This window comes from Pelodiscus sinensis, chromosome 2 (genome assembly GCF_049634645.1).
Source record: "Pelodiscus sinensis isolate JC-2024 chromosome 2, ASM4963464v1, whole genome shotgun sequence".
Lineage (NCBI taxonomy): Eukaryota > Metazoa > Chordata > Testudines > Trionychidae > Pelodiscus > Pelodiscus sinensis.
This window is the reverse complement of record NC_134712.1, coordinates 160732465-160804553: the sequence shown is the minus strand read 5'-3', so window position 1 is coordinate 160804553 and position 72089 is coordinate 160732465. Positions and strand designations below refer to the sequence as shown.

Sequence of the window (72089 nt, the reverse complement as noted above, 5' to 3'; positions counted from 1 at the left end):
TTTGCTGACATAAGTGGTAGTGTAGACTAAACATCTGGGCTACGTCTACACTGCAAGTTTTTTGTGCAAAAACCTGCAGAGCGTCCACACCTCAAATACACTTTTGCGCAAGTAAATCAGCAGTAAAATGGCAGAACAGAGGGCTTTTGCCGGTGTAGGTAAACCTACTTCTACGAGGCATAACTCCCTTTTGTGCTACCGCTATAGCGCAAAAAGGTAAGTGTGGACACTCCAGAGGGGTTTCTTGTGCAAGAAACCCTCATGAGAAAAAGCATGGGTGCTCTGATGGCCATTCTGTGAATGGCCATCAGAGCTTTCTTGCGCAAGAGTGTCCATGCAGTGTGGATGCTCTCTTGAGCAAAAGCACATCGCTTTTGCGAAGCGCTTTGAGGTGTGGACGTGCTCTTGCACAAGAAGTTGTTGTGCAAAAACCCTTGCGCAAAAGGCTTCTTGCACAAGAAGCCTGCAATGTAGATATAGCTCTGGGCTACATCTACACTGCAGCATTTGCCTCAAGAGCCTATGCAAATGAAGTGCAGATTAGCATACCGCCGTGCTGCATTTGCATAATGTATTCAAGCTGTTTTTGCACAAAGACAAGCTGTGTAGATGGGGTTTTTTTGGCGCAAAGCCCCTGTTTTGCACAAAAAAAGTCCACACTATTTGTTTTTGTGCAAAAACACCTTGTGAAAAAACGGCTTGAATAAATTATGCAAATGAAGCATGGTGATATGCTAATCTACACTTCCTTTGCATAGGCTCTTGTGGCAAAAGCTGCAGTGTAGACAAAGTCCTGGAGTAGGAGGTGCCCCTTGCTATATGGGATGGAAGTACACAAAAAGGTTATTTAAAAGTTTCAACCCAAAGATTCAAAGATGAAACAGGAAGAGAAAACACACCTATATAAATTACATAGAAAATAAACATCAAGATGTACACTTCCATATTAGATAAAATCCTTTTTCTAATAAAAGTAACCCATTGCCTTAAAATAATTTATCCTTGTACCGCCTTGTTATAAGAAGGATCCAGCATTTACTGACAGGGTCCTGCCTTGAGATTGTTCATAATGTTCTGAATATCCCCCACATCTTCAGCTTCAGTTGTACCATTGTAAGATTTCTTGTGTAGAGAGCTCTCCCACAGTATAATAATTAATCCCTCTCCAGTGAATGGCAGTAGCTATGTCGGTGAGAGAAGCTCTCCCACCGATACAACGCTATGAACATGCCCACTTATGCTGGGGTGGTGGTGTAATGTTCACTCCCCTTCATGAGGCCAAATTTTTCTGCCATAAGTGGTAGTGTAGACTGAAAGCTTGATGTAAGAGGTGTCCCTCACCGCTTGACTGACTTCATGAGAGATGTTGCTGATGTAGCACAGACTGAGCTGTTTTCTATATACACAAACATATAGGCTACGTCTACACTGGCCCCTTTTCCGGAAGGGGCATGTAAATTTCATGAGTCGTAGTAGGGAAATGCGCGGGGGATTTAAATATCCCCCGCGGCATTTAAATAAAAATGTCCGCCGCTTTTTTCCGGCTTTTAAAAAAGCCGGAAAAAAGCGGCGGACATTTTTATTTAAATGCCGCGGGGGATATTTAAATCCCCCGCGCATTTCCCTACTACGACTCATGAAATTTACATGCCCCTTCCGGAAAAGGGGCCAGTGTAGACGAGCCCATAAACTTATAACCACGGTCTGTATACATATCTCTTAATTACCATTGAGTCAGAACATTACATGCTTTCATAAAATACCTTACTCAATATACTTTTATAGTAGAACACCACAGTCTGCAAATCAGTTGGTTTTAACTGTTTGTTTTTCACATTTAAACCTGTTCTCCCCTTAGGGTGCCTGGACCCTGATTTTCACAGTGAATAAAAAAGATTGAGCAGAACCTATTGTCTCCTTAATTTAAACCGTGTAGAAATATCCTGTTACATAAGTTCTGAAACAAATCAACTAACCCACCACAGTCACTGAATATGAAAAGTAGAAAAGGTGGTTGGATTAAACAAGTTTGTTTATATAATGCAGTGGTCACCAACCAATAGATCGGGATCTACAGTGGATCTTGAAGCCTTTGACAAATGATCCTGACTGGTTTGGCCAGGAAGCTATCAAGTGCTGGCACTTCCGTTGCCTCTCCGCTCACTGTCATGCTGCTCCTCCCTCTGCCTTGGAGCTTCCCCCCTGGGAGCCTCCTGCTTGCTGTGCAGGATTTGGGAGGGAGAAGTGGGGGTGCTGATGTCAGGCTGTCCCTCCTCCCCCCACTTCTGTTCCTGTCAGCCGACGGTCGGGGTAGTGAGTGGTGTGTGTGTGTGAGTTCTATTATACACCCGAGACTTCAACTGCTAGGACACACGGTCCCTTCGCAGCGGGCAGCCTAGAGAAGGCTGACAGGTGCCCCACGGATCTGTCCCCTGGAGGCGACACGATCCAAACGCTCACCTCTGCCTGTGTCTACCCCTTTGACCGGCCGGAGTTCTTTTAAATCGTGCTTGGTTCTGTTACAGCAACTGAAGGAGTCAGGTTAAAAACTTAAACAGTTAGAAATTTATTAAAGAGGTTTCTAAAGCATGTGGTTACAGTGGCTATTGCTCTATTTCTTAACTGCTAGCAAATACAGATCTTAAAATGGTTGCAAAGGAAAAATAAAACAATATAAAACAAAAATAATGGTACCAAGTGACAGCTTAATCTTTAAAGAGCTCTACTTCTATGCATGCACTTAAACAAAGGACACATACAGGTACAATTTTTACCCCCTTCTGTGCCTCTTGATTCCAGCGTATCAGACCAGTATCGGTCACTCAGTTCCTCGGAAAGACGAATATGAGGCAGGGTGTCCCCCGGTGGACCTCGGGAGTTCGATCACATAACCCAACCAGCGGGTAGTTGATGGATCAAAGCTCAAATAAGCGTGCTGCTGGGCCCCATCTTTATACCCATAGAGGCATGTATCCTCTTTCTTATCTAAGATGCCAAATTGTGCTGGTCCGTCTTTGTGACACCAGCTCTTACAAGGGAGTTGTGAGCATAATTTACACTTGTAAGAAAGATAACTAAATTAGGAGTGCTGGGCATTTTTTTTCTCAGCGGGAGATTCCTCCCCGGAGACTGTTGTGTGATCATATCAATAACAGTGCCAGCCAAGGGCAATTTCTGCTGCCCTTGCGGGTTAACAAATGGCTGATGGCCCCCTCTCTCTCTTGTTTACAGTCATCCAGGGTCACAAAGCCAGCATATTCTGTCAAGGCTTCAAAGACTATGCTGATTTCATTGCTCCCGGTGAGCTTTGAGGCGCCTAAAAGGAGGCAAGCAAGATGGATGTTGCGGGGGGTGGGTTCCTGTCTGGCTACAGTTCCCTATCTCCAGATAGAGAGAAAGGGATGGAGGGAGCTTGACAATGCACATCTGTCTCTCACCCACATTGTGTGTGTGTGTGTGTGTGTCATTCTCACAAATACACACAGTCCTTCATTCTCATCTCCTGACCCAACACATTTGTGGGGGGAAGGGGAAGGTTGTTGTTACATCTTTCACTGCTTACAAAGTGGGTTATTTTTGGTTTTAACTGGTCTGTGCATTTCATACTTTTCATTTCTCTCTCATGCTTAAATTTAACTCTTTGAGTAGCGAGTTCTAAAATGCCTAACATGTCATGGCTGGAGTTATTATTCCTGTGATAATTGCTGCTCCTGGAATTGCTTGGCATGTCCCTGCAGCCACTGAGAAAGGCAGAGCAGAGGGTCTCCACATGATGTTCTTGCCTGTAGATATCACTTCTGCAGCTCCCATTTATCAGTAACAAGGAAGCGTGGCCAGTAGAAGCTGTGGGCTCAGTGCCTGGGAATGAGGGGCAGCACATGGCACCATGGAACCATTGCTGTATATGCCAGCTGCTTTCAGGAGTGGTGCAAGGTCACTTCCTGAATCCGTCCCGGTCCTGAACCTTCTCTTACACCCAACCTCCTGCCCCAGATGTGAGTCCCCCTGCACCCAAACTCCTTCCCAGAACTTGCGCCCTGAAAACCCTCCTGGACCCCAATCCCCTGCATGGGCTAAGCCTGGAGCCCCTTCCACACTCCAAACTTCTAGGCCAAGACCAGAACCTGCACCCCAACCCCCAACCTCAGCCTGGTGAAAATGAGTGATCATGGGAGAAGAAGGGGGATGGAGTAAGCAGGGTGAGGCTTCGGAGAAGGGCCAGGGCCTCAAAGAAGGGACAGGAAGGAAGTGGGACAAAGGTATTTGGGTTTGAGGTAGATCTTAGATCGCACTTAAATTGAAAAAGTGATCTTGTGGTTAAAAAGATCTATGGGTTGGCATCTGAAGTACTCATATATCAATAGATATGTCTCTTTCTGTTGCTTTGGAAAGAGCTGGAAACAAATGGAAGCACATCTATTATTAAGGTGTCCATGGGCTTCTGCCCAGCCATGGTGTGCTGTGACTTTGGGTGTGTCTAGACTACAGGGTTTTGTCGACAAAAGTAGACTTTTGTCGACAAAACTATACCAGCGTCTACACTACCACTGAGTTCTGTTGACATAACGTCGACAGAACTCAGCAGTTTTGTCGACGCTGGTAAACCTCATTTTATGAAGCATAACGTCTTTGTCGACAGAGTTCTGTCGACAGAAAGGGCAGTCTGGACGCGGGTTTTTTTTGTTGTTGACAGAAAAAGACCTCCAAGCAAGCCCCCTGCTGGACAGTCCTTCTTCAGGAAAAACCTCTTCTTGGTCCTGTCTGTAGTCATGTTTTAAAGGCACAGACATCCCTGGCAGGCATTGTGACAGGAAGCTGGCCACTGTGAGAGCCTGTCAGCCCAGAGCTCTCCCAGCGTCACCTGCACGTGGCCATGTGTGCAGCTCCAGCGCCACGAGGCCCCCAAGAACCTTTGCGGGAGCCAGCCCTGGTGCCCACAGGCGACAAAAAGAGAGCCCCAGCCTGGTCTGGGACAGAGGTCCTGACCCTGCTTGAACTGTGGGGGGAGGAGGAAGCAGTCCAGGCCCTGCACACCCGGCGCAGGAACGCCAGCATCTATGGCCACATGGCTCAGGGGCTGGCCGATAAAGGGCACCACCCAAGGACACTCTAACAGGTCCGGGCCAAAGTGAAGGAACTTCGCCAGGGATACATGAAGGCCTGAGAGCAGAGCTCGGCTTCCGGTGCAGCCCCAGTGCACTACACCTACTATCAATAACTGGACCGTATCCTGGGAGGCCAGGAACCTATGTCTGCACCAGTGCTCGTGCAGACAGGCTTGCACACACCAGTGCAGCAGAGCCGGCAGGAGGTCCCCAGGGAAGATGTGGAGGAGGAGGAGGAGGAGCAGACGGAGGACACCCTGACCCTGACTCTGCAGCCTGTCCCAGAGACGCAGGAAGCCTCGCAGACACCCTCCGACGCTGGAGAAGGAACATCAGGTGAGTGCAGGCAGGGTCACAGACACAGAACAGGGGAGGTGGGAGCAGAGAGGATGCAGAGCAGTGTTCACATCTTGGTCCTCCCTCCTGGACAGCTTGCATCTCTCTGTGCATGTACAAGCAGGTGGGCAGGGGGTGGGGGGCACGGGAGACCCAAGGTGCAGCAGGCCCCTGTCCTACTGTGGCTGCACACTGATCTTGTCTGGACGGCCACAATGGAGGGCGGGAGGATCTAGGGGGTGGAGGTGGACATTGTCCTAGCCACAACGGGTCCCCTGTGCAGCCGAGGCGGCTGGCAAGGCCAGACGTGGCCTACCAGTAACAACATTCCCATCCCTTGGTGTATGGACTTGTGTGTGAATTGCTAACACTGATCGGTTTTTCCCTCTTCTTCTCCACAGCTGGACCTGCTGCTGATGTCCGCCGAGTAACTCCTGTGCCACCACCCACCCGGTCCCACAGCACCCGCAGGCATTGGAGGACCTACAATGACCTCCTGAGGAGGCATTGGAGAAAATTGAGGGGACCATGGCCAAAATGCAAGAGACCATGGCTGAAAGAGCGAGGGAGGAGGCTCGGTGGCATACTCGTCTGCTGCAGGACTTCCTCCCAGAGTGGAGCACAATGTGTGCCACCGTCCGGGAGTCCCTGGCTGTGCCAGGTCCTCTCCCTCTGGGGACTCCTCCTGCCCATCCAGAGTCATTGTCAGCCCCAACTCGAGCCCGAGGACGGCAGGGTCCACGGACAAGGGGTGGCAAAGCCTTGCGGCCCAGGCGAGGCCGCCATTACCCTTAAGTTGTCTGCCCTCCCTCCCCCCCTCCTACCACAGTTACAAACACAAGTTAATAGTTTAAAAAAACAAAGTTTATTTTTCACAGTTGTTAATTCTATTTTTTATAACAATCTAAATTCTAACGTTACTCCTTTATAAACATATTTTTCAAGTTTAACATGGTGTGTGCGCCTTAACTGTTCAGAGGCTGATGCAGGGATGGATTGTGGGAGGGAAGGTTTTGGGATGGGGGGCGAAGGCCCACAGACCCCATTGGGGATACCTTGGGGAGTCATAGGGCTCCAGCTTAGAAGCGCTCACGCAGAGCCTCCCGGATGCGAACCCCCGCCTGATGGGCTTGGCGAATGGCATAGTACTTTTGTACAAAGTAAGGTGCCCCTAGCATGGAGGCTACAGCACTCACTTAGGAAGATGGCAATTGGTGGCCATGCCCCTCCAAAAGTATGCCAGACAGTGATTCAAGAAACTGACATCTGTATGTTGCAGACTTCCTAAGGCCTGTAGAATCCAAAATGTACACAGGACTTCACTGGATTCTTAAGCTAGACATAGACTGTGCTTTAGAATTATTAGCAAGACATGCTGTGCAAGGGAATGAGGAGCCCATTCTCTTATTTACCCCAGCATTGGTATGAGGAAAGCATCTTTTATTGTGACCCCGGAGGAAAGAGCAGGGGTAGACCTCTGCTACACAGTGACAGTTGGAGATAAGCTGGATCATTGGTTTACTACCACTTTGGCCCTAAATAAGACAAATTAAAAAAGGGATGTTGCAACTCAATTTTTATAAGGCATTGACAAAGTAAATTCAATATCAACCATTTTATCCTGGATCAAAGCAGGTCTGCATAGGGCTTTGCACCACTTAAACTGATTTAAAAAGCCACATGGGGAGGTTATAGTTACATTAAAGAGCTTACAGCAACACAGTTGTAAGCTGTATTGCCATTCTAAGGTGATGGGTAGAGAGCTCTTCTGTTTGTTTACTTACTCTCCTTCTGATAAGCACTGGTGTGGAGAGTGTATGTCCACATAGGTTATATTGCTCACAAAGTGGCCAATTTACACCCTTGAGTGACATAATTTGTTGATTTAAGCTTGGAAAGGCCAGTGCTCACAGCTCAGCTGTGCTCCAGCTTTCTAGTGTGACAATGGTCAAGTCTGTGGAGAACACTTCCCTACCTCAGGCTATGTCTAGACCAGTGGTGCTCAACCTTTTTTCATTTGTGACCCTTATGTCTCAAAAAAGGAGGTATACCAATCTTGTGCAAAAAGGGATTTTTGTGCAAAAAGGAAACATCCACACTGCTTATTTTTGTACAAAAACCTCTAGAGCAAAAACAGATTGGAAGAGTATGCAAATGAAGCATAAGAAAATGCAAATCCACACTTCATTTGCATCGGCTCTTGCAGCAAAACTCGTGGTGTAAACATAGCCACAGAGATCACTATTATAGGAAAATCTCTTTTTTGACTGGGTGGATTTTTTTAAAATAATGCTCCTAATTTTCAATTTGAGTATCTCATTTTTAAACTTTCAAATATTTATATTAATTTTCATTTGCATGCATGCCAGGGTCAAAGAATAGTATTATAGAGGGTACCAACAGCCTGTAAGTGATAGAGATTATCCTTTTTTGAGGATTGCTTCTATTCCCTTAAAACTTGTGCCACCCTATCCCTCACGATGCTTAGTGGATTTGAAATTGCTAAATTTCTATAGGTATTGCCCAACTGCATCTAGTTATAACCATTGTTATTTGTACCATTAAGAACCTGTATCCCAGTACCTATTATTCCCCAAATATTTTTGATTTCTTTTCATGGGATTTGTGAATATTATTGTAGATTGATTTAATTCTTTCAGCCTTTATATCATAGTTGAACAAACTTTCCACACTAGGCTTCCATGTGGAGATGCTTGCTAAGGTGAGGTTCTGAATAACCTTTTTCTAAAACATAGTTGATTGTTTTTACGGCCTACTCACACGTCAAAGACAGTTTTATTTTCATTTTTAGATTAGTTTGGACCACAGTCTCTGATTAATTAAATTGTAAATTAGCATTAGTTTCACCATTAACATTAGCATCTCTCTTCTTTTATGGGGTTTTTGAAGGATCCATTTTTCTCTTACATTGAACTACATTATTGATAATGATTATCCGCTCTATTTTCAAACATTTTTTGTTACAAAATTTTCTGAGGACTCAGGTCCGGTTGCCAGGAGTCTAGTTTTGAAACTGGAACATCTGGTTAAAAAGAGACCCTGGGAGCTCCAGTCAGCACTGTTGACTAGGCTGGATGACATGGGGCTGGCAGGCTCCCTATTAGCTGTGTTCCTTAACTCCTAAGTGTAGACACAGCTTGGGGAACCCTTGTGCTGCCCCTCTCCTAAGTGCCAACTTCCCAACCAATGGGAGCTTTGAGCATGGCCATGTGGGCAGAGGCAACATGCAGAGCAGCCTGGCCATGCTTCTCTCTTGGACAAAAGACGTATCACTTCTTCTGGAGACCTTGAGATAAGTGCTGCCCAGAGCCTGCACGCCAGGCTCCTCCCAAGTCCACATTCCCTGACCCATCTTGGAACTCCCTCACCCTGAGCCCCACTCAGAGTCAGAAACCCCAGCCAGAGCCCTCAGGCCCCCTGCTCTCATACGCCAACCACCATGGCTCTATCCCAAGACCTCCTCATGCTCCATAAATCCCTCATCTGTGGCCCCATTCCAGAACCCACAGCCACAGCTGGATCCCTTATCTCTTCTGCCCCCTGATGTGCCCTCATCCCCTCACACTTTGGCCCACAACCCACACCTGGTGAAAGTGACTGAGCAACAGGGAGAATGGAGTGAGTTGGGGCTGGGGATTTGGGGGAGGGGGTGGGGCAAGGGTATTTTTTTTTGCTATTAGAAAGCTGGTAACTAATTCAGGGACTCCCAAGTGCTAGGTCAGAGAACCTCCAGTTAGCTTCCAGTCACTGTCTGTAATCTTACCTACCCCAGATTTTTCTACCCAATGTTTGGGTATAAAAAGGGAGTGTTATTGCTTAAAATGAATAGTCTTCTTCTGTAGTGCTGTCCATTGGGGGATGTTAGTTCACAAAGTGAAGAGGGGGCTTTACAGATGGAAAAAAAACCCTAACCTTTAAACTAGTGTTCATCACCAATTTGCAGACCTCAAGTCCCATGTAGATTTTTTTTTCCTTCCTCCAGGAGATGGGTCCTTGTTGTGGCATCTGGAGATAGGTCATGGGTGGGACCATTGATATTTAACCACTACCAGGAGGCAGTCACTGCACTGATCGAGACTTTTATCTCACCAAAGTCAACATCAGTTTCCACTGTGGCACTCATTTTGCACACCATCATCCATAGGAAGTCCCCATACTGTGATCAAAACAAGCTTCAAACTCATACCATCAGACAAAATCTGCACTCCCACTGCCTATCAAAATACCTCCCCCCCCCCGCAATGAATCATTTCCTAGATCATTTAGCATCAACCTAGTTTATCTAAAACACAAAGCAAAACAAAGTTTCTCCCCATCCTATATAATAGGAGTTACACATTTAAACAAATATTTAACTCAATGTATTAACTTCTACTTAGATCCCCACCAGGGCCCACGTTTCTGCTCCGGGAAGTGCTCTTTAATTTTTAAGTGTTTTAAAGTTTCACTGACACTATGGTTTTGTAATCTTAAATTTTCCATTCTCTTATTAAGAGGGCTGTATTTCTACAGCATCACTGAGCCAATTCTTATGCATTTGGTATTTCTTACTTAAAGGAGTTACTGTTTGCTGGTAGAGACCGAGCCACCAAATACAATCCTTGTAGCACGACACTTGAAAGATTGCTGGCAGCTTCTCCTAATGCTGCATTTAACATCTCTCTCTAGTTTTGGCTTTGTGTCTTTTAACTATACTGTAAAGTCCTTTCTACCAGACTGAAGTGCCTATTTTCCATGGAAAATATCCTGTCCCCGTAGGGATGGGTGTCATTCTGCTATCCATTTAGCAATGAAGGTGGGCTCCTCAGGTAGCCCCTATCCTCCTTGTCCATTTCTGATGTCTGGGGTGGTCTGTCATCCTGCCACTAGAGGTGAAACCGTGGCTGGCGTAAAGGCATGGGTATTCTGTCCAACTGCTGTGTTTGGCTCAATCAATTCAGTCAACACAAGGTACAGACAGTCCCCGACTTACGCGGATCAGACTTATGTCGGATCCGCATTTACGAACGGGGCTCTCTCACCCCGGAGCTCGCAGGCAGCGGGTCTGCCACCTCGACCTCCGGGGCGAGAAAAGCTGCTCCTGATGCCCCTGGTCTGCTGGGGACCATCTCCAGCAGACCAGGGACACCGGGAGCAAAGCCGCAGCGGCGGTGGGTCCTGCGCCAGAGCAAAGCCTCAGAGGCGCAGCACCCCGCCGCTGCGGCTTTGCTCCCCGTGTCCCTGGTCTGCTGGGGGCGGTGCAGCTAGTGTACCCCCCCGCCCCCAAAGCAGACCAGGCTTTTGTTGTGGACCCTGGGGTAGAGCAGCTGGGGCGCTGCCAGTTGGTCCCGCAGCACTGCTCTGGGCACTACTGGACCAACCCGGCAGCACCCAGCTGCTCTGCCCCAGACGTCCCCAAGTCAGCCGCTGCTGAAACTGACGAGCACTGACTACAGGAAGCCCGAGGCACAGTTCCAGTGGCTCTGCCCCGGGCTTCCTGGAATCAGCCGCTGATCAGTTTCAGCAGCAGCTGAACTGGGGGTTCTTAAGTTGAATCTGTATGTAAGTCAGAACTGGCGGTCAGTTTCAACAGCGGCTGAATCTGGACGCCAGTTCCGACTTACAGATTCAACTTAAGAACAAACCTACAGTCCCTATCTTGTACGTAACCCGGGGACTGCCTGTATTTCCATTTACCTAATTTCAAAGCACATAATCTAGTTCCTACTTCCCATTCCAACCAAGTATGCAGCTATCTGACCTTGTCTCACAAAGGCCTAAGATTATTCCTAGCTATGTGATGTTTGATGGTCAGCTGGCAGTAGCTGAACATACAAAATGGCTGCCTGCAGTACTGCCAAGTTCTGAGGTACATGCAAGAATGTTCAGCTTCCAGGGTAACTGGGTGTTGTGAGTTATAGCTACATTAGAATACTACAGTAATAGACATATGAGCACCTAAACCAAAGAGTAAAACAAAGCCACCAGCAGGAAATGAACAACCTGTATTTGGTTTGCTGTACCACTCAGCTCACATTTGCACTCTCAGTAAGTGGCATTTACTTGTTCTGCTCAGAAATTTAGTAAACGCTCTTCTAGCCAGCTCTTTCTACACCAAATCATGGTCTCTCTCCTTCCACTATTCCTCCCCACCCCGAATAAAATTCTGCTCTTTGCAGTGCAGGCTGAAGTTATTTTTCCTGCTCCTAAGAACAGAGGAATAGGAGGAAGAATGTATACTGAGCACAAAAATGCAAATATTTTGAAGACAAATGCTCCAATCAGGTTCTTCACCCTAGGGATGTAAGTGACTAGTTCACTACCCAATAAGCTATATACTTACTGTATAGTTGAGTAATGACTTGACTAGCTGCTCTCCCCCGTCTTGCTGCCACTATCAGAGAGAGGTAGCAAGCGGGGGGGGGGGGGGGGGGGGAGGAGAACACGAGGCAATTCCCCCCAGCACCGGGGGAGGGGGGGAAGAAGAGGGGTGGCAAAAGAGGAAAAGGCATAGCAGGGGACCAGTGCAAGCCAGCAATTAGCTGATTTCCAGCTCACACCTGGTCCCCCTCCTCCCCCCACTTCCCAACTACACCTCTGCCTTTTTATTTTTATTTATATATATCTATATATATCTATATCTATATATATATATATATATTTTAAGAGCCTAGTGACTCTTAATGCATTTAGAAGTCAAAGCCACAGCTGGGTTAGCTCCCGGGCCTGGAGCTAACCCTGCTGCGGCTCTGCAGTTTTGCCCCTTATTGACTAACCGAGTAGTTGATGGAAATTCCATGACTTCTCGATTAGCTGATTACCTGAAATTTAACATCCCTACACAGAAAAGGCATCATGAGCTTTTTACGGGGCACAGAGAGCAGTTATGCTTAGAGAAGTTCTATTTTTAAAGATGGATATTTGGGGAAAGGGTATCTTTCTGATCTTTAAAGCTAGCACAAATGTGCAATTGTTAAGATAACAATTAGTGTGGGGTAGTGTGTGGTAGAGCAGGTTCAAAAGTAACAAGGAGTTTGATACCTGCAGCTCTTGGAAAGGAGCCAGACAGAGCATTTGAACAAAACCCAGTCTGTTCAGAGAGACTGCAAAGACAAAAGGAAATAGAAGCCTTAGCCTTGAATAAGAAGTGTTGCGGTTCTCATTCTTCTAGTTGTAACTGAACATAAGAATGGCTGTACTGGGTCAGACCAAAGGTCCATCTAGCCCAGTAGCCTGTCTGCTGACAGTGGCCAGCAGCAGATGCCCCACACAGGGTGGATCGAAGACAATGATCAAGTGAATTGTTTCATGCCATCCATCTCCAGCCTCTGACAGACAGACCAGGGACACCAATTCTATCCCCTGGCTAATAGCCTTTTATGGACCTAACCTCCATGAAATTATCTAGCTTCTCTTTAAACTCTGTTGTAGTCCTAGCCTTCGCAGCCTCCTCTGGCAAGGAGTTCCACAGGTTGACTACGTGATGTGTGAAGAAGAACTTTCTTTTATTTGTTTTAAACCTGCTACCCATTAATTTCATTTGGTGTCCTCTAGTTCTTCTATTATGGGAACTAATACATAACTTTTCTTTATTCACCCTCTCCCCACCACTCATGGTTTTACATACAGGCAACAGGAATTTATTGCGCAAGAAACTGCTATGGCTAAAATAGCTATGGCTAAAATAGCCATCAGAGCTTTGTGCAAGAGAGCATCTGACTGCTATGGACATTCTTGTGCAAAAGCACTGGCAGTGTGGATGCACTCTTGTGGAAGACCTTTTGCACAAAAACTCTTGTGCAAAACGAGTTCTTGCGCACGAAGCCTGCAGTGTAGATGTAGCTCCAGAGAAATAGGATTTGAAGGCCACTCAACTACCCAAAATATTTGACCTAGAATTTTCTATATAGAGTCTTGCTGTGTGCACACCACTGCAGTGTCTGAGCACATTCCAATAGCACATCCTCTGTTCACTTGCTTCAATCCAGTTTTTTGAAAAAAGAAAGTCAAAAGATGGAATGTAAAACTCCTGTAACACAAACACTGAAATATTCATTTTTGCCTAGGTATGTTGACAGCTCAAGCAAAACACGAGTACAGTAATTCCTCACTTAACACATGCCCGCTTAACACGTTTTCACGATTTTTTTTAGGGAACATTTTTCGAACACGACTGTCCGCGCAGTAACACGATTTCCCCAACCCGCCGGTTGCCAGCAGCTGTGCAGGGCTTTCCCTGCCTCCCTGCAAAGCGGCAGAGGTTTGCTGCTCATTGTGCTGTTCCCCGGTGACCTCTCCTCCCCAGACACAAGGAGGCAGGGGAAGCCCCACACATCTGCCAGCAACTGGTCAGGGGGGGAAACCCAGCTGCTGGCTGCAAGCCCCCTCCTGTTCTCCCCTTTCCTTCCCCAGACACAGATACCTCCCCTCCCTGCTATAACCCAGTCCCCTTTCTCCCCCAACCTTATGTCTCAGTCCCAGCTGCTAACAAGTGCAGGCTGGAGCTGCAAGTGCAAACGCAACCCCTACCTTTTCCATTATTCTCAATGGGAAAAATTGACCCCGCATAACACATTTTCACTTAGCATGATCATTTTCTGAAACGTATCTACCATGTTAAATGAGGAATTACTGTACAATGAATTACCCAGGCAGTGAAGTGTCATATTGCTCCTATACAAGAGCACAGAGGGAACAAGATGGGAGCATGATTCTGCATGTTACACGGGAACTTAAGTTTTCTTTTAGACATTGTGGAGAATTAACAAGTTATTATAAAGGGCACATACATTAGGGGGTAAAATGGTCATTACAGGCGGGGGTAGAGAACAACATTATTAGGGTCTGCAATCTGCCTGTAAACAGTGATGCACTGGGAATTTTCATAATGGCATAAATGGAGCAGACTGCAACAATAAACCTCTGAGAAAGTGCTATTAGAGATTTTATTTTTAAAACCTATTTTCTATAAAATTGGGGTTTTTTCCAAGGAAGTTACAATCCATGAATTTTTCAATTCTAACAAAGGGGGGAAAAAAAAGTCAAGTACCAGGTCTGGCACTGGAAACAGCATACAAGAGTGTTAGATCATACCACAAGCTTTTTTTGTTCCAAATTACAGGCTGCAATTGCCCCTTCATTGGCTTTCATCAGTAGTCATTTAGGAAAGTTATTAAACCGGAGATTTGGGCAGCTTTCTTTAAGCAACCTAAAAGGTTCCTGTCAGACTCTGTATTCCCAGCTTCCTCTTCCCATCACTTTCCCTTTATGTTCCAACCCTTGAACACACACAAATCCGGTCTGTTTTCTGGATGGATTATATAGATTTTTAAGAGTCTACATGGCACCCAAAAATTTGGACCGCAAAGAAGGGGCACTAGTAAAGAGCTTCAACATTCCCACCCTTTTGGGGGCTTGATTATCTTTGTGGTTTTGGTAGAAGAGTCGCGTATTCAAAATACTGAATATCGCAGGGTTTTTTTTCCCTCTCTCCCCCCCCCCCCCCCCAAAAAAAAGGTGAGCATTAGAATTTTATGATCGAGTGCCTGAAACACACAGTCCACAGCAGCAGTTATTCCTGTGGTAACCCAGTGCAGGTAGGCATTTAGGGTTGGAAGAGACCTGGGGAGGTCTTACTTGGGCGCACACATACAACAACTTGTACAGTAAATGAAAGAGGACAGTCCTGCTCTAAATGCGCAGGTGCTCACATCATAGCTTGCAGCTATAGGCTCCATTAGAGAGAGTTTAATACACAAAGGATAAAGAAAATGGACAGATTCACGTTAATAGACATCTATGAACAAAAGCCCCTAACTCTTTGGTAAAAAGAAATGAAGCTCTTAATGGTTAAACCCAGCAATAATGTTACGACGCAGTCCTATTAAACAAGATAGGTCATCACATACTCTTACTTCAAGTATTACACTTCAGAGTATATCCAATGCAATCCCTGGAGTAAGGGATGATCAAGGGGTTGGGAGAGCCACTGGTGAACAGAGACATCCTTGTGGTTTTGTAGGAACAGAAGTGTATGCAAAAGCAAACAGGTGGAGAAGCATATTGTGTTAGCACCTTTGTTTACATCTGATCTTGATAAGACTTTTCTCCATTTAAAAATTCCCTTCTCATCCTCAAAGACAGAAAGTGATACAGCCATATTAAACAGCTGTTCAAATTTGAATAGAAAAAGAATTTTGAAAAACTATCAAGAGACAGAAGCAAGCCTATTTGGCAATTTTTTTTTTTTTTTTTGGATAAAACCAAACAAACTACATTGTAGTAAAAAATAATCAGGCTCAAGGTAGTCACAAAAAAATAAAGACTGTATTTTTCCCTCCAAAGATCAAAATTATAACTACCCTAAAGACATTCATATCAGACAGAAGTTCAGTGTCCAGAATGATTATTTCTGTAATATAAAAATCAGATACTGCAATATTATTTCTGCCCAAAAATCCCCTTTGCTCAAACTGCTGTATTGTTTCCTCAACAAATTTGAGTGTAACTTGCTTTACCTACATTGTATAGACAAATCTTTCTCCACCCTCATCTCATCTAAAGTTCTTCTTTTGTCCTCGTTAGTTTTGTTGCATGTTCCTCTACAAATTTACTCAAATGCTCCAAGTCTCTGTTCCCTCCTTCAAATTTAATAGGGTTCTTTTTGTTGTTGCTGGGCGCAAAATAGATGGTAGGGAATCCTTCCACTTTGTAGTGATCATTTGTCACATCATTAGCAGTAGTATCCATCTTGGCTATAACTAGGTTTTTCTGGTTCTTGTATTTTTTACCCAGCTCAGCGTACACAGGTTCCAGTTGCTTGCAGTGTCCACACCAGGGGGCATAGAACTCTATTAGTACATCAGTGTTTGGATCCATTACTATGGTGTCAAATGTTTTGCCCACCACAATCTTCACAGGCCCTTTGTTATTTTTTGGTATTGGCTGGGATTTCACAATAGGTTTCAGCTTTCCTAGAAAAGAAAACGAGAAGTGAAGTCAACAAGAGAGACCACTATTAGATTCAACTAAGAACAGCTATCAGATCACTATCAGCTCCTCTAGAGAGAGGGTTTAATACACTCAGGATAAACCCTGATTTCAGTCATTGGCGGCCAGCAAGGGGTTCAGATGCATTAGTTCAAACAAGGGAAGATGGAATCTTCACCAGCTGAGTTAACTTAAAACCTGGCTAGCTTAGTTAATTTTTAAAACAAGCCGTTGGTGAAATATAGACAGTGAAATCCATGTCCTTGATAAAAATCTTATTGTTGGTATCCACCACCATAATATCAGACATATGGATTCATTAGGCTAGAAATGAATATGAATAATGGAATGCTGGCATTTGAACACATATTTCAGGAGCAAGTTGTGAGAAAATTGTGGGTTAACCCTTTCAAATAACTGACACACATAATGTGTTAATAAATAGCTGGAAGTGGCAAGAGGTCACTGGATAGTCTGAGCAACAGAGATGTAAATAGTTAACTGGTAAGCATCATCCACCACAGCAGGCACTGTTTAATTTAATTTAATGCGATTTTACATCCCTACTGAGCAACGAAGTTATTGAAGCTACAAATGCAAGAAGGGGCAACAAAAAGCCTCAAAACAAAACTTTGCATCAGACGGGTGATAACTATGCATACATTTTCAATTGTGGCAACAGAAACATTTCTTGCCCTTGCCCCCATGCAATTGTGAGAAAAAACACCCAACTGTCACCAAAACTAACCCTCCCCCCAAAACAAAAAGCCCTGACAACCTGTCTCCAATGTAGGCACAAATGCTTTCCTGACCCTTCCCTGCCCAAAACCACCAAAACGGTTTCAGGTTTTTACCTTTTTTGAAGGCCAAAATGAAATTCCTGAGCACATCAGAGTCAAATTCCTCTGGTTCCATGGCATATTTTTTGCCACCCTCATCCAGAATCGCAACGTTAATGTCTTCTCCACTGTCAATCAGGCCCAGATCTTTTATTTCAGAAGAATAATCTTCCTCATCAGAAATGGCAAACGTATATTCTGGGAAGTCTTTGGCTACCTCCAAGACTTTGGTCCTCCAGTACTGGGTAGCTGAAGTAATCAGAACAGGATTAGCAATTTCTTGTTGTTCATCTACATGAGTAGTTGGCAGGGTTCCCTCTAAGCTGCACCCACAAATTTTCACCTTGGGCACCTATGCAGAGCCACACAGCTGTGTGATGAATGGCAGGAGCCAGGAGAGCCATGTGGCGTAAAGCTGCTGTGCGGCCAGGGCCAGAGGATCTGCGAAGTGGGAGGCTGCTGCAGCTGCTGGGCCAGAGGAGCAACGAGCTGCTATGTGGGAGGTTACTGTGGCGGTGAGGCTAGAGGAGCTGCGAGAGCCTGGGTGGAGAGCAGTGAAGCAGATACCAGGGTTGTACTGGGGGGCCAAGGACAGCAAAGACCTGGCCCAGAAGCCAGCTGGATTGGGGGCAAAGGCACTAGCCATCTGTGGTGGTGGGAGGTACTGGGCACAGGTAAATTCCTGTGGGGGGCAGCAAAGTATGGGGTTGAACACAGGTCTCTGGGCAATGTGTGTAGGGGAACAGGCGAGGTGGGGGCCTGGGCACAAGTCTCTGGGCAGTGGCGCTTGGCTGTTTGTGTTGGGGGAGGCAGATCGCATGGCCCTGTTTTATATACTGGTGGCATGGGGGGGGGGGGGGGGGAGGCAGATTGTGAGACTGGGAACAACTACAGGGTGTGTGTGTGTGTGTGTGTGTGTGTGTGTGTGTGTGTGTGTGTGTGAGGGTAGGCAGTTAGCCAGGCCCATCCAGGTACTAGCTGTCTGTGTGAGATTCTGATTGGGGCACAGTGCATGTTCGGGACAGGAGCCAGCAAACGGGTGGTTTTCAGGGTGGATGGGTACAGGGCCAGGCACCCTGTTAATATCAATTGTTTTAGTATTTTTTCTTACATCATTAATTTAAAAAAAAATAAATATATAAAATGTGTGTGTAATTTTGTTAGTAATTAGTGGGTGCCACACATCCAAACAAGCACACATGACCTAAATATTGGTGCACAAGACAAAACTCACTCGGCTCATGGATGGGAAAAATCTTAGCAGGAACACTGGTGGTGGATACAATAGGCCACGAGAGGCTCCACCATGGCTCATGGATCTCCAGTCTCCAAGTTTGGCGGCAAAGCTTTTGCTTTATTATGCCCCATGAAAGTTTCAGTGTTCTTTAGCTTCCTGGGTTTATCAGTAATCCCTCTGGACTCCAGAGATTACTGTTGAACCTCCTCAGCTGTCCCAGAGCTTCCATGCAAATATCTTCCAAGTCATGCTTTTCCCTCATGACGACTTTGGTTTGGGAAGCAGAGGCATGACAGGCCTGGGGCCACCCTTCAGTGTATGGGGATGAGGGATGCTCAGGGCTTCTCTAGGTGGCGGTGGAGAATGGTGAAGCTGGGACTAGCCTCCCCAAAGTGGGACTCCACCCCCCTGCCCCTGTTCATTTTTCCCCTAAAGGCAATTATTTTGGGGGAAGACCACTAAAGTTAAACTCACCAACACGATAATCAAAACTGAAGTCTACAGTATAGTAGACAACCACTAGAGGTCGCTTAGCATATCTCTTTGCATCATTGGAGGTCTTGCGATGACCAACTAGCGGCAAAGCATGTTTTACCACGTGATCTTTTATTTCAGATCCTTCAGTAGAATCCTGTTTGAAGTAAAAAGAGTGCTGCACTTACTTAGAAATATACAACTTGAAATTGATTATTTTAATAGATGTATTTTGTCCAGGCAGTCCCCAGGTTACATGCAAGGTAGGGACTGTAGGTTTGTTCTTAAGTTGTATTTGTATGTAAGTCGGAACTGGCATCCAGATTCAGCTGCTGCTGAAACTGACCAGCGGCTGACTACAGGAAGCCCGAGGCAGAGTTGCTCTGCCCTGGGCTTCCTGGAATCAGCCGCTGATCAGTTTCAGCAGCAGCTGACTTGGGGACACCTGGAGTAGAGCAGCTGGGGTGCTGCCGGGTTGGTCCCCACAGTGCTGAGGTGCGGCGCTGCGGGGACCTACCCAGCAGCGCCCCAGCTGCTCTGTCCCAGGCATCCAGATTCAGCCCCCCCAGCAGACCAGCGAGACGCGGCCCCAGCAAACCAGGGAGATGCGGAGCAAAGCCGTTCGTAAGTACGTATCCGACGTAAGTCGGATCTGCGTAACTCAGGGACTGCCTGAATTATAAATCATACACAATAAATCCCTGATGTCCTTGAACATAGAGAAGTTATTTACTTGTTCTGTTTGATCTCAGTCTGTGGAGATGGAAAAGGCACAAAGAGTCATTCTATGCCATTTTAGGAAGCAAAAAAGCTGGTTCCATTCTCTCCTCACATCAGTGAAAGTAAGGGGTAGCTCCACTTAGGTAAGTGGAGTCAGACCATAATAAAGCCAGAATTAGGACAAGTTAGGCCCATTGTATCTAAAACCAAACTCAAAACAAAGTAACAGTGAAGCCTGACTCAGAGGCTTTAATTAAGCCTTTGTAATCTTAAATAAATATCTAAACGTAGAGGATTATTAACAGAAACTGGAGAATGTAAACTGCTGATAGATAGAAAACAGACTTCATTTTTGCTAGTAGCCTAGAAAACTACTCACTTTAAGATCCAAAACATTCATTTTGGGCTCATCTTTTGATTGAAATTTTTCAGGTTGCATGACCACTAGTTTTCCAGGAGTCACTTTCAAGAACTTTGCAATCTCATTGCTGAAGGTGTGGTGGAACTTGTAATCTTCTCTTAAGCCATTAGCTGAGAAATTAAGTTTTGGGAGAAAAAAATCATTAGTAACAAAAGCTGTCAGGCGCAGTAGTTTTGTTGACATTGCCTTGCAGTTCATACTATGATGGTGTGAAAAGCAGGGTATACCAAAGTGCTGCGCTGCAATTCCTGTGTGGACACTGCATACATAAATTTAGAGGTTCTTAATTTGCATTCATTTAACTATCTTCAATGGTATTACCTTAATTTAGACTAGGAACTTTTAAGCCTGTTGCAGCATGAACTAAAACTAGTGTACATGATGAAGTCTCTGTAACGTGAAGTCTTTAACCAAAGTTCTCCAATCATGTTTTACTTAGGCAGAGGTTTGGGTCTATTATAGAAGAGGGTGGGACAGACTGGCCTGAAAACGTGCAGGAGGTGAGACTAGATCAATGCTTCCCAACCTTTTACAGATGGGGACCCATTTTGACAATTCAGGAAGATTTGATGACCCACAGCAACTCAAAAATGGGGGGAGAAGAAGAGGCAGAGCCACCTGGGGAGACACTTGGCGACCCTTTTGAAGTGTAATGGCAACCCATATTTGGGTCACAACCCATAGGTTGGGAAACCCTGGATTAGATGATCACAATGGTCCCTTCTGACCTTAAAGTCTATGAGAATCCACACATGGGAGTTAAAGCACATAACTTTGTTACACACGGCTATTCACATCCCTGATCATCTCAATTGCAAGTGTAGATATACGAGAGTTAAAGGATTTTAATCATAGGGTTTGAGGCAGTTCTCCCTTTGCCCAAGATTTGGAAAGGAGTGGCATCACAGAGACCAAACTTTATACTGGATCAGATATTACTGTATTTCCACACATAAGGTGGAGATAAGTTTAGCATGCACCTCAACTGAAATCTCCCCTGAAATTTATTCTCGTATTCCAAAACCTTGAGCAACTTCAGATAGTGGATTTATTTTAATATTTTGGAATACCAACCTTTCAAAGTAATATTTCTACAGGCATGTTAACAAGAAGATGATCAGAGAGGGTGTGCGGCCCCTACTGGATGAAGGAGGTAACCTAGTGACAGATGATGTGGGGAAAGCTGAAGTACTCAATGCTTTCTTTGCCTCTGTATTCACGGACAAGGTGGGCTCCCAGACTAATGCGCTAAGTGATGCAAAATGGGATGAAGATGAACAGCCCTTGGTGGGTAAAGAACAGCTTAGGAAGTATTTAGAAAAGCTAAACGTACGCAAATCCATGGGTCCGGACTTAATGCATCCGAGGGTACTGAGGGAGTTGGCAAGTGTCATTGAGGAGCCTTTGGTCATTATCTTTGAAAAGACATGGAGGTCGGGAGAAATCCCGGATGATTGGAAAAAAGGCAAATGTAGTGCCCATCTTCAAAAAAAGGGAAGAAGGACGATCCAGGGAACTATAGGCCTGTCAGTCTTACTTCAGTTCCTGGAAAAATCATGGAAGGGATCCTTAAGGAATCCATTTTGAGGCACTTGGAAGAGAGGAAAGTGATTAGGAATAGTCAGCATAGATTCACAAAGGGAAAGTCATGCCTGACCAATCTGATTAGCTTCTATGATAAGGTAACTGGCTCTGTAGATGTGGGAAAGTCAGTGGATGTGATATACCTTGACTTTAGCAAGGCTTTAGATACCGTCTCCCACAATATTCTTGCCAGCAAGTTAAGGGAATGTGGATTGGATAAATGGACAGTAAGATGGATAGAAAGATGGCTAGAAGGACGGGCCCAGCAGGTAGTGATCAACGGCTCGATGTCAGAATGGCGGTCGGTTTCTAGCGGCGTGCCCCAAGGTTCGGTTCTAGGACCAGTTTTGTTCAATATCTTTATTAATGACCTGGATGAGGGGATGGATTGCACCCTCAGCAAGTTTGCGGATGACACTAAGCTAGGGGGAGAGGTAGATATGCTCAAGGGCAGAAATAGGGTCCAGAGTGACTTAGACAAACTGGAGGATTGGGCCACAGGAAATCTGATGAGGTTCAACAAGGACAAGTGCAGAGTCCTGCACTTGGGACAGAAGAATCCCAAGCACAGTTACAAGCTGGGGACCAACCAGTTAAGTAGTAGTTCTGCAGAAAGGGACCTGGGGGTTACAGTGGATGAGAAGCTGGATATGAGTCAACAGTGTGCCCTTGTAGCCAAGAAGGCTAATGGCGTATTAGGTTGCATTAAGAGGAGCATTGCCAGCAGATCCAGAGATGTCATTATTCCCCTTTATTCGGCTCTGGTGAGGCCACATCTGGAGTAGTGTGTCCAGTTCTGGGCCCACACTACAAAAAGGATGTGGACACATTAGAGAGGGTCCAACGGAGGGCAGCCAAAATGATTAGGTGGCTGGAGCATATGACTTATGAGGAGATGCTGAGGGAGTTGGGTCTGTTTAGTCTGCAGAAGTGAAGAGTGAGTGGCCTTCAACTTCCTAAAGGGAGGTTCCACAGAGGATGGAGAGAGGCTGTTCTCAGTAGTGACAGATGGCAGAACAAGGAGCAATGGTCTCAAGTTGTGGTAGGAGAGGTCCAGGTTGGATATTAGGAAAAACTATTTCACTACTTCAATGGTAGTGAAGCACTGGAATGGTTTACCTAGGGAAATAGTGGAGTCTCCATCCCTAGAGGTGTTTAAGTCTCGGCTCGACAAAGCCCTTGCCAGGGCTCGACAAAGCCCTTGCCAGGTTGATTTAGCTGGGATTGGTCCTGCCTAGAGCAGGGGGCTGGACTTGATGACAGTCTGAGGTCTCTTCCAGCTCTATGGTGCTATGATTCTATGGTGCTTTCCCATATATGGGACTATGGAGCAGTTTGTGGTGTTGAAATGGCCAGATTAATCATCAAGCTGCACTGCCATGCACGTCATCAGAGCAGTAAGAATTAATGAGCAAGCTCTGCACAGGGAGAGGAAAAAGGGAATATCTTGCTGTTCTCTATCCTCTCAGGTGGATGCCAAGACTGGTTCAAGAGAGGTCTGTGTCCACTAGAGGGATACAAGTAGTAACAGTTGGCCTCTTCTACAGTTAAAAACCGCACTCCCTTCTGGACCACTGAAGACTGAGTTGTCAGTCAATAGTCTTGCAGCACCTTAAAGACTAACAAAACATGTAGATGGTGATATGAGCTTTCGTGGGCACAACTCACTTCTATGAAAGCTCATGATACCATCTACACGTTTTGTTAGTCTTTAAGGTGCTGCAAGACTATTTGTTGTTTAAGTTTTTCCAGTTACAGATTAACTCTGCTACCCCTCTGAAGCTTTTGAGGGCTCAAAGATTTCCACTGGGGGACTGAAAAGACACACAACACTTCCCCTTCTCTTCTATCCCTAGCCTTCAAGATAGAGCCCCTCTTCCCTAAGCTTCTCCTGCCTTCCCTGAAGAAAATGAGACCTTTCCCACCACTCTGGCTTTGACTTTCCACTGCTTCCACCAAGTATTCATATATCCTAACTCCTGAATTACCTCTCAGCTACCAGCCTTGCCTCTCCACAATCTCATACTATTGGTCCCGTGTCACCTTCTCTCCCACTATCTGGCCTGGCTTGTTGCTGCAGCCATGTAGCCCGATTTTTCCCTGCTGGCTCCCTATTCGAGGAGCATAGGCAAGTGTCATATTGAACATGCAAGCATGCGGAGAGGTCAGGACTAGTTTCTCTCAAGAGTCTTAAGAGTACTTTAGCTACCAGCAGACCGAAATCCTGACTCCTTCACTGGCACAATGAACATCCCCAGAGTGCCCAGGGACCTGGGCAAGCAGTGTGTGGGGGATCTGGCTTTATGCTCCCAGAAGGGGAGGGGCCTTGTTTGAAAGGGAGGAGCCAGCCCTCAGAGCTGCCTGGAGCATGCCGTGTTGCAGTGCACATCACTGCAGCTCTGATTTAAAGGATCCAGGGCCCTTTTGAAATCACCAGTGCGGGGGACAGCTTCCCTCCGTACCCCACCTACACACCCTAAAGTTGTCCCAAACAATCACAAAATAGCTAGCCTTAAGAAGGCCTCTGAGAAGTCAGCTAGTTTCCTAAGGATCAAAGATATGCTGAAAAGCTAAAGTAAAAATTCAACCCAAAGCAAAAAATGTGTGAACACTTCCCATCAGGAAGCCATGGAAGAACACTTAAAAAAATACTTTACCAGCATCTTGGTACAGCTGGTAGACTTTGTCCATCTCTCCACTGAATATTCCAATGATGATTACATCATCACCATCCTTCAAAAATTCTTGGACCTGTTTGATAGCCTGAATCTGTTTGGATGGAGGACCAGCCTGCTCAATCATGTAATCAACAATACCTGGCACCAAAAAAAAAAAAAAAAAAAAAATGAAAACGTTATTCAGAAGTTTTACTTGAAAGCACAGTGTAGGTATTCTGCCCCGTAACAATCTAAATCTTGTAAAGATTAGGGATATTAAAATGAATTTATTTAGGTAAATGTGTAACTACTGAAAGTGTCAGCAGATACATGTTTACACAAGGTGGAAATGACTCCTCTGGAGCCATCTGTCCCACTCTCGCCCCCCCCCCCACTGCTGTCTCCGATACAGAACTCAAGAACTCTTCCTCAACAGTACAAGCTAGGACCAGCAAATTTGGTATAAAGTAGGGATGTTAAGAGTGTAATTGAATAGTCATGTAACCACAGGAAATTTTAGCAGTTACATGACTATCCCAATAGTCCCCAGGGGCGGAGCTGGCAGCCAGTACACTCTCCACCCCACTCTGGGAGCCCCCTGGTACCCTGCGCTGCTGCCTCTTGATCTGCATGGGGTAGCAGGCAGGAGCAGGTCCACGGAGCTGGCATGCGCGGGGAGACAGCTTGAAAGCTAGCTCACTGCACGTATCAGCTCCTGCCTGCCCCCCCTCACCCTCCACACTGCTGCCTCTCTATCCCCCTCAGGTAGATACTAAGAGTGGGGAATGTGTGTAGTCGTCAACACGTTGACATCCCTAATAGAAAAGCTTCCTTTTCTCCTAATGTAAGCAAGGTCAGGGTTTGGTTATGCCAGGATATCTGGAAGTCCTGGGAAAAGGACAGTTTTCCATAACATGTGAAGGGAAGGGCTGCTGTTTAGAGGGACGCAATACAAGAGTGGCCATTGGGGCAGTGAGCCTACAGGGGAGACCTATCCTGCAGAGTGTCCATTGGGGGCCACCAAGGGAGTGGCCATATTACTAGGGATGTTAAATATCAACTAATTGATTAACGGAATAGTCTATGCATTTTGCATGGACTATTCCATTAGTCGATAGGGCACCTCCGCCTTTGAAATGTAGCAACAGTCCTAGGGCTGTTGCTACACTTCAAAGGCAAAAGTGCTGCATAGAGCTTGGGATCAGCTGGGAACTCCCCAGCTGACCCCGGGCTCCCTGTGGCACTGGTGCTTTGAAACGCTGCATGCAACCTGATGTCGGGCTCCCCGTAGCGTTTCAAAGCGGCAGCGCTACATGGAGTCCAGGGTCAATGGGAGAGTCCCAAGGTGATCTCGGGCTCCACATCACATGCAGCCTGGGGACACCGCTTTGAAGTACCCCTTTCTCTCCCCCCCCCTCCCCCCACATCCTACCCCCCCCGCTGCCTCTTTGTGAAAGAGGCAGCAAGCAGGGAGGAAGCTACTAGTCGACTATCGGATAAGCATTTGTGTATCAGATAGTCGACTAGTCCTTCACATCCCTACATCTTACTTCCCAGAACACTGAGTAAATAGCCCTCCTGCCCCAACCCTCTTCTTCCCTCCCAGCCCTTGGTTACGGTGCTAGGGGGTGGAGCTAGTGGCCAGGGTGTGCAGGGGGAAGGGGGAGAGGAGAAGAGACCTGTGCTGAATGAATTCCCCCCCCAAACCCCCTCTACTAGGGATGTAATGGTTAACTGGTAAGCCTCACCCTCAATGGGTGAGGTGCTCCAGTTAACCAGTAAGGGCCGGAGCAACTCCTCGCCTGCCCCGGGCAGGGGCTTGCTCAAGCCCCATGGGGCCCTCTGGAATAGCCCCTTTCTGTAGCAGACCCAGCCCTCCCACAGCAGGTTACACACTAGCTCCCCAAGAAGCTTCACTGTAGGACCTGCAGTATAAAGCATGTAACTGCTATGATTTTTTAGCAGTTACATGGTTATATTTTTAAAAATGGCTTTTTACATCCCTACTCCTCACTCCCCATCCTTATCCTTGCTCACACGTCCCCATCCTCCTATCCCTTTTCCCCTAAGGGTCTGCCCTAAGTCCTGCACCTGCTACGCTGCCAGGACCCTGTCCTGAAGGACCTGGGCAATGCCTAGATTAACATATTTTAGTTAACTGATTTGACTTCTCACATGTGAAAAGGTGCTACAAGACCCAAGATTCTAGGAGATTCAATCAAGCCTGTTAGCCTAGGCAAAGGAGAGAATGCAGTTTTCATGTCCTATGATTCCAACTGCACCACAGCATTATGTACACAAGATTCCTTTTACTTTTAAATGTTTGTGGTCCACCCATCCCTCCATCTCCCAATTCTAACTCAAAACAGTAAGACCCATTACCATATTTTTCTCGAGGGCCATTGTAGTCAAAAGGCTTGCCCTTGCGGAAGATTTTCAGAGTTGGATAGCCAGAGACATCAAACTTCTTTGCGAGATCTGTTTCAGCAATGGCATCTACTTTAGCTAGAGAAATGGGGGGCGTGCGTTTGCTGAGCTCCTGGGCAGCTCTCTCATATTCTGGAGCGAGCCTTTTGCAATGTCCACACCTAAAAGGAGGGGAAAAGAGGGGATTTGTAGGGGATAACCAGAATGTGTTTACCTCTGAGCATGAGAAGTAGGGCAATTCACACTTCCAGAATGGGAAATAAAGATGTTAAATTCTTAACTCCCCCTCCCCCAGTGACTCTTCAGAGAGGTGTTTTCTTAATGAAGGCTGTACATGTCCTAGTATTAGCCACATCACAGCATGGTCTCAGACTATTAAATATGGAATATCTCAGTGATTCAAGTTGCACAGCATTTCTCTTTTAGCTTTTCACCTGCTGAGAACTAGATCTTAGCAATGGATTCAGTTGAGTTTAAAATGACCAATGATTTTGCCATAGCATGTGTGGGATCTCCCCCCCGCCCAAACCCACAACAGCAGTTAACTTTCTCAGAAGCGCAGGACTGGAGTAAGAGGGCTGATAAGAGTCAGAAATGCATGTTAGAACTATAGATATTTGCACAGTGTTTGACTGCACTATGTGTTGCTTACTCCACTGATAACTCTGCCCTCATGAGAAAGAGGTCTTTAAAAAGTTCAAGTCTGGCACAAGTAGCATTCCTATTTAAATACACAACTCATTTGAAACTGAATACCATTCTACGGAAGGGACTGGTTTATAGGAAAACTAAGCCTAAGAGGTGAGAGCCCAAAGCTACCCATCCGTTACAGTTTCATGGCCATGCCACCTCTGTGAAAGAGGAGGAATGTACATTGTCTTACCATGGGGCATAGAACTCCACCAGTATTATGTCAGCATCATTCACTACTTCATCAAAGTTCTCTTTGGTCAACACCAAGGTAGCTTCCGGCGGAGGGGTCCAATTTGGATCAGAAACTTCTTTGACTTTAGCCACAATCGCTGAAAGATAATACAATACAAGAGTTCATAATTCTGCATAGCTATGCCAATTGTATCTTTCCCAGTGCTACAGTGACAAACTGTAAGGAAGATATGAGATCACCAAGAATTTGAGACTGAGTGATTGAGTATTAGCTCGGACTGAGCAAATGGCTAGGACCAAAGAACTCCTGAATTCTAATCCTAACTACACCCCTTCTTGCTTGGGCTCCTTTAGTACCTTACTTCTTTGTTAATGGATGCAACAAAAAGGCAAGCAATAAATAAAAAAAAGTCAGTATTTTAAAACTCATGCTCCTCCAGATTTACAGAGCATAGGTACAGTACATTGCGACAAGTTATTTCAGGGTCTTCTTTTCTTATTAAAGATTTTGGAATGACAGTTCTTGAAGACAACTTTTCTCTTAGCCTAGACTGAAGTATAGTAACATCTCATTAAGTGTCAAATAGCAATGTCACATCTATTGCCAATATATCAATCCTGACACTCTTGTTGGCTGGCCTCTCTCAAAGCATGAAAGATAGTCATTTGGCTGTTAAAGTAGTGATATTCTATGTTAGTAAATGGTATGTGCGCATGGGGGGGGGGAGGGAAGGGATCCTTCAGGCACCAGACACACATTACCTGGTGAAGCTATATTGTAACATGAAGCTGTTCAAAAACCCTAAAAAAACCTTGGCTTTAACATCTACTTAAAAGAGAACTGAAATGAAGGTGGTGTTTGCTTAGGAACATACAAGTACAGCTTTTTAAATCCCTGATCTTTTGTACAGCATGTAGTAAGATACTACTTCATCCTTCCTTTCATTTCACTGCATTAAACTCAGAGTTCAATCTTACCATCTTCTGTTCGGGATCCATCATAATCAACTGTCTGCCCCTTCTTCAGAATCTTGATGGTTGGGTAGCCGCTAACATCAAAACGACCTGCCACAGCAGTGGCTGCAGTAGCATCTATTTTAGCAACTGGAATGGGAGGATCATTTTCCTTCAAAGTCTTGGCTATCTTTTCATATTCTGGAGCAAACTGCTTGCAGTGTCCACACCTGTAAATTCAGCGTCATGAATCTGAAGGTATATTTTGCTACTCTGCATTTCCACACAGTGTTACACAAGTCGACCTCAGAATTAACATGCTATTTTTCTTGCCATGATGTCAGATCTAGACTAGACAAAGTAGTGTCCAACTATATTTTTAATAGTTTGCTGCTTCTCTTCACAACCATGACAGTTCTTACAGTGACAGTGGTTATCACAAGATAGACTTAGACCATTGCCCCGCCTCACTATAGAGGAAGAAAAGCTCTACAGATATTAATACTGTGCATTATAATTTCCATTCACCACCAGTCAAAGTCCTAAACCCCTAACATTTCCAATCAGCAGTTCGCATGTTTTTTGGTCACAGCCTAGGAATCTTGATAGGATTTGTCCTTATGATCCGCAAGGTCACACATTAAGTTGGGACGAGGCAAGGAAGAGAAGTGAGTTTCCTCTATGTCGGATGGAAAAGGACCAGGCCACTTCATGAGTTGCAAATACTTCTTAAGAAGTTGCTTGGGTAAAAAAAAAAAAAAAAATGTGAACCCCCTTTTAGGTGAAGCAGGATATATATATGTGAGAGAGAGAGAGAGAGCGAGCTATTTAGCACACCAAATGATTTTAGAATGTAGTGGCAAAGAGAGGGAAAGCCCCCCCCACAAAAAACAAACACCAAACAAATGGAAGACCAGTCAATACAGTAAACAGTTCTGTAAATTGCTGTGCATGTGGGCCCCCCCAAAAGAATGCAACAGCCAACTTTTGGTGATCAAGTTGTCAGAAGACTGCTCTTGTATGAAAAGAGCAGAAGAGATGGGGACGACTAAATGAATTGATGGTCTGATCCAGCATGACAAGTCTTATTAGTATTATTTAACTCTTACTGTAATGTATTTTTAGATGGCAAGACTGAAGGGAAGTTTCAGAAAGTTTAAGCAAGATTCATTCAGCTATTGAAGGGACCACCAACCACGACATTTTAAAAACTGCAGCCCACTATTTGAATAAGGCTACAGCAGAAGCAACTAATTGTGAATCCTGGCATAGATGTTACCAACATTAAAGACTTGGGGTGAAATCCCAACCCCACTGAAGTCTTGGTAATGACTGTGGCAGGGAAACAAAGACACAACCAATAACAGTGTGCGGGGGGGGGGGGGGGGCGGAGGAGGAGGAGGAGAGAGAGAAAAGGAGATCACAACTAAGCATATTCAGCTGGAGGTTATAAACTTAAGGAAGAAATAAAAGGAGCCGAACAAACAGAGTCCCATCCACCCAAGACATCAATGCACACACTCTGTCTGGCCATCTCAGAAATCCATACAAGGGCTAGGACTACTGAGACATTCTAGGTTACAGAGAAAGTGATAGTGCTATTTACACAGGGAAATCTTAAATCAGTCATAACATTAAGGGCAGGTGAAAAAAGTTAACTCTTCCAGATTCTGTTCAGATACTATAGCATGAAAGCCAACATACATTAAATACGTTCATCTTGGTGTTAATTGGGACAATTTGTCTAACGTTAACATTAAGTGAAGACCATCTCATTTAAAAAAAGGGGAGGTGTTGCATTTAATTTCCTTGGCTGCTTTTATGCTAATACATTGATAAATTGCAGTTTAAAAAAAGAAAGTCACACAGAATTGCTTTAGGAAACTTGTGTGTTGCTTAATTCTGCATCTTGCCAACACAGTTTCTGTTTCCATGTTTTCCCTTTTACTGTTTGCGATGTACAATGCACTACATTAAATATACTGGCCTATATTCTCTTTCCTGTTGTATTATGTAAATTCAGGACAACTCCTGAGAGTGTACATGAGTTACACCAATGTAAACTCAGTATCTGCAGAATTGGATGGAGAGGTGCATGAAACTTAAGAGTGTAGACATGAAGGGGTGTGTGTGTGTCAATTTTTAGTTATACTGTATCCCTATTTACACTGTTCCAGCAATGTCAAGTGGCCTTACAGTGGGCAGAAACGGTCTTCCGTCAATCTTCTTGAACAAATTGCTCCCCAACCAGAGAAGCACTGGTGTACAGACCCAGACCGAAATGGAGGGGGATGATCATGGGTTGGCCAGAGCGCACTCCATTATGGCTACTTTCTGCTTTTTGGGGCCATGGAGTACCAAAGGAAGCAAAGCCCGGCTGCACCTAGTAACAGTGGAACCCTGCTTGTCTTTGGAATATAGGCAACTAGAGACTAAGGTAATCTGAAGCTGCTTTTGCCTCCCAATTTAGTCCCAACTCCAGACACATTAAGGATGTAACTAAGAGTCAGGGTCACAATTCCCTTTTCTGATGTTAGGCTGAATTATGGGTGTGGAGCAGGGAGGATGCAAGGGGCCTTCTCTTTCTTTTTTTCTCCCACGTGACCTGCCTCAGAATCAGGCACAATTGCAACACTGGTGGTCAGAAAAGCTGTCTGCACTTCCTCAGAGATACACAGTGCTCTGAGACAGAGACCTGGTTCCACCTTAGTATGGCCAGCATCAGGAGAACAGTCTGCAGTTCATACATAGGTTGTAGTGACAAGCATACTCCTAGACTATGCTGGGGAAGAGTTCTATCTCCTAGGAGCAGAATGCTTCCCGATGTCCCCGACTCCCGCCTGCAATCATGCCATAAAATATCCCACCTTATTCTAGGCTGGGGTGGGGAAACCTCAGGCTCAGGGGATGAATCTGGCCCCGAGTGTCAGGCCCCTCTGCATCAGGGAGCCCACAGTGGTACTGCGGGGCTGCAACACAAAATCTACTAGGCTGGGCTCCCCTAAGCTGGTGTGCAAGTGAAACGTGGGCAGTGTCTTTCTCCTTCTCCAACAGGGACACATGAGTGAGGGTTTTTTTTGGTTGCTTCTCACTTGTGTAAAGCTCTTGACCCCAAAAAAGGTTCCCCACCCCTGTTCTAGGCTGTGCCTTACTGGCTATGTAGATTTGTATGTAATTAAGCAGCAAGTGACAAATCTGTCAACTGAAAGTCATCAATGGGTCACAAACACAGCTGAAATATGCACATTAAAATAAATGCAACTCCTGAGGAAAATATTTAATGGAAGGCTTGAACCTTAGACCTATCCCATCCAGGAAATAAGGGGTACAGAAATGCTGCAAGTTTCAAACCTACCATGGTGCATAGAACTCCAATAGCACAGTATCTTTGTCTGCAACAAAGGTATCAAAATTTGCATCATTCAGAACTATGACGCCATTTTCTTCTTTAATTTCGGAATCATCATCTTCATCGTCATCTTCGTCGTCGTCGTCATCATCATCATCGGCATCCTCTTTTGTAACAGATTCTAGAAAAGTCGAAAAAATACAAGATTGGGTTGATTTAAGTTTAGTGATAAAGCAACATGACTAGTTGAAAATTGCACTTACAAAAATAAAAAATAAAACCCCTTTCAGAATATGATCGGAGCGTAACCAATGCAGCTATGACTGCCAGTTTGCGCAGAGAGCCCAGAACAATAGCTCAAGTGTGCAGTGCCCTCTGGATTTCAATGGATGCTAACTCAGATGCCAATGAGGATCATATGTTAAATGACAACACAACTGTTCTGCTACTCAACACATAAAAAACGAGTAAAGCAAATATGAATATTAATATCAGCATTTCCCCAAGTGTGCAGCATGTCTCCTTGGAGGAAGAAAGACACAAAGAACTAGCCAGGTAGAGAGGGGCATGGAAGATGCATAAAATAGGATCTAAGTCTTTAATACTACAGGCAGTCCCTGAGTTACGCGGATCGACTTATGTCGGATCTGCAGTTACGAACGGGGCTTTTCTCGCCCCGGAGAACAGGAGCGGCGGGACGCCCAGATGAGCCGCGGTCCCGCCGCCCGCGTTCTCCGGGGCGAGAAAAGCTGCTCCCCTTCTCCCTGGTCTGCTGGGGGGGGGGGGGGGGGGGGCGCGCAGCTAGTGCCCCCTCCCCCCCAGCAGACCAGGCTTTTCTGCCCACGACGCCTGGGGTAGAGCAGCTGGGGCGCTGCTGGGTTGGTCCCGCAGTGCTGCTCCTCGGCGCTACTGGACCAACCCAGCAGCACCCCAGCTGCTCTGCCCCAGGCGTCCCCAAGTCAGCCGCTGCTGAAACTGACCAGCGGCTGACTACAGTAAGCCCGAGGCACAGTTGCTCTGCCCCCGGCTTCCTGGAATCAGCCACTGATCAGTTTCAGCAGCAGCTGACTTGGGGACGCCTGGGGTTCTTAGGTTGAATCTGTATGTAAGTCAGAACTGGCATCCAGATTCAGCCGCTGTTGAAACTGGTCAGTTTCAACAGCGGCTGAATATGGACGCCAGTTCCGACTTACATACAGATTCAACTTAAGAACAAACCTACAGTCCCTATCTTGTATGTAACCCGGGGACTGCCTGTACATGGAGAGGTTGCAGTGGGTGAGTGCAATTATTCTTAATTAAATTTTTCCCAAAGTATGAGAAACTGATTTTATTCTTGCATTCGCTTAATGACTTCCTGAAATTAGACTAGTCAGTTCCACTTTCTGGTTCTTAGTTGAGGAGAGTCTTCAAGACAAGATTTTTTTTTTCTTATAATAAGATGGACACCCTCCAAGCTCACCATATCTTGGAGATTTTATTTAGATACAATGGTTTCAAAGACATTATGTTGCACACATCACAGCCTGGCTTCTGCACAGGTATCCTCAGCTGTCAATCCTTTCATTTATGTGGAAATCCTTTTAGATGACCCAGAAGTAATAAAATTCTGTGAATCTTTTGATTTTGGATTTGAATTACCTGACCGTGTTTAACAATGATGGAAAAGAGCAAGAGACTGAGATCACTAGTCTGGGTATATAATGAAATTAAGGCGTTTGCTTGGATTTACACTGAGGGTAGATAATGAACTGTGATTATGAAGCTGGCAGAAACAGGATAAATAGGCAATATACCATCTCCAACATTACAGTTTCTATCATTTTATTATTCTGCATTTATTTGGCATGCTATTATCAGAGTGAATTTATTTGAAGTGTTTCCTCCTTGTATAAATAGTTTCAGGAGGCAACCATTATTCAGGCTACAGAACTTACAAATAGCCCTCCCATTTATAGGTATTTGATAGAAGAGGGAGAAAGCAGCACTTCAATTCTGGGTAAAGGTCCTCCTAGCTTTGGTTTGTATAGTTTTACTTCCACTGCCACATTCACCTCTTGGTTTGGAATTCAAGATGGCCCCTCATTAAAAAGCCACCTAATGGTTTAAAAAAAAAAAAAAGTCACCACACCAGCATCAGATAACATTGATATCATTCAAGAAAAAACAGGCCCTATTGAAGAATTTTCAGGGAGTTTGTTTTATAGAACAAGCACTAATAAAGCCAAAGCTCTTATTACCTGCAGGAAAAAGCACTGCCACTGCAGAACTCCATTATTTACAAAATATATATTATTAATTTCCTCACCCACAAAGTGATGAATGTGCAGTCAGCTTGTAAAAAAGATCAGCACGTATTAAGACAAGAAAGATGTTTAGCCAAACTAATCTGTTCAGGGCAGGATTCCAGGCTAGGAAAAATGTTCAGACTTCATTTAAAGTTCGTGCATCCAGGAATAAAGAAACACGTGATAGGTAATGGGCAAAGGAATGGAGACTAATAATCGATCAAGTTGTTTTTCAGTTATCCTGGTGTAAGTCCACTGACATCAAATGAATTACTCTGAAGTTACTTGGATTTTCAACAATGTAACAAAGTACCAGAGAACAGTACAGTAAAACTCCGATGTCCGGCATCTGATGGTCCGGCACCATCAGGAACCCAGAAGTGCTCCGGGCAGCTGGACCATTGGAGCTGCTCTGCCCCCAACTTCCGATTCAGCCGCTGCTAAAACTGACCAGCAGCTGAATCGGGAAAGCCGGGGGCAGAGCAGCTGGGTGCTGCCAGGTAGGTCCGGTAGCGCTGCCCCTCGGGGCTGCGGGACCAACCCGGCTGTACCCCAGCTGTCCCCAATTCAGCCGCTGCTGATACTGATCAGCAGCTAACTCCTGGAAGCCAGAGGCAGAGCTGCTCTGCACCAGCTTCCTGGAATCAGCCCCTGATCAGTTTCAGCAGCAGCTGACTTGGGTACACCTGGGACAGAGCAGTTGGGGTGCTGCCGGGTTGGTCTCGCTGCGCCAAGGGTTGGAGCTACCAGACCAACCTGGCAGTGCCCCAGCTGCTCTGTCCCAGGCATCTGGATTCAGCCGCTGCTGAAACTGACCAGCAGCTGACTCCAGGAAGCCAGAGGCAGAGCTGCTCTGCACCAGCTTCCTGGAATCAGCCCCTGATCAGTTTCAGCAGCAGCTGACTTGGGTACACCTGGGGCAGAGCAGCTGGGGTGCTGCCGGGTTGGTCCAGTAGCACCGAGGAGTGGCGTTGCGGGACCGACCCGGCAGCACCCCAGCTTCTCTGCCCCAAGCATCCCCAAAAGCAGCTGGGGTGCTGCCGGGTTGGTCCCGCCACACCAAGGGTCGGCGCTACCGGACCAACCCAGCAGCACTCCAGCTGCTCTGCTGCAGGTGTCCCCGATTCAGCCGCTGCTGAAACTGACCAGCAGCAGCTGAATCAGGGACGCCTGGGGCAGAGCCGGACTACCGGAAGGGGGGGCTATGAGGGGTCTGGGGTGGCATCCTCCCCCCCACCCCGACCCCTCATAGTCCCCCCCCTTCCAATAGTCCAGCAAATTGGATAACCTGGCACCCCCGGGTCCTAAAGGTGCCGGATTATTGGAAGTTTACTGTAGTTTCTAGGCCACAAGAGGAGAGTTTCACCACAGGGAAAAGTGATGCATCTCAGTTTCTCTTATTTTTAACAGCCCCTCAGCCCCAAAAGCAATTTGTGTTTTAGATAGTTGTGTGTTACTTTTAATTAACATTCAGCTTTAAAGGATATCTGATACCACAGTTTCTGGTAAAATGAGTGCTTGCAAGACCCAGAAGGTTTGCAGAGGTTATCTATCATACAGTAACAGACATCTGGGTGCAGATTAAGTGTCTTTAATCAACACTGACTGTTTCATCTGCAAACATGATTTTAAAACTGGACAATGCACTTTAAAAGTCTGTTATTACTTTGTATTTCCAAAGCTTTTCTATACACAGATCTTAAAGATCTGTGTAAGCAGGTGTTTCTCAAAGTGTGCTCCACAGAGCCGCAGGGCTCCGCGAGACATCTCCAGGGGGCTCCACGAGGTTGACAAACTGAAAACATCGATAGATACAACACATATAATCAGTGGACCGCTGGAGCGCCGCATACATTTTTAAGCATGTAAAGGGCTCCAAAAAGTTTGAGAACTGCTGCGCTAAGCATCCTGAGCAAATGAAGATCTCATACCCATTTTATCAATAGGGAAAGAGAAAGAAGAGCAAAGGCTTGGATTATCAGAGTTACTTCCAACATTTCCAATAAACAAAGGCTGCCAGCGAGCAACAAGCTTAAAAAAAGGCAGGTCCTAAGAGATTGTTCCTCAGAGGTGCTCCACTCCCACAGACCACAATGGAAGTTGAGTGCGCTCATCATTTTTTGAAAAAGTCACTGAAAACTTGATTTTTCAGATCACAATGAAATTCTATGGCTGAAACGGGAAGCCAGTTCAGGACTCCTAGGCTTGTCACTAACCAACGGACTCTGCTTTGCACCGTTATTTACTTACAGCCATTCAACACCATTTAGGTTACAAGTCAAGCACAGAGTTAAATGCCAGAATATTGCCTGTACAAAATGAACTCACAAAATCACGGACGTTTTGCATCAGTAAGAAAGAATCCTAGTCTAGTCCTGCTAATCTATTAAATGGGGGTCTACTTTTACCGCAGCTTTTGCGATTAGTGAATATTGATAGCTTTCTATAGAAGTACTCCTTGAGTAGGCTACTACACTGCTGACATTATTACACTACTTCATTCCCTTGCTCCATTTACTTCATTATCAGTGGCACATCATATCCATGGAAGAGAAGTGACCACCGAGATTCTTCTGATTTTGTTCTTTATATTTAAAGAGAGAACCTTATGTTTAAACTAGATGTTTAAAATGACATCTGAAGTGAATACAAAGCATGTTAAAGACCTAAACTTATTCTCTCAAAATATTTCAATGAAAATAAATACACAGAATCAATGTGCTTCTACCAAAAGCTTTAAGGCTGCTTTTCTATATGAAGAAAGAATCCAGGACAAGCTAACTTTTGAGATCAGGCTTTATAAATATGGTACAATAGTCCTGTCTATGTAACTTAGGAGACTCATTTGAGATAATTTGACAAGCAGGGACTTGCATTCTAGTTACTTTTCCTCAGTCTTTGAAAATCCAAGGCTGACCTGAAGTAATTTAAAATTCATTGACTACAATTGATCTCAGTTTAAGAAATCGTTTAATTGTAGTCAAAATGTTTGGTTTAATAAAAATAAATTGTATGCACTTTAGAATTTAAATGCAAAGTTACCATCCTACTGCAGCTGGACACAAACCAAGATAAAAAGTTAATTATCGAGAAAATGAGCAATATATAGACTTTCTTCTAACATAATATTAAAATATATGGTTGCTTAAGTTAGTGTACCTTCCTATATAGCAAAAAGATGTACTAATTTAATGGTTTAATTTTAGTGATTGTTTCAATCAATAAGAATATATCTTTTTTATAAGGTAAGCTGACTTACAAAAAGAAAAACAGCAAGAAAATGGTCTGGTAGCACTTTATAGACTAACAAAACATGTAGATGGTATAGTGAGCTTTTATGGGCACAGCCCATTTCTTCAGCTGACCGGAGTTATGACTAGAGGATAAGAAAACTCAAAATAAATAGGAGAAGGGAAGGGCGGGGGGGGGGGGGGGAGGGAGGGGAGAGAAAGAGCGGGGAAGAGTAAAGAGGAAGATGCTCTGTCGCCCACCCCCTTACCTCTATACATAAAGTATCAGGAGAAAGGGTGCTAAACCTGAGTAGATAAAGATCAAAGTCAGTGGATGGATTGCTAAGGCATGGGGGATACCATTCAGAAAGCTGTTAGCAACTTCAGTGTCTTTTGTTTCAGTGATGAAGAATTGCTTTAAAAAAAATCAAATTTAAATCAAGCTACATATTGCACTTTCAAGCATAGACATATACATTTGCTGGTAGGGTCTATCCACTTTTGCCTCTGGTATCACTAGCGTCTTTGATTCTTTGAATGACTTTGACTATCTTCAACTCTGCTGTCAGTTTCAGAAGAATAAGACCTGCTAGAGATGTGATGCAAAAATAACCTCTTACACACACAACCCAGCAGATGAAACTTTAAATTACAGATTTACATATTTAAGAGTCAGGTGCTCTGAACGTTACAGAATGAGGCCAGCGTATTGAGCAACTACAACTGAAATTACAGAAATAGCAAATCAATATTTGCATATAAAGACAGAAGTCTGTGTGGAAGGAAAAAGAGAAATGCCTATAAGCAAATTTGTGTCTATCTTTAAGCTTCCTGAAAGAAATTTACAAGGCACTTACATTTTGTTTAAAATAAAACCTCACACACAGTCACACCATGTGACCAGAAAATTCATCAGGTCTTGAGGGCTACGTTCTATGCCTTGAAAATGGGCAACTCCTGATCACTTAAGTGGGAACTGAGCACAAAGAGGATTGAATTTCAAGAAAGTAAATTATTGCTCCAACTTTACCACAGGTCTTAAGAAACATACCAGAACATTCATTCCAAGTTCTGGATGCAAGTGGATGATCTTCATGCATATTTTTGTCCAGAAGTTTGCATCCCTGTTATGCAAATATTATATGTAACTCACATTATTTATAGACTCACACCAAAACCCTGGATCCAATTACTAATTATTTCTGGATCTAGATGCAAACTTCATAGCTGACCATCTCTAAGATCATGAATCTGCACCAGACTCCCTTTGACTCTGAGGCAGTTGAGTTTTGGATTCAAATCTGAACTTTGGAGCTTGGGCCTAGCTCCAAAGTAAATATGCACATGCAAAGGAAATGAGGGAAGAACACTCAGTGTTAGATATTTTGTCTTTCTTCTCCCAGAAACATTCACCTTTGGAGGATTCTCTCTTGCAATGTAGTATGTTCTAAATTCTTACAGTTCATTCATGCTCATGCTATTAGGTCCTTGAGTTTTCGCATCACTTGTTATCATTACAAAGCCTATAGCTCTTAAGAGAAACAGTCATTCATAATCTTTTCTATACCGATGGTCCTGCTTCCATTCTTGGATTCAATTGTCACTACCTTCCTAAATTGCTAAATGGGAGGAACATTACTTACCTCACAAGGGTTTTATGAGAATTAACTAACATCCGTAAAATAATTTGTGGTCCACAGATGAAGGGTATTAGGCATATGAAGTTGTACTATTACGCTACTGCATATCAGAGGAAAATAAGCCCCCAATTCACATGTAAAAAGTCTTTGATATTGGCAGCGTGGTACTGTACTCTACACCAGGGCTATTCAACACGCAGCCCGTGAGACACGAGGCCCATGTGTTTGTGGCCCACAGAGCAGTTTGGGTTTACGCAGGGCTCAACATGCAGCTCATGGGTGGGATCCTTTGAACATGGCCTCCACTGGGAATACGCTCTACAACGGCAAGGAATCTCCCAGGTGGGGCAAGCACTAAAAGACGCAAGTGGATGGGCTGGTTGGAACAGATGGGTATCGAGTATCAGCATTTCTAGCCTCCAGGGAGGAGGTGCCAGGAGCACCTGGGCATTGTGTAAAAGAAGCTATTTGCATATATATTTGCATGCATATGCAGCCATACTTAAGTTGCCGCCCTCAGCATGTACTGTATCATTGCGGCCTCTGGGGCTTTCAAAGTTGAGCGGCCTCGCTTTACACCCATCATGCAGGCTGAGAGCAAAATTCTGGCCTCATTGAAGGCAATGGCAAGAGTCTCTCTGACTTCAATAGGACCAGGATTTCATCCTGAGATGTTGGTTTAAAAACACACTGCAGGTAATAGGGAAATAAACAGTACGGTGGCTGCATTCTGAAAGCTGACCTCAGCAACTGTTTAGGTGAGCAGTCAAGCAGCATGGATAGAAGCTTCATATGAAAGAGAAAATGTGTCTCTTGATTACTGTTCAAAATAAGTAGTAAAACAGGGAAAGTATACTGTGGGAGAGTATAGTCAAGTTCTCCTGATACTCATATAGAAAAGCTGGAGAACCTTAGTAGAAATTGTACTTCCCTTAAGCAGGACTGTGGTCCAGCAGGTTGCCATGGATAAGGAGGGTGAGCCTCAGGAGCAGGGGCGTGACTAAGCCAGGAGGCCTACATTGAAGGAGCGGGGTGCAGCAGTGGCCAGAGTCCCAGAAGCCGCAGCAGGGCTCAGCTGGAGCCCTAGGCAGGGGCAGAACGGGCCATGTTGGGAGAGACCTTCCCTTGTTCAGCAAATCCTCTTGTTCGGGACAAGTCAGGTCGCAAGGGTGCTAGAGGAGGGAGGTACAACCTGTAGCTGTGTTGCCCTAAAGGCTCTGATCCTGTAAATCAGAGGTGGACAATAATTTTTGCAGGGGGGCCATGCCAAGAACTTGATAAGTGATTACAGGTCACACTTTTCTTATATTTTAAATGGTGTGGAGTGTAAGGTCTGGGAATGAATTTGCAGGAAGGAGCCCAAGCAAACGATTGAGGTACTCCGTCTGGGAGGAAGATGGAGAGTAGGAAGGGGTTCTGACCTGGGGCAGGTGTTTAGGGTGGGGATGTAAAATTCCAGTTAAAGTTAACTGGTTAAATGGAATGTTAAGCATCCCATTTAACAGGTTAACCAGGACCCTGTGGGTGGGTTGGGGTGGTGGGGTCTCTCCAGCCCAGCTGCCTCTCTTCCCCAAGGGCTACACACACAGACACGCTTGCTCCAGCAACCAGCTGCTTCAAGTAGCATGCGGGGCCACCTGCGTAAGCTACCTGCTGGGCCATGGGACATTAGTGCCTGGAGAGTGATGGCAGGTTGAATCCAGCGTGCAGGCTGTATTTTGCTCAACTCTGCTGTAAATGCTTATGCACATGAGTAATATTATACTCAAGCACTTTCATTAAGTTCAATGGGACTATTCATCTCAGCAAGTATTTGCAGGATTGGGGCCAAGTGATTGTCTCAGAAGCTCTGGTCCCAGAAAACTACATGTAGTGCCTAACATCCTGGTGGATAAACAAGAAAACTGTTTTAACTTGTGCGTAAATAAGGTTTCTAAAGGAAGTGAAATACCATTTTATCTCATGCCCTCAGCTCAATCTAGACTATAAATTATTTCTAATGCAAATCAACTTTGCATCATCTAATTTTAGAAGTGAGGAAACATGCATGGTTGACACAGGCACTTAAGATTCAGCAAAACAAAAATGCTACGGAATATTATTTTGAAGTAGGAGCCCCCTCAGAATACAGAGCTTGTAGATATCCTCTGTACTTCAAGTGTTCCTTTTAATTCTGAAACAGACAGCGAATACTGAGGGTGCTAGCTCTTCATTTCACCCTTTTCACAAGACAGGAACAACAAGCTGCAAGACAAAGCAATTATTTTTAAAGCCTAAGACAAGTACTAGCCTCATAAGAATATTAAGACCCCACAAAATTAACCAGCAGAGCTGGCCAATTGTGATGGATTTTTATAAAATCAAACTCCGCTTTAAACTGTCATTATAAAGTTCAAGAAAAGATTTTGGGGAAGAGCCCACCTGAGCTTGCTCCAAACAACTTCATGAATTGTTTTCTAGCTCCTACAATTCCTTAACTTGGGAGGTAATTTTTAGATAATTTGCATTTGGCTAACAACCATAACTACTTGATTAGAGGTTTAGACTTGTTTCAAGTTCACTACATATGTTTAGGAGGGTACAATTTCTTCACCGCCAACATTTTAATGTAGTAGGAGCTGCATATTAAGAAGCAAGACATTCTTCATCTATAGAAACAGGTTATTTCGCGGCACTGCCCAGTTAACTTTGCCAGCATTTCAATTTGGAATTATTTTCCAGGGCATTTAAATCATATGCAATAGTTACTTCTAGTCACATTAACATAAAAAGATTGAAAAATATACTTTTTCCTCAGCCAAAATAAGATTAAAGATAGAGAAGTTATTAAATAAATTCAGGCTTATTTTTAAACCATGTTTACTTTGGATTGCTCGTGAAAGACCCAATCCCACAAGCAGGCTTTACTCACAAGTGTTTGTTGGAATAGGCCCTAGAAGTGAAATTCACCCTATCAGAGAGTATTCAACTGATGCCTTGTCCTCCCCCAAAATTCTTAGGCCCCAAGCCTGCAACAGACACACCTCTTGCACTGCTATTAAAATCAATGTGCAATTCCTCCATGTGTATTCATTTGTGAGACTAGTGCTTTAATAAATGAATAGGCCTTATGTGGACATCTGCACTGAGATTAACATCTCTTGAATTTCTAACCTTTACTATCGTTTACACTTTCAGAGTGAGCAAACCAAGGCAGTGAGTTACAGAATACATCTCTATAAAGAAAGAATAAACAATATTTGCACAAATAGGGAACAGTTAGCTTGCATTCTCTTCTTATTTGCATTGCCGAAATACGACTATTTGATCAAAAGCAAGAAATGGGTTTCATAAATATGAGAAGGGATGTAGCAATTTTAGATAATTAGCACAGCAGCTCAATAGTCTTTAGATAATCTAACAAGACATTTCCCTCATTTAACCGAGGAGCTTTAGGATTCCAACTGCCACCGACTACTTCCAGAGATTTTAGCTTAAAAAAAAAAAAACCCTTTTACCTTCTGTAATCCACTAGGTGCTCTTGTCCCCCCTCCAAAAATTTTCTTCCATTTCTATCATTATTTAACATTTAACGCATCCTCGATTTCTCACCGATCGTCCTTTGCTTCCCTCCCCCTCCAGTAGCTGTAATCTAGTCTCCCTAGCTCAACAGGAGTCCGCAAGCACCGTGAGAGCCCCTTTCCCAATACAGCAGGGTGAGCAGCGAGTTCCCAACCCCCTCCTCCTTCTCCGCCAGCCCAGGGGCGTCCCTGCCACACGGGCGGAGTGGGGGTTGCGGAAAGGAGCCCTGAATCCCTGCGGGAAGGGCGGGAGGAGGGGAAGCGCGGTGAAAGGGAAGCCCCGGCAGAAGGCAGGCGCGGAGGGGAAGGGAATCCCGGCACAAGCCGCAGGAAGGAGTCAGTGCCTGCCCCAAGGGAAGCGCCCGCAGAGGAGCCCTCGCCTGCCCCTCCCTTAACAGCCCCCCCCGCAACCCCCGCCTTTCCTCCCTCCCCCCCAGATTACCTGCATGCCCCCCACGCCCTGCCCCTCCCTTGCATGCTCCAGCCCCGGGGACAACCCCGCACTGCAGCAGCGCCCCTGGCCCGCTTACCTCCACCTTGCCCGCCTCCTTCCTGGCAGCGGGCTAAGAGAGCGAGCTGCGCCAGCCCCAGCAGCAGCACCAGCAGGCAGACTTTGCTGACTCGCATCCTCGCACGCACCAGCCACACGCTCCGCTAATGGCACCGCCTCCGCCGCCAGTGCCTCGCCGCTCTCCTGCAAGCCCGCTCCCCGTCCCCTGCGCGGGGCTGAGCTTCTGCTCCACGCCTGCTCTGAGCTGCCTCCCCGCGATTGGCCGCCTGCGGGCGCCTCCAATCACCGGCTGCCACTAGTTCCAGCGGCAGCGCTCCCGGAGCAGACGGGGCGCGGCTGGTCGGGGCCGAGTGGCCACTTCTCACGCTGGGATTGGCGGGCAGCTCAGCGCGGGAGGCAATAAAGGGCGAGGGGCGGAGCGAGGGAAGGCCCGAGCAGGCAATGGGCAGCCCGTGAGGGTGCAACACGTGGGCTTTTTAAGGGCTGGGGTGGGCGTGCCCTGGGAAGCCCGTGTGGGAGTCTGGGACGTACCTCTGAGACTGGGCGGTGTTGCCCCGTGTCCTGCTACACTGGTGGCTTGGCAGGGGGTGAAGTTTGGGGAATAGGCTGACATGCAAAGTAGGGGTCAGGCCAGCTGCTGTAGCATGGGGAGGTTTCTGGGGCCACATTGTTCAGCTGGCCAATGCTCCTGGCCTGGGATAAGGCATAAGCTCTCTTGTGCAAGAGCTCTCGCACAAGAGGGTGTATTCCTTGTGGGGAGAGGAATAATTCTTGCACAAGCCCTCTGTTCTGATGCTTTACTGTAAATTTACTTGTGCAAGAACATGTGTGCAGTGTAGATGCTCTGCAAGTTTTTGCACAAGAACAGCTGTTCTTGCACAAAAAGCCTGCAGCGTAGACCTAGCCCTATGAAAGATCTCACTATTGTATATGCCAAATAATTTTATTCCATGTTTAGTATTTTAGGAGTAAGGCTTTATTACAGTGGGATACAATTCCACAGTATAAATAAACTAATTATGAGATAGTGCAATCCTAACTATTTTTTTTGTTTTATACCCCTCAGATATTTATTAGCTAAATAAAAATTAACTTTCCATATTAATCAGTTCTTAAATCCTCCATTAACTTTTTTCTGTCTTCTCTGAATTCATTCAGATTTGCCTATATCTTTCTGGAAAGGCGGTTCCCTTATTGAATATTATAGTATATTAGTATATTTATTGGTTCTCAGTAGAGGAGTTGGAATAGTGGCTCCTTGTCCCATTAAGTATGTTGCTAGCCCAAAATAGTATTTTATATTGATTACCATGCCAAATTGCAAACTTGTATCTATTTACTATCCACACATAAACCTTCAGTTTATCCTCAATCAAATTGTTCAAAGCAGCAGCAGAGGAGACTGTGGCACACTTAGGCTATGTCTACATTGGCATGATCTTGCACAAATACTTTTTAACGCAAGAGTTCTTGTGTTAAAGTAGTTGCACAAGAGAGCGTCTACACTGGCATGTGCCTTTGCGCAAGAGATGTGCTTTTGTGCAAGAGCATCCGTGCCAGTGTAGATGCTCTCTTGCGCAAGAAAGCTTCGATGGCCATTTTAACCATCAGGGCTTTCTTGTGCAAGAAATTCATGTTTCCTGTCTACACTGGCCTCTTGCGCAAGAACAGTTGCGCAAGAAGGCTTATTCCTGAGCAGGAGCATCATAGTTCTTGTGCAAGAAGCACTGATTTCATACATTAGAACATCAAGGCTGTGTCTACACTGGGCCACTTATTCCGGAAAATCAGCTGCTTTTTCGGAATAAGCTGCGAGCTGTCTACACTGGCCCTTGAATTTCCGGAAAAGCAATGATGCTCTACTGTACAAAATCAGCCGCTATTCCAGAAAAACTATTCTGCTCCCGCTCGGGCATAAGTCCTTATTCCGGAACATTGTTCCGGAAAAGGGCCAGTGTAGACAGCCCAGTAGTCTTTTCCGGAAAAAAAACCCCGATCGCGAAAATGGCGATCGGGGCTCTTTTCCGGAAAAGCGCGTCTACATTGGCCACAGATGCTTTTCCGGAAAAAGGGCTTTTCCAGAAAAGCAGCCTGCCAATGTAGACGCTCCTTTTCCGGAAAAACTGAAAATGGAATAGTATTCTGTTTTAAGCATTTCCGGAAATTCATGCCAGTGTAGACACAGCCCAATATTCTTGCGCAAGAACTCCCCGCCAGTGTAGACAGGCAGCATGTTTTTGCGCTAAAGCGGCTGCTTTGGCGCAAGATCGTGCCAATGTAGACACAGCCCCAATGTTATTAAATAGTTGAAATGAATTTGAATGGCTTTTGGACCATTATTGTAGTTAACATTTTGTAATCTGATTAGAAACCAGAGGGCTACGTCTACACTGCCCAGTCTTGTGCAAGAACTGGAATGCAAATAAGGTGCAGCAATGAATATCACCCTGCCTCATTTGCATATTTAATGAGCTGACATTTTTGCCAAGAACCTTTTGTGCAAGAAGCAGTCTTGCACAAGAGCCATTCTGCCGGTTGTGTTGTGTGTGTTTCAGAGTAATGTACATAGCTGACCTCCTTGAGCCCTCTCCCTTCTGGTTCTAGTTGCATGTGCCTGAGGACACAGGTTCTGCAGAGCCACTCTCTTGGCACTCAGAGCATAGCAGCAGCAGTCTTGGAGCCCCACCCAGCGCTACAGCAGCCACACAGATGCAACCATTGAGGGTCCTGGCCAGCAACAGGCCTGGGAATAGCAGGTAAGGGGAGGTTTCGAGGTGGAGCATGGGTGGGAACATGTTAGGCAGTTTGGGAAGTCAAAGCCTTCCTTTGCTTGTGATACCCACCATTCATGATTGGTTGGTGGTTGGACAGCAACTATTTTTAGGCTTTGATATAATGCTCCTAAGTGTTGTATCAAAGTGAGAGATTAAGAATAACACTATTGCAATCTCCTTCATCTTCTTTTCTGATATTTCCCTTGGGGATCAAAATATCTTGCTCCCAACCTGTGCTTGATGGAGAGCCTTATTTTCTTAAAATAGCTAAGTTTTCAGAATGGAGAGAGGGAACTAGTGGTGTCCCCCAAGGATTCATACTGGTACCAATCCTATTAAACCTTGTAACCAGGTCTCCCAGGCAGCAGAGTTCCTGAGTGGTTAGGTCCTAGTGTTAGCTGGGAGTCTGGGGTGTAGGACTTCCATCCACTTATCAAAGTCTGCTCCTTCAGTTTGGGGCAGGGCCCCAAGAATCCAGTTTCCCTCTGGTTCTCCCCCCTTTGCACCTGAGGGCAGCCAACTCAGTAGACCACTCTAGTGCCAGTTCTGTGTGCAACAGAACCAGCTCCTGCCTCTTCACTGGTCAGCTCCAAACTGGGTCAGATTCCCTCCTTTTATTCTCCCTCCAGGCCTGGCATTGGCTGCAGGTATACGGGGGTGGGGATAATTGGGCAAAATTGTTTAGCCCCTGCACTGCCAGGCTTTCCTCTCACTTCCTCACAAACCTATTTATAAATGATTTGGAGAAAGGGGTAAACAATGAGGTGGCAAAATTTGCATATAATACTAAACTGCTCAAGATAGGTAAGACCAAAGCAAACTGTGAAGAGCTTCAAAAAGATCTCTCAAAACTAAGCGACTGGGCAAGAAAAATGGCAAATTAAATTTAATATTGGTAAATGTAAAGTAATGCACAATGGAAAAAAGAATGCCAACTATACATACAATATGATGGGAACTAATTTAGCTATAACTACTCAAGAGAGAGATCTTGGCATCATTGTGGATAGTTCTCTGAACACATCTACTCAGTATGCAGCGGTAGTAAAAAAAAGCAAACAATGTTAGGAATCATTACAAAAGGGATAGAAAATAAGACAAAGAATATCTTATTGCCTCTATATAAAACCACGGTACGCCCATATCTTGAATACTGTGTACAGATGTGGTTGCCTCAACTAAAAAAAAAAGATATATTGACATTGGAAAAGGTTCAGAAAAGGGCAACAAAAATATTTAGGGGTTTGGAATGAGTCCCATATGAAAAGAGATTAAAAAATCTGGGACTTTTCAACTTAGAAAGAAGGAGACTAAGGGGGGATATGATAGAGGTCCATAAAATCATGACTGGGGTGGGAAAAGTGAGTAAGGAAAAGTTATTTACTTGTTCCCATAACATAAGAACTAGGAGTTACCAAATGAAATTAAGAGTTTGCAGGTTTCAAACAAACAGGGTTCAAGAAAGAACTAAATAAATTCATGGAGGACAAGTTCATCAATGACTATTAGCCCTAGCCTCTGTTAGAATCTGGGAATGGGTGATGGAGAGGGATTGCTTGAAGATTCCCTGTTCTATTCACTGTTCATTCAAAAGATTCCCTGTTCATTCAAAAGATGTCTTTTGGGACATCTGACATTGACCTCTGTCGGCAGACAGGATACTGGGCTAGATGGACTTTTGATCTGACCCAGTATGGCCATTCTAATGTTCTTATGTTTTGATGACATAACTAAACTTATCTTTGAAAGCCATGTTAGAGTGGATTCAAAATGCACTAAAAAAGACCTTGTTTTCTCTCATTTATGAGTGTGTCAAATGGTAGTTTTCTTGACTAAAGGAACTTTGGTTATAACTTTAATCAAATAAATGTTTAAATGTGAAAATTTAGGACCGAACTTGAATAATATTGGAATTCTCATTTTTAAAAGACAATGCATATTAAGAACAACTCATTAAATGAAAAAAGGGAAGAGATTGTATTAATATAGGTATTTTGCAGGCATACCTATGAAATGCATGGGCCTGCTTAAAATTTGCAACTAATTTTCCACCTAAATTATGAGCTCCTAAAATATTTTGTTTTCCCATACTGCTTTACAATAGAGAATGGATCAGCATAGGGGTTCTCTAAATCTGATCAGTTACAAATAGTAAATATTTCATTTATTTGTGCAGTCTTTTGAATATGTTTACTATTTGTTCCACAAATTGTATCAACGCTTTTACCATTCAGCTTTAGTATGTGCACATCTAATCCACTGATTTTATGTAGGACTAACATGGCTGATGTAGGACAATCACTTTCATTTTCTCTTTTCTTTCATAACTCAGCATTTCTCTGGAATTCTATTCAAAAGAGAAGTGGGAATCTAGCTTGTAAATAGTGGTTGTGGGGATGCAATGAACCTCACTACTGAGAAATATGTCAATATTTAGTGAAAATATAGAATAATTTTAGTCAGAATTAAGTATTGTGATGGGGAAAAGCCAGATGGCTACCACAAATTTAAAAAAGAAAGACTGATATATTAGCTCCAGACTGAACAAATCTCTGTTGCCATGGCAACCAAACAGCAGTTATTACAGGATAATTAAGGCACCAGGGATTAGTTGATTGGGATACCTGGAACCAATCAAGGACCAACTGAAACTAGTTAAAAACTTCTCCTTTTATCAGCTTATTGCAGTGGTCACCAACCAGTAGATTGGGATCTACTGGTAGAGCTTGGAGCTTCTAACAGGTGAGCCTGACTGGTTTGGCCAGAGAGCTATCAAGTGCTAGCACTTCAGTTACCCCTCCACCCACTGTCATGCTGCTCCTGTCCTCTGCCTTGGAGTTGTTCCCCTGGGAGCCTCCTGCTTGCTGTGCAGGATTTGGGAGGGAGAAGTGGGGGTGCTGATGTTAGGCTGTCCCTTCTCCTCCCACTTCTGTACCCATATTCACACAGAGATAAAGGGATGGAGGGAGCTTGACCATGCAAATCTGTTTCTCTCACACATTGGCTATGTCTACACTGGTGGTTATTGCGCAAGTATGGCTGTTCTTGTGCAAGAATCCACAGAGCATCTACACTGCCTGCCTGTCCTTCGCAAGGAAATTTACAGAACGGCGTGGTAAGAGACGGTTCCTTGTGCAAGAGCTATGCTCTTTTTTTAACCAGTGTAAGCCCTCTTGTGCAGGAGCTCTCGTGCAAGAGGGCAGTGTGGTTGCTCAGCAGGGATTTCTTGTGCAAGAAAGCCCTATGGCTAAAATGGCCATCAGAGCTTTCTTGCGCAAGAGAGCTTCCACACTGCCATGGGCGCTCTTGCAAAAAAGCATAGCTTGCACATGGCAGTGTGGACGTTTTCTTGAGCAAGACTTCTTGCACAAGAACCCTTGCGAAAGATGTTCTTGCGCAAGAAGCCGCCAGTGTAGACGTAGCCATTCCAAAAGGGGCATGCTAATTTTCAACTTCAGAATAGGGAAATCTGCGGGGGATTTAAATATCCCCCGTGGGATTTAAATAAAGATGTCCGCCGCTTTTTTCCGGCTTGGGGAAAAGCCGGAAAAAAGCATCTAGACTGGCCCGATCCTCCGGAATAAAGCCCTATTCCGGAGGATCTCTTATTCCTACTTTGAATAAGAAATCCTCCGGAAAAGGCTTTATTTTCCGGAGAATAACGTCTAGACTGGCGCTTTTCTCCGGCTTTTCCCCAAGCCGGAAAAAAGCGGCAGCCATGTTAATGCAAATGCCGCGGGGGATATTTAAATCCCCCGCGGATTTGCCTATTCCAGAGTGCTACATTTGCATCCCTTTTCCGAAAGGGGCGCCAATGTAGACGTAGTCCTACTGTCATAGCTCCTTCCCCACTCTGGCACGATAAATGCCGAAGTGGTGGCCAGCAAGTGTACCCCAAAACCTTATCTATCACGCTTTGGTATAAAACTTCCCCCAAAATCTTAAAACCCTACATTTTGGGAATAAAACTTCTGCTGTCACCATCCAAATTAATAACGAAATCTGGGGAAAGATCATTTGGGAAATCTCATCCCTAAAATAAAATCAAAATCGGGACATAAACTCACCCAATGCCAGGTTAATAACAAGAAGAGTATTCCTGTTGCAAGCATAATGACTAGATGGGAAAGTATCAAAATATACTCATGGAGAAACTCCATGGGCCTAGAACTTAGTTACAAAGAAAAGATCCCATACCCAAATCATAAAACAAGAAAACCTAACAGATTTATCTAAACTTTACCCTACTTACAGAAAGTGAGGAATTGGTTCTTGGAGAGAGAGAGAGACATGTTTATCTCTCTCTGTAGCTGCAAAGGAACTCACAGAGACAGACAAAGGAGGAAAAAACCCAAATTCCTTTGTCCTAGTTTGAAATTCCTACCTACATTCCTATTGGCCACTCCACCTGGCTAGGTGTAGTTAACCCCTTAGTCCCCAAGCTGCTGGCTAACCCTCATAATCATGACCCCTACTATGTAACTTACAGTAAGAACTATTAAATTGGGATTTATGAATATCAAGTACAGGGAGGGAGATCCTAGCAGTCAGGACTTCTGAGTTCTCTTACCAGCCTGGCCACTGACTTTTCTTGTATTATTTTGAACAGATCACACAACCTTTTTGTGCCTTAGTTTCCCTATACAGAACGAGGATAATAGCTAGCTCAGGAGCTTATGCTACCTTTTTGTCCAAGAATTACAGACTAAATAAGAGCCTCTTTATTTCATTCAGTTCATTTTACAGGAGGCCCCCGACTTGCGACCACCCACGTTCCGACCCCTGGCACTTACAACCATTTTTGTAAGTGCGGAAGGGGCTGGAAATCCCCGACTAACGTCCTCGACCCGCATTTACAATGGCGCATGGCACCTATTGTAAATGAGTTACGATGCCCCCGACTTGCGAAGTTTCCCCCAGAACCAATCACATCACAAGTCAGGGGCCTCCTGTACTTGCACCCTGTCATAAAAAGACGTCATAGTGCCAAAGTTTTTCTTATCATACAGTGATTAGTGATAACCTCCAAGTTTTAAGAAATATTTTAGTATTGAAAAAAATCACAGGGCTTAAGAAACATTTGAAGACCATTGATCCATTTAATCTGGCATTCTGTGTTTATATCAGTGGCATGTACCTATGGTCTGGAAAAAAGAAAAACAAACCACACAACCCTTTGGCCAGTTTTGCAATGTTAGACCATAGGTAAGAGCAAGATTCTTTCCCTCCTTCAGACGCCAATCAATATGCCTTAAAGGAAGGATGCCTGATGGGGCAGATCTTGTATCACAACTTTTTTTATTGGTCTTACAACGTTTTAACTTTGGATTCATATTTGCATTTACTAACTTTCTGCATAATTCAGTCAGCCCCTTTTAAAACTTAAAGTGTAACTGTTGGTCTGCTAGTTTCAGAATGCTTTTATTACTTTTCACCTTAGCCAACCTGTGAGTCTCTCGTTATAAAATGTGATCCTGATGAGAGCTGTGAAGCTCTCTGCTCAGGGCATGCCACTCTATCATGTCCTGTGCCTTCTCCCTTTTTGGTTACTGGTCTGGGAGTTTGCTCTGTTGTTTAGTTAGCAGACTTAGTTTCACTGAGGCACATTTTCAATAACACATACACTTTGGAAAACATTTGAGATAAATGAAGTCCCTTTACATTCAAGAAATCAATTTGTGCTTTGCCGCCAGGTTTTTTTGGCAACAAGATTGTGCCACTAGCCAATCACTGATGACTTGAGGCAACAAAAGTACTTGTAAGTACTCGTAAGCTACAGGTTGGACCTCCTATATCAGAGACTTTCTGGTCTAGTATCGTCTGTGGTCTGGCAGGATCATGGATGTTGCTGGACCAGAGAGCCCCAGCACCTGGGTGTGTGAGCTGGTTGGGAGTCCTGTGGTGGGGAGCCCCACCACCAGGACAGGTGAGCCCCACCATCAGGACAGGTGAGCCCTGGCCCTGGGGATCCCCAGCCAGCCAGGGCAGCAGCAGGACCAGCGAGCCCTATTCCTGGGGAACCCCAGCCAGGTACGGTAGCAGCGGGGCAGCCACGGAGTCCTGTCCATAAGAAGCCCTGACCAGGCACAGCAGCAGTGGGGCAGCTGCAGAGTCCTGTCACCAGGAAGCCCTGGCTGGGTGCGACAACAGAGGAGCTGCCAGTGAGCCTCAGCCCTGGGAAGCCTTGGCTGGGCGAGACAGAAGCGGGACTGCGGCGACTGGGGAGCTCCATCCCCCGAGAGTCCCAGCTGCTGGCAGCAGTGGGCTGGAGCCAAACCTAAGACTTGTAGCAGCCAGGCTGAAGTCCAGTGGCAGTGAGGCTGGAGCAGAACCAGATGGATGGAGAGCAGTGTCCTGGGAGGCTGGTAGTTTGCAATACATGTAAGTAGCTGGTGCTGCCCATGGAGACTTATTGTACCTAGTTATCAAAACAGTGTATTAGTATGTGTAGATGATGAAAGGAGTTCCTGGATTCAAACATATGGAGTAAGTTCTGCAACAGGAGCCATTTCTAAACTAGTGTAAGCAGTGCTGCAGAAGAATCCCGTTAATTGCTGTTACCCTTGTATGCTATAAAAAAAGAAAACATTTATATCAGGCCACATTCTCACATCAACCATATCAAATTGTCCTCCCTACAAACTCTACCTTTTGATAGCCTAATGTGTTTCAGAGAGATGGCACATTATGTGGTCAATAGAATGCCTTCCCAGTGCTTATGTTAGTCATCTTTAGACTCAAAATCATGTGTGATAATGTCCTACACCCTTCTCCACTAAACATTTACACAAATGAAATATCCTAGTTTAAAATATGTTGGGTCTACATTGCCAATACAAATAATGTGCAAATAATTATATAAACCAGCTTATGAAAACAGCAATCATGGGAAAAACAATAGCTATTAACGTCTAATAAATCACCACAAACAGGTGGCGCCACATCTTGTCTCTTGTAGGCATAGATGTTGGCAGAGAATCAACATTGTTTTAGACTTATGCCATGGTCATGCCCCGTGTCATGGCACCCTGGTTGCATGCTATACCCATTCTCATATGCAATGCCTACAAGCTTAAATCAGTGTAGTGTTTGCCTCCCCCTGGGTTGCTGGGTTGCTACAGACACTTGACCATGATTGTCATCATATGCTTATTTTTTATCAAGAAATTAGGAAGTGTCACTAAGCCAAAGAGTTTGAGGGCCCATACACGTTTTCCATTTCTCTGTTGAATTGAGAATATCCTGAATGCATCTCCAATAACAGTAGACCTAATTACAATGGGGGTGGGGAGGGGAGGAGCAAAATCTCAGTCGTCTAGCCTGAGCTATGTCCATCTGCTGGAAATGTAACTACATGGCAGGAGTTCCAGGGTATCAAAAAGAAAAACATGCTGAGAAAGCAATTAGGATTGTGGGTCTTGCATATGAGCACATGCAAATGTCAAAGCAATAGTTACAAATGTACCAGAAAGCACCACGGTTCTTACAGATGGAACAACCCAGACCCTCCAGGGTCAGAGGAAAGTCTCCCCCTCTCTGGGGAAGTTGCAGATCTTGGGATCCTCTCAATGCTCATTGTCCCAGATGGTGCAGCATCTCTACCGATTACTGAAAATCAAAACTCTCTGAACTTCTGTATATTACCAGCAGATGGCCTAGTAGAGTGCTTCAATAGGATCCGAAAAGCCATGCTCTGTTAGGTTCATTCTGACTGATGTGTATCACTAAGACCAGGGCTGACTTTAGGAAGTGCGGGGCCCAATTAGAAGAATTTCTATGGGGCCCCACAGCAATTTTAGTTGAGCAAAAAAAAAAAAAAAACCCACAGCACAAAAAAATCCCCCGCCACACACACACCCCCCCTAAACTTACACCGCCTGTGGCGCAGACAGCTGATGCACTCCTCCTCCAGGGCTTGCAAATTTGTGTAATTTTTGGTGGTGCCCCATTAGCCACACCCTCTGACCCCCATGAGCCACACCCCCTGACCTCCATTAGCCAGGCCTCTGGAGGCAACACACTCCGGGCAAGAAGGACATATGACCAGAAGTAAAAGATGTCATCTCACCCCTCTCGAAGGACTTTTCCCACCATCCTCCTACCAACAGGGATTAGTTTGGCCCCCACCAAACCCCCCTCAGCTATCTTGCAGTTGCATTAATCCAATGTGTGTGACATTAACTCGGGGGCAGAGCGACTGGGGGAAATGTTCCCTCTAGGGCTATGTCTACAGTCACAGCTTCTTACACCAGTACAGCCGTTCTTGTGCAAGAACCCACAGAGCAGCCACACTGCCTGCCTGCTCTTGTAGAAGGAAATTTACAGTACGGCATGGTAAGAGTGGGTGTCTTGAGCAAGAGCTACGCTCTTTTCTAACAGATGTAAGCTCTCTTGCGCAAGAGGGCAGTGTGGATGCTCAGCAGGTCTTTCTTGCGCAAAAAACCCCTATGGCTAAAATGGCCATTGGAGCTCAAGAGAGCATCCACACTGCCATGGATGCTCTTGCACAAAAGCACAGCTTGCACATGGCAGTGTGGATGTGTTCTTGCACAAGAACCCTTGTTCTTGCACAAGAAGCTGCCAGTGTAGACATAGCCTAAGAGTTTCCTCCCATGAGCAGAATGGATTTTGTGTTGTGCACCTGTACTGAGTTCATGTGGCTTGTTCATCAGAGGCGTAGTGAGGGTGTTATGCGCTCGGGGGCAAAGGAAAAATTTGCGCCCCTCCTCCCCCCGCCACCATGTGGCACAGCCCCAAACCTGGTGCACAGCTGAGGGGAACTTGTACTGCATCTTCCCCCACCCCCTACAGTTTGGGGCCGGGCTCCCACATGCACTAACCCTCCAGTGGAGATGGAGGAGGGTCGGGCTTGGAGCAGGGTCAGGCTTGGAGCAGAGAGGCAGGGAGGAGGTTCCAGCTGCCAGTGGCAGGCGGAGTAGGAGCACGTGAGCTGAAGGCATAACGGGGGGGAGCAGAATGGGATTAAATTGGAGCCTCCCTAGCATGGTGCCCAAGGGCAACTGAACCTTCCGGCCCCCTCACTACGCCACTGCTCCACTCCCCCCAGACTCCCCCCCCGCAGATCTATCATCTTATGCATGTGCAAGATCTGTGAGAGCCATCCCATGAATCTGCAGTTAGTCTCTGCCGGCTTCTGGGTGGTGTCTCAATGTTGCCACGTTCACCTCCAAAAAGGGGGCTTCCCAAAGCAGGCCCTTGCTGCTGACCCCCAAGGCATCCATAGGTCCAGTCTCCTTTCAATGTGCCTTCCTGCAGAACCCCTATCAGAACTTACCGTGCCCTTGTGGCTTAGGAAAAGAATAAACAGGAGGATTGGAAATTAACCCGCCCTGTCTCACGTCCCCTAGGCAGGGAATGAGCCATCTACATTAGCCCCAGCTAGAGTATCATGTCCAGTTCTGGGCGCCACATTTCAGGAAACGTGGAGAAACTGGAGAAAATCTAGAGAAGATCAACACAAATGATGAAAGGTCTAGAGAACATGAGGTATGAGGCAAGGCTGAAGGAATTGGCCTTGTTTACCTTTGAAAAGAGACGACTGAAAAGAGACATGAGAGCAGCTTTCAAGTATCTAAAAGAGTATCATAAGGAGGAGGAAGAAAAATTGTTCTGCTTGGCCTCTGAGGTTAGGATGAGAAGCAATGGACTTAAATTGCAGCGAGGGAGGTTTAGGTTGGACATTAGGAAAAACTTCCTGCCTGCCAGGGTGGCTAAACACTGGAATAAATTGCCTAAGGAGATTGCGGAATCTCCATCACTGGAGATATTTAATCCCGCACAGTTGTTTGGTACCGGCCTTATCAAAGCAAGGCCCTTTGGAATGTGGTTGCCAGGGGAACCAGGGTCACAGTAATTGTTGAACTGTTTTACTTCCCAAGCTGGCCTAATACTTTCAGGTTTGATACCAAGATACCATGGACTGCCTCAATTTACTCCTATAGTTCCTTTCTCTTGACCTTAGGGTTCTTTAACCTGCCAGGTTAAATGCAACAATTTAACTCTGGAAGTGCCGGTACAGCACCAGCACTATTATGAATGTTATAATCGAAACTCCCCACATAATTTGGCAAACACTATTCGAATCCATCCCCAAGATATTTCATCGCCTTACTGGCGCTGCCCATGATTATAGATTTGACCTCTACTGCCTGGTTGAGTTCCTCAGAAGTAGATGTTTGGCATGGTCCACGGTGTTTCCCTATCTGTGTGTATCTCAGAAGGCCAGCCCTGATATATCTTTGGGCATTGGCCACCAACTCCTCGATCTTTGCCTGCAGGGCCAGTAAACCCTTCTCTAGGTACTTACTTCTGCCGTGCCACTCAGGATCTCATGTTGGGTTACCCATCACTGCCAAAGTGCGATAGAGCCACATTCCATCAACGGTCAGGATCGCCCAGTGAGGGGCTGTTATGCACACAGATGGATATGTAGAGGGGCAGGATGGAGTGATCTGTCTGGGTAGTCAAACACCAGTAGGTACCGTTTATTTGGACCAGCTCGATGTTCATTTGTTTTCTGTGACAACCACATCAAACCTAGGCAGATTCGTCATGATGTTAAATGGGCAGGTACATAAAATTTCCTTATCAAAGTGGGTGCAACAATCCCTGGATACAGGGAGGCTCCCATACCTTCAGAATAAGCAATGCCCTCGACTCTATCTATATGCCCCTGCTTTGGTACAGGCAGGGAGGTTACCATTTGGCTCACTGTGACTGAGGAATCCCCAGAGGGGCCAAAAACAAACGGTTATACTATGGCCTGTCCAGGTGGGCCTTTGGGTCCTCATGGATTCCCTATTTCCCCACTCCCATGGATAGGCATGGGGGAAATGGGGACTCACCACCATAAGGGCTGGGTGGTCAAAGCTATCCTCCAACATTGCTCTTCTAATACCTTTTATTTAGTTCCATTAATTAACAATCCTATTAGTCTCTGGTCCAAATATCTGGAAGTGGACACACAGCTGGACGGATCCTTCAAACTATCCAGGATCAATTGGTTGGCTTGGCTGGTGTCTAGGCCTTCACGGGCACTGGATATTACTGCATCTACCAGCCTGGATTCTTATACAATTTCTGGGCTATGACATAAGTGTTGCTGACAGTTTCCAGGCCCAAACCAATCTGCGATGGTATCTGCTAAGCCCTGTCGTTGCCTAATCAGGCACTTGCCAATTTGATTAGCCAGTCTAGCACACAGTGTGGAACATCACCAAGGTAAGGACCAGTGACAGTTGTCCTGGTTCTAGGACAGGGGTCTGTTCAGGGCATGATGCACAATCAGGAGGTTTTATTTTGTCCTTAAGGAGCTGGTTAATAATATCCAAATGAGGGCAAGTTAGCAATGGCCATTGTTTAACAAATGACAGCCATGCCTCAGGGGTTACCTTTGTTTGGGCTTTAAGTGGTAAGCCCCAGTGGGAGTCAGTAGGTCCAACTTCAGTGGCCTGATGTCAGTGTTTAGCTTCTTTCCCACAATATTCCATACAAACTTGAACTCAGAGGACTGTGTATTCTTTGTCCTCGTAGTGTTCATGTTGTTACAATAAACAAAATAATTATGTGCGAATGAGGGGTGGCCCAAGGCCGTGTATTCCCCATTGCTATTAGTGTGTATTTGTTCTATGTATGTGACTTGAAGGAGGTTATGTTGACTAGAGTCACTGTTTCTCTTATAGGACCAAGCATGGTTCACAGATGTTTAATTGTTAACTCATGCAATTCCATAATTCTTGAGGTCTTTTAAGGCATCGGGCACCAATGAGTAGCAGGGCAAGTAGCTGTTACTGCAGTGGTCCCCAACCTTTACAGCCTGCCGGGCGCCAAGGGGAGTGGCCATTCGCCTGCGGGGCACCAGGGGGTGGGTGGCCCCCCCCATAGCCGCGTGATCGGGGGCGGCCCCCGCAAGCGCCACGCTCCGGGGCCAGCCCCCCCCCTGCAAGCGCCACGCTCTGGTGCCCTCTCCTCTCCTAAGTGCTGCGTGCCCGGGCCGGCGTTCTCCCGTCGCGCACCGCACGCCTGGGGCTGGCGGTCCCTCCCCCCCGCAGGTGCCATGCGCCCGGGGCCGGCGCTCCTCCTAAGCGCCGCGCGCCCGGGGCCGGCGCCCCCCCCCCAAGCGCCGCGCGCCCGGGGCACGAGCAACCAATTCACGGCGCTCCCGGGCCGGCGCTTACTATGCGCCCGGGCCGGCTCCAGCACAGCGCATGCTCTACGTGCCCAGGACCAGGCCAGCCCCGAGCACTTGGCGGGCGCACAAAAATGGCCCCGCGGGCGCCATGGCGCCCGCGGGCACCGTGTTGGGGACCACTGCGTTACTGCAATGGTGAGGTTACTAGTTTCCTCATTGTTGTGGGCATCTTTACTTAAATATGCTGATGTCTCACTTGCCCGTATTGTTTCTTATAGATTTCTTTTTATCTCTGGCAAAACCATTTTTATGGTTGGTGTGCAAATTTGGAGAAGCTAAATATTTCATTTGTGTGGCCATTAAAGCAAAACCAATCCAGTGGGGGAGGGGGCTGGTACCCATCTCCCATCCTTCTGTTCACGTGATGCACTCCTTGCTTCCTTCCAGTTCCTTTTTTGTCCACCTGTGGAGACATTGTTAACATTCTCCTAGCCTAAACAATTACCAAACTATTATCCTTTCACTAAATGTTAAAGTTGCCAATTGACTAAGTTTAGAGTTGCCAATTGATTGGGCCCAATTATTAATTTTGTTGGTTTAAATTAACGCTTCTGCTTTACTCAAATTATCCTTCATTAAAAACAATTTTCTATACACAACAACATTTTGCAATACATATTACAATTAAGACACACAAGACAAACTTGGACAGAACACAAATTTATGATGTTATGACACAGAACCATGGTTTTTTGTTGTTGTTGTTTTTCTTCAGCTGGCACCAGCACTTTCTGATGATCTGAAAGACAAGAAAACATTTCTACCCCCGTCGGGGTGGTACATTATAATTTAAAATACTTTTCTTTTACAGATGTTCTTTGTTAATTTTAATCAGCCTGTTGTTACCTAATGATATGCTTTTATTTTGCACACCAGCTTCAGAGCGTTTGAGTGGATTACTTCACTGTTCAATTATTAAGTTAAAGGCGGCATGCCTTGATTTCCCTCTTGTACCACAGATCAGGCTTAATGTGTGAAGCTATAATGCTTTTCCTTAGCACAAGGTGTTGGTCAGTTACTGTTCCAGCAAGCAAAAAGCTTTTCTTTTCCTGAAAAGAATCATATACAATGTTACTTATTAAGACTATAGTAATAATAATATTGACATTAAATTTTGTTAAATGGGCGCTTATACATATTTTGTTTGTATTTGGACAATTTACTTGTGGGGACAGGTGTTTTATATTCCTTTGAAATAGCCAGGCAGCCTGTATTCACATACAATGTTGGATTTGAAAGCAAGCCAAAAGTGTTATCAACTCAGCCTTGAACAGAGACACAGTGAAGTTTCAGGGCTTGGATTCTTAAAACAATGATTTGTTTTTTTAAAGAGTAAATTTAACCTTAAGGATTGAATGTATAGATTTCATTCTTTTATACAGTTAACCAGTTAAGTGTCAATAGAATTCCTTATTTTCCTTTTGCAGATTTAACAAAAGTGTCTGTAGCCAAATAGTTAAATTTGATTGTTTCTTTGCCTGGATTATTGAAAGAGGCTGCAAGAAACAAGGAGTCACTTTTTAAAGCAGGTTTCCCTTCATATATTACAACAATCGCTTAATTCCTTCTACATTCCCACAGAGTCCATTTTTCACCTTCACATACTCTCAAATCACTTGCTTCGTCCTTCCAAAGAAAACGTTTCTCATTCCTATTAATTTAACTTTCCAATGACTGTATTCCTACTTTCCTTATTCCTTCCACTATGCCCTTAGGGCTCCAAACCCTTTGCCTTCCCCTTTCACATGCTTTTTCCTTCTTATGATCTGTCCTGATTCCTGCTAAATGACCCTTTTTTCAGTTACACAGATTTCTCCAGTATTAATTTGGTAAGGAGGGTGGGCTTTCCCATTAGCCCCCACACCTCCTAATTCTTTTCAATAGGTAAATCCAAATGTGTATTATTGCAGTCAGCTATTACTAATTTTAAACTTCTCAGTATAGGGTTTTCATAACATCCATGCTGCAGCAGTTGATCTATGCTGCTGACTCTGGGGTGGATCACTCAACCATGTTCTGTAAGGAGATTTATATTGCAGAATTTGTCTCCTTGTTAGGGCAGATTTAGCTTCTAGTGATTACATCTTCAAATTCAATTCCCACTAGTTGGCTTTTAGGTTACATCCTCCCATGCCCTCAAGCCAATTATAACAGTGTGTGAGGGAAAGGTTTTAACTGTTTTGTTTTTTTTCTGGACGGCCCCCACTTGTGCGTTGTGAAACATCCTTGGGTTGCCTGTGATTCCAGCCAGAGAGGCTGTAGTTATCTATTTGTTAACAAGAGCTTGAGAATCTCCTAAAGTTGCTTGGCAGCCCTTTCCTACTCCTGCGTTGTGTTCTGTGTATATGTTTCCAACCAAAATGCCTAGGGCCAATATGGCTTGATGGTCGGCAGGCATTCCTTCTTTGAGAATTTGGAGGAATACTTCCCACAAGTTGTTAAGTCTATTCCAAAACTCAGTGTTTTGCTTTGGATGGGGCAGATTTGTTACTAGAGCTCGTTTTTCCATAGGGAAGATCTAATCCCTTTCAATTATCTTCTGTGCCTCCTCTCTATCTTCAGTGATGTGTGGTAAGGGCCCATATAGGGCTGGGCATAGAGAGGAGTAGAGGGGGTAATGTTGGGCCAAATTCCCCCCTAAACTTGGGAGAGGCTGTGCAATTGCATGTAAGTTACATTTCTCACTGGAGAGCGGATTTTTGCTTTTCTGAGCTTCAATCTCATCCCTCAGGGCTTTAATTTCTTTCTCTGTCAATCTGTCAAATACTTACAGGTCCTTGGACCATGATGCACATACATGTAATACGCAGGGGTGCCTTTTGGCAGTGTGGGGGTATGCTTAGACTGATCCCCATCCATTTTAGTCATTCAGGGGAGTATCCTGTCCACTCCCCGTCCGTCCAGTGGCTTATAGGAAACTAAATCTACACACTCCAAAGAAGGGGTCTGCTGGGTCTAGAGTGTCAGACCTTATCAGCAGCTCATGAAATGAGGGGAGTCGTCACTCCCTCACATATCTGCTCGGTCTCGAGGTTTGGCTGACCCCCCTTGCGTTCAGAACTCCCTTGTGGGAGAGCCCTGGTGCAGCTGGAATCAGCTTACTTTTCAGAGACCTGGGTAGCGGCATTCATGCTCCACTCATTACATTCATACTCAGCATGCTTTTCACACAGAAATTTTCCCACTTTTAGATGCATCTCTCTTTATGGACCTCATCCGTATTTGGGGCGGCAAACAACACTGTTCCCCCCAGGGGCAACAAACAACATGTTTCCCCCCAGAACCACAGCAGTTCCCAGCACTGCATAAACCTAGGTGCCTTATGTCCGGACGCAATACAATTTTCTTCCCGTACCCGGGGTGGCACCACCAAAACCACAGCAGTTCCCAGCACTGCATAAACTTAGGCCTACTCGGGGGTAACAAAACAACCTCCCTGGAACCGCTTTGCGTCTGACCTTGTTGCAGATTCAAGAAGTTCGGATGGCGTGAGCCCACAAGAAGCAGATGACCCTACAGGCAGTCCTCCTCCACACCCCAGTAGAGATTTCAAAAGGTCTCTTACCTCTCATTTGGCGCCCTGGGGCGAAGGGGGATGGTCTGCAGCCGCTGTCGCTGTCTTCAATCGGGCGTTTCCATCCGAGTCACGGCACCAAATTGTGGAAGAAAACATTGTCCTCACTCTGAGTTTGTAAGCAACAAGTAGCCAGAGGCAGTTTTATTACGAACTGCAGCAAGGGAAAAACTGGTTCGGATGGGGGAAGGGGGAACCCCCCCCCCCCCCCCCCGAGGCAGATCTTTGAATACAAGCAATTATGAAGCAGTTTATATACTGTCTATTAGATATAATAACAATAGCAATTAGTCTCCTTCCCATTACAAACACCAATGGCTAACAGTTATTTAGTTCTACCCAGATGCTCCTTATCTCAAGGTCCCTGCCAGAGTCAGCATTCTATCCTTATCTCCGTATGGAGGCGAGAGGCAAAGGCAGTGTCCAATTACAGATCTCGCATTGTCAGGCCACAGACTTAGCCTGACTCTTGCTCTCTTGTTAACAAGACCAAGTTGGCTGCACACAAATTCCCTTATTCCTGCCTCCACAAAAGGGTACTGGCAGATCCCCCTCACATCCGAGACAGCATTCAATTTAAAGACACACCCTTCAATCTCTTCCATTTATGAGCCATGCCCTTCAGGTTGTATCGTGCCCCTGCCATGTTTCAGTGGCTAATTTACCATGTTCTTCATCCCAACAGCCAGCTACTTATTTAGAGGACATGGTGATCTATGGCTGCCACTGGCAGACCCACTTACAATATGTGGCTGCCGTGCTACAGTCACTCAAAGAGGCTGGCCTGACAGTGAACCCTACTTAATGCAACTTCAGGGTGGGATGAGACCATCTACCTTGGATACACTTTGGGGAAAGGCACTGCCTGACCTCTGGTTGGAAAGGTTCAAGCCCTCCAGCGATGTTTGACCACACAGAGCTCAAGCACATTGATGTGGAAGGATGTTTCTTGGGGTGACCATTGTCTCTGGATGACATGTGTGCGCCCCATCCATCCAAGGATACATCTGCAGTGATTATAATTTAAGGAAAGTTTGGGTGGACATAGGTTTTGTGGTTGTAGCCACCATTCTAGGAGCACTTTTCCCTTTTTGGAATGTTGAAGGACTTCCCCAGATGGTGTCTGTGTGGACGAAGGCATGTGCAGATCCATCCTTGAAGACAACACATATGCAGGCTGGCCATAGCAATTGAAGGTATTGTCTGGCCAAAGCTTGGGGGCTGATTATGATGGATAGGGCCGGGGAGGTGAATGTTTGAAATCATTGGTGTGGAAGCTTGGCCTGAGCCTGAATGCAGTCCAGAGTTGCTCCTATAAAATCTAAGCCTGTGTCTACACTGGCATGAATTTCCGGAAATGCTTAAAACAGAATAGTTTTCATTATAAGTATTTCCGGAAAAGGAGAGTCTACATTGGCAAACTGCTTTTCTGGAAAAGCGTCCGTGGCCAATGTAGACACGCTTTTCCGGAAAAGAGCCCCGAGCGTCATTTTCGCGATCGGGTCCTTTTTTCCAGAAAAGACTACTGGGCTGTCTACACTGGTCCTTTTCTGGAACAGTGTTCCGGAATAAGGACTTATGCCCGAGCAGGAGCAGAATAGTTTTTCTGGAATAGCAACTGATTTTGTACAGTAGAGCATTGGTGCTTTTCCAGAAATTCAAGGGCCAGTGTAGACAGCTCGCAGCTTATTCTGGAAAAGCGGCTGATTTTCCGGAATAAGTGGCCCAGTGTAGACACAGCCTAATTGTTGAGTTGGGGGAAGGTGAAATTTTTGCTTGTTTATTTGAAACCCAAAGCGGCAAACAAACTGACTGTGTGATTTGTGTGAAGTGTCACCAGCTGCAGGTGATGGAGCCACTATTAGACAGTCGTCCAGATAAAGAAAAATCATTACTTCTGATTTTCTGAGGTGTGCGATTGCCACTGGTAGTACCTTTGAAAATATTCTTGGGACTGTCACTAGATCGAATAGTAGTACTCGATATTGGTAGAGTTGTTTTCATAAATTGAAACGGTGTGTGGGGTGAATTGTGATGTAAGCATTTTCTAGGTTGAGGGATGACATCCAATTTCCATTTTCTAGTGCCGGGATTATTTTTGCTAGCGTGATCATCGTGAAGTGTTCCTTCCTTAGAAATTTGTTTAGATGACGTAAGTCTAAAATAAACCTCCATCCCTGTCTTTTTTGGGATTATAAAGAAGCGGGAATAGAATCCCTTTCCCCTGTGTTAAGCAGGTACCTGCTCTGTGGCTCTTAGGCAAATAAGGTTGTGTATCTCCTGTTGCAAGAGCAACTTGTGGGAAGGGTCCCTGAAGAGGGATGGGGAAGGGAGTTGTGTGGGAGGGGAAGACAGGAAGGGAATGGAGTAACCTTGTGAGATTATTTCCAGTACCCAACTGTCCATTGTAATACGGGTCTAGGCTTGATAGAATGGAAGCAGGTTGTGGTACTTGTAATCCTGTCAAGCAGGACATGTTGAACCCTCGACCAATACTTCAAAATGACTGACAAGATGTAGATGGCTGGGGTGTCATAAATTGGTCTTGGTTTTGCCTTCTGCAGGGCTGTTTCTGTCTGCGCCTTTGGTCATAATCCCTTTGTTGCAGGGTATATGCTGAGGGCCAAGAGCTTTGGGTAGTAGAGAAGGAACTGAGGGACAGTTGACGATGTGCACGCTTGCACGCTCACTATGCAGTGAGATGGTACCACGCATGCCCTGCAGGTACTGCTGCTGAAATATCCAAATATACTTTCAGGATGGTGTCAAGACATCTATAGTGGAGCACCCATAGGGATACTCCTCAAAGAAAAATATATATTTACATTTACTATAGATTGACCATAGTGATCTTTCCATAAGGATCCTACTGCATGTCACAATTGTTTCATCACCAAATCATCCAAAATTAAAGTTTGGGATGATGAATTCTGATCAGTTAGCATCTATAATAATTCTTCCAGTTCAATATCCTGCACCACAAATTTTGGCAGCTCCAGTCATGTAAATTCATTGTATATCTCACTCTCTTTTTGCATCCTTTTCTCTGTTTTCTCCTTATCCCATTTCAAGAAAAAGACCTTATTACTATTCTGTCTCCCCTTTCTATTTCTTTAGATAAATGAACCCGTTTTAATACTCTGACTCTTCCCTTGATAGTTATTTAACTGGTAGACAGTAGGGATGGCATTGTTATCTATTGGGAATGTTCCTTTCCATATAGGACTGAGCACATAATCTTTTTCCTTATACTTAGTGCTTATACATAACCTTATCCCCAATCTGTCATTCTTCAGGATGCAAAACTGGTTCCATCATTTTATCCATCTGCTGTTTCTTTGCCTTGAGAGTGATTGGTACTTGTTTCTGTGTTTCACATTTTAATACTTGTTTCATCCACTGATTGGTTAATACTTTAGGAATTATTTCATCTGAGTGTACTCCTGTTACCCACCATTGTTCAGGCAACCTCATGTTTCTTCCTGGCATCGCCTTAATTGAAGTCACACCATATAAAGCTATCATTCCCCTAATAGCCATTAATTTGAAAGCTGGAGCTTGTGCTATTGCCTTCTTGAGCTGGGTAATACTTCTTGTTGTTCTGCACCCCATTCTCATTTGGTGCCTTTCCTGACAATTGATATAATGGGCTAACTGTTTCAGCACAGTTTACTGTAAAAATCTCTTGAGAAATTTGTCATCCCTAAAAATGATTTCATCATAGATATAGTAGTTGGAACCTAGGGATGCTTGTGATGGCTGCTGGTTGCTCCCAGGACTCGAATACATAGTCCCAAGCTCTGGAGGCTGAAATAATCCTATCCTTTGTCTAATAATCATCCTTCTTGTCCCAGTCACCTTCTTATTCCTTCTTATTCCAAATTAACTTGCTGCTGACAAGTTTTCTAGACTGTCCGTGAATCCTGTGTCTTTTATCTCTTGTAAAACTTGATCAAATACCTGCAAATTTTCTTCACATTTTTGTACTGATAAGGATGTCATGTACATACAGTATGATATTGTCCTTATTGGGCATACTATCCCACATCTCGTTCACATGTGTATGGCAGCTAGCAGGCAGTTATGGAAATCCTGTGGCGTTCAGCAAAAGGAAAACTGTCTTCCTTGGACTGAAAAGGCAAATTTATATCAGAAGTCTGGGTGCAGAGGATTTGTGAAGAAAGCATTGTCCAAATCTAGAATGGTGACCTATTGAGCTCCTCTCCTAATAGAAGCAATTACTGCTAGATACTTTGCTGCTACTGGAGCTGTTATATGCGTTGCCTTACTCAGTGATCTAGGGCCGCATTTGGGCTCTGGATGCTGAAGCTTCCCTCATCCTGCTCTGCCTGCCTACCTGGTGTTTCTTCTGTGAACTGGGGTGGAGTGCTGAGGCCAACTCTCATGGTCAATGAACTACCATTAACAAAACTGAGTAACTAATAATGTATTAAATAAATAGAAGGCAGCAATAATCTAACACTAAATCATCAAAGGGGGTCCTGCTATGATCACTAGAAATATTAACCCTTGGACAGCGTAAATTTCACGTAAGGAGCTAAGTACTGTAGTTAACCCCCAAATTTCTAAGTTGCAGATCAGTTCCTCTCCCATCTCCCATCTGTCACATATTTAGATACCACCTAAGAGATACTATCTTTTGATATGCATTAGTGGTCTGGATGTTGCTACGTATAACCAGATGCGAGAAATTTTGGGGTAGAGAAGTAGACAGCCAGGTATTAGCTAGGACAACTGTGTAGCAATAGTGCCAAATCTGCCCTGACTGTGATGCCAGGAAACTTAGAGGCCCCTCCCACAGGAAAACTTTGATTATGACAAAAGTGACATTTCCTTTTGAAGAGTAGGAGTCCATTTATTGGGCTCCCAAGTCAGCATAAGGATTGGATGTTTGCAGTTTGTTCTGTTAGGACACGTCTACACTAGCCCCCTAGTTCGAACTAGGGAGACTAATGAGGGCAACCAAAATTGCTAATAAAGTGCGGGATTTAAATATCCCGCGCTTGATTAGCATATTCCTATCCGGTCGCCATTTTGGAAACTGACTAGCCCGAAGTAACTGCCCGCGTCTACATACGGCAGAGAAGCAGGATTCCGAGATAAACCCCTTAGTTTGAATTAACTGTTAAACCTCATTCCGCGAGGAGTAAAAGTTAATTCGAACTAAGGGGCTTATCAAAGAATCCTGTTTCTCTGCGGTGTGTAGACGCGGGCAGTTACTTTGGGCTAGTCAGTTTCCAAAATGGTGACTGGCCGGGAATATGCTAATCAAGCATGGGATATTTAAATCCCGCGCTTCATTAGCAATTTTGGTCACCCTCATTAGCCTCCCTAGTTCGAACTAGGGGGCTAGTGTAGACATACCCTTAGTTATTTTGTTTATGTAAGTAACCCTTTCAAAAGGGGTCGGGGAGCCGTGTAACTGTTCATGTATGTTTGTGTGTGTGGCACCCCAGTGATGGGGTGAATTCTACATTCTGGCCCTGAGAGAGACAATTATGCCAGCTGGGCCCAATCATCCACATAAGCAGCAAATAGGAGAGAGTAAGGCTATGAGGAGGCTGCTAATTAGAACCAAGTCCACCAGTGAGCAAACAGGCCGGGATTATATAAAGCCTTAACAGCAAAAAGAGGTCTGCAAGAAGGCAGTCACTCGGCTTGAGGGATAGGAATCCTTGAGACCCAGTGAACCTAGGCGAGACTAGAAGGGGAAGAAGCAAAGTAAGAAGCAGTCCTGGACTGAAAGAAATAACATTAGGGAAACCGTAGATCTTTTCTGGTTGGTACATGTTGGGCCTGGGTTCCCCTATGAATCACTGCAGAATGGTACTTCTTGGGGCCATCGTTGGATTAAGATTCATTGGGGCCTTAAGCACAGAGAACATTTGGGCCACCAGACCCATGCTCACCCACTTTTTTAATGGGCATAGTAGCATCAGGCAGACGTAGAGGAGTGGTGGCGTGGGTATAATTTGGGAGTGGAGGGCATTGCCTCCCCAATCTGCAAGCCTCAGGCCAGAGGTAACAGGAGGAACAGTGCCACATGTGATGGCTGCCTCAGGCATAAAGCAAAAAGGCATAAAGTGAGGGGCAATCTGGCAACAGAAGCTGGTTACAGGCACAGGTGATGTGCTAAGGCTGGTCCAATATAGCAGGAGGAGTTGCAGTGATGGAGTCTTCCCTGCCTATTTCCTCCTTGCCTTTGGCTTTCCCATGGCTTCCTGCTGCCTTGCAGCCAGGACAGGGCCTCCTTTTCCCTCAGAGCATGTCTTCAAACCCCACGGAGAGGGAAGGAGGATGCAGCAGAGCCCCCACTCCTGGGTTCCACAGCAGGAGATGGGGACCCAGGCTGGGGACTGTTTTCAGAAATCTTAACTCCTGCCCAGGCCAGGCCAGGTGGGGCTCACTATAGTGGTTTGGGCTCCTTGTCTGGCTCTTATCTCACTCTGGCTCTGGCTTCCAGCCTGGCCAGCAGATGGGATCTTGTGGGAAGAGGGTGGAAGAGGAGACAGGCCCATAGTTATGGCTGTGGTGCCTCCTGCACTTCTACCCAGGTTCCAATGTTCCTTCAGTGCCTCCACATTGACCAGGATTCCATTCATAGACCCTGTGAGTCCATGTGTTAATCTGACATTGCTTAGGGAAATGAATTAGCAGACTGCCTGGATCACTGTAGGCATGACAGTCAGGGTGGCAGAGGTGAGGAGTGTCTGACATCTTGACCCTGTTACTAAGTCTGATGTGACATCCTACTATTTGCTTGGAAAAAACAGTGATGTGGCATAGGCAGAAGCACACTATTTTTAGAACTTGAAGTGAGAGGAATACAAGTGTTGTATGGTACTAAAACTAGTACTTCACAAAAACCTGCTAAAATTTAAAGAGGAAATGTGAGAGAATATATCAAAGCTGAAGGACAATTCTTAGTTATCTAGGGATGGGGAGGATCCTGAGTTGCAGGAAAATGAGGACAGAATAGCAACAGTTGAAGTAACTATTGTTTTAGTTTACAGTAGACCAGTGCTTCTCAACCTTCTTTTTTTTTATAAAGTATCCCTTTTTCAAAAAACATTATAAGTAACCCCAGTGCCTCCAGTTTTCAGACACACACAATTTTCTTCTACCATTGCAACACATTTGTTTAAACAATTTAATCATAGCTGGGCGAACGATGAAATTTTTGGGTGTTTAAAGTACAAAAATAATAAAGCGCTGTAAAACTTATAACAAAAATTCAGTTTTCTCCAAATTTCAGTTGTGTTGATGTATCTCTCCAGACTTCTCTTGAGTACACCTAAGGGTACTTATACCATTGGTTGAGAAACACTGCAGTAGACCTTCCCCAATTCAAATTGAAGACTGGAAATTCTAAAATGATACTGATCTTTTCCCATAAATGTTCGAAGACTGCTTCCCCAGTTCACTTTTAGAGACCTCTGTATGTATTTTATATAGTCTGGTCCAGCCTTGCCTTGCTGATTCAGCTCTCAGTCAGGATTGAAATTAGGTATGGTCTCTGCTAGGCTTGTGACTTCCTTTAAGGTCCAGCACCCTATTACAATGACCCTCTAACTATTAATTAATTAGTGAATCACATCACAGAAAACAAAGATAATGCATCTGTTTTAGAGAGAAACACCACCATGTGAAAAGAACAAAGTTGATGTTTCCATAGTGTCATGCCTATTTTGGTGTTTTAATGTCTGGTATCCACAGGATGGGGGGGGGGGGGGGGTAATTAAGTGTATTTGTGTTATATAAAACCACCACTAGATGGTAGATTTAGAGCAAACTAGAGCTGGGTTGTGTTATTGATTAGAGGTTCTTTACAGCTGCTTTCAAAGATGTGAAAATACTAAAAGTAAAAACTTTTATTTTGAAGTTCCCACTTTATCACAAATGCAGAAGTGAGGGGGGGAATCAAAATCTATTAGAACAGTTCTTTAAACTGTAGAACTTGTTTTGGATCCAATATTTGCAAAGGCCGTTTATTTTTCTTTAATGTGTGGGGCCATAACATTTTAGGACAAGATGATACACGGGGCAAAACTAGCATCCTTTTGCCCTTTGTGCCCTTGAATAGGGAAGTGTGACTGGAGCTGGAGGCTACTTCTCAGTGCAGAAGCACTACTAGCTTGCTTAAAATGGATGGAGATGAGAGGAAGGATCGCCTTCCCTTCTTGCCCCTTGTGGGGATGTAAACAGTTTAATTAGTTAACCAGTTAAACATTAACTAGTTAACTCATGGCTTGGGAGCTGGCAGCCCTGCGTGGGGGTCTGACAAGGTTGGAACAGATCTCCGCCTGTGGCGGGCTGCAGATGGAGGACTGCTCCCTGGGTTTATCAGGAAACCGTTTAACCGACTACCCATTAACATCCCTAGCCCCTTCCAGTGCATGCCATCAAGTAAAGTGAAGAAGCATAGTGTGAAAAGAATATGCTTCATCTCTTTAAAATGTGGCAAAACTATTGCCAGAGAATATGCTCTCCTTCCTCCCAGCAACACATTAGGCATTCCAGCTGGAATTTCTCCTGAAAGCCCCACTGCAGAAAGACTCCCTCTCTTTCCCCACAATGCTGCAATTCTTTATGGGTTAATTCAGTGCTTTGGACACACCTACTATATAGTTTATGCAAGTGTGAAACAATAGTTTCTCTGGAGTTCAGTTTCTCCTGTGCAAGGACTTTGCTATGGGAACAGTGCTTAAATCATAACTGCTGTACAGAAGTGATGAACGCCTGTACAATTTTATCCATCAATTTCTTTTAGAACTATGTCAGTCTTTTCCATAACAAATTTTAATTTTTTTTGTGAAAAATGCTAGTTACTTTTCAAACAGCATTAGATTGTCACTTACTATGTATTTCTTTTCATTAGTTTCATCTGTAAACCTTTTTCTCTAACTGCTTCTAGGAGACACTTGATAGAACTTTGAAAATCACTTTTTAAAGAACTGCTTAGCATAATTTCAATTGTGTTTAGTATATATTAAAGTATTGTTGTTTTTGTACTTCAAGCAAAGTATTTCCATTGCAGATATTCACACCTTGCAGATGTTCAGTATTGAGATACATTTGGAGTCACTTGTGTATTGTTGATGTTATGGAAAAAAATAACAGTTGGTTTATTTTTGTGCTTCATATTTGTGGCTTAGCAAAGTCTTCTTGACAATTGTATTTTTACCTGACATCTATGATTCTGCCCTAGTTACATCTTTGGACACATGGCTGAACTGTAGTTGAGTCTTCAGCATCTAGATGACACATGAACAACACTGTTTGTTTCCTTGGAGAGGAGTATGGCTAAACCAGGAAGTGAGGATATGAAAAAGAAAATGTAAATCATAAGAATGTGGCCTGATGATACATGTATGGAGATAATGTCATTTTGCTTCCCCCTCCATTTCTCCTATTTTAAATTTTCTTTCTCCTCAAACAAATGACCTTGTTTTTTTTTTAATTTGGTGACACTGAGATTATGTAAACAATGAGATGCTTAAATAAATATTGCACTTGAAAATTCTCTAAGTACAATAATGAAGATAATTCAGTGCACCAACACACTAGTCTATGTTACATCCACCACAGATGCTGAACAGTGTCCCTTTAAAAAGGTGAGAGTAGCTTTATACACCAGCAGACAATAAAAATAACTGCTCTATCCATATAATAGCTTTCTGGAACTAAAATGGATTTTAAACTTAAAGTCATGGGGTATGTCTACCCAGAGCATTATTTCACTATCATCGAGCAGTTGAACAGCTGTCCCCACCCACCGAAATTGCAAATGAAGTGTGGGATTTAAATATCCTGCGCTTCATTAGCATGTTCCCAGGCAGTTGCCACTTTGGAAATTGACTAGCCCGGAAGAACTGCCCGCGTCAACATGTGGCAGAGAAAGGTAATTCTGAAATAAACCCCTTACTTCGAATTACCAGTTAAACCTCATGAGGAATCACTCTTCTCTGCCGTGTGTAGACGTGGCCAGTTCTTCTGGGCTAGTCAATTTTCAAAATGGCGACTGCCCGGGAACATGCTAACGAAGCACGAGATATTTAAATCCCACACTTCATTTGCAATTTCGGTGGGTGGGGGCGGCTGTTCAACTGCTCAATGATAGTGTCCTGGAGGTCAATGGCAGCTGTGTATTCTGCGCACATGCTGTGGGTCTCTTGTGCCACCTCCTGGTAGGTGATGCGGCACAGCCCGGGAGTGCATGCTTCCCCGAGAGAGCAAGCATGCCCATGTGCCTTGCACAGCTCTGCTGTGTGTGTCCATGACCCCAGCCTCCTTAGTGGTGGGT

General features: G+C 44.9%; 1 protein-coding gene across 1 annotated transcript; it reads right to left on the bottom strand.

The window, feature by feature from the left end:
- Positions 1–14935: 14935 nt before the first annotated feature.
- Positions 14936–43577, bottom strand: PDIA4 (protein disulfide isomerase family A member 4). Its single transcript, XM_075921704.1, has 10 exons — positions 43226–43577; positions 31984–32158; positions 28653–28858; positions 27673–27811; positions 26745–26950; positions 24363–24521; positions 20080–20231; positions 18981–19137; positions 17285–17518; positions 14936–16414 (listed from the first exon to the last, which is right to left on the bottom strand). The coding sequence occupies exons 1-10, from the start codon at positions 43320–43322 to the stop codon at positions 15999–16001; spliced, it is 1941 nt and encodes a 646-aa protein (XP_075777819.1). The 5' UTR covers positions 43323–43577; the 3' UTR covers positions 14936–15998.
- Positions 43578–72089: the final 28512 nt, after the last annotated feature.

What these genes read in the sequence shown, in the direction of transcription:
- PDIA4 (XM_075921704.1), bottom strand. Translation starts at nt 43,322, where the DNA reads ATGCGAGTCAGCAAAGTCTGCCTGCTGGTGCTGCTGCTGGGGCTGGCG. An exon ending in TGGCCCTCGAGAAAAATATG is followed by an intron (nt 24,522 to 26,744) that starts GTAATGGGTCTT and finishes TTTTGGTGCCAG; the next exon opens with GTATTGTTGATTACATGATT. An exon ending in CCAGCTGTACCAAGATGCTG is followed by an intron (nt 20,232 to 24,362) that starts GTAAAGTATTTT and finishes TTAATTTCTCAG; the next exon opens with CTAATGGCTTAAGAGAAGAT.